Genomic DNA, 72089 nt, shown 5'->3' on the forward strand with positions numbered 1-72089 from the left:
CTGTTTGAAGTTATGAATAAATACAAAGGCCTCTTCTTTATGAGAAGAAGAAGACTCCTGTTACCGGAAGGAAAGGGTCAAGAAGTGCTCAAGAATACACACACTCTTACTCTAGAAGCTCTTAACATGCATCAGGTGGTTGAAGCCAATAGGAAGGCTGAGCAAGAACTGACAATAACTAAATTGGATGAAGTGTTTGATAATGAAGGAAACCCAGTTACTGAACCGATAGACACCATTGATGTCGATTCTCTATATGGAGAGGATGTTGCTCAGGGTACACCATTGGAAGCAACAGGATATGAGAAGTAGGCAGAATAGGTAGATAAGCAAAAGGAAACTGAGGACAAAAAGGAGGAAGCAAAGAAGCAAGCGAAGAAAGAAAAAGAGGAAAAGAAGAAGGATGAAGAGGAGAAGAAGAAGAAAGAAGAGGAGAAAAAGAAGAAGGAAGAGGAGAAGAAGAAGAAGGATGAAGAGGAGAAGAATAAAAAGGAAGAGGACAAGAAGAAGAAGGAAGAAGATGAGGAGAAATAGAAATAGGAACAAAAGAGAAAATAAGAAGAGAAGAAAAGAAAGGAAGAGGAGAAGAGAAAGGAAGCAGAAAAGAAGAAGGAAGAGGATAAGGAAGAGGAAAAGAGAAAAAAAGCAGAGAAGAAGAAGGTTGAGGAGGACAAGGAAGCTGAAGTGGCAAAGAGCACGTAGATGGAGACTCCGAAGGCAACCAGTAGTCAAGCCAAACTAGCTGACCTCACTAGTCCTATTGACCTCTAGTCTGCAAGTGAAATGGAGCTACTGCAGAGCATTAAGGTTGCTTAGGAACGCCTTGAGGTGTTAAGGAGGAAGAAGGAGGAAGATGTGATCCAAGCTGTGGTGGACACTCTAACCAGTTTGTTACCTAACACAAACCTCCCCTGTACTGACTCATCATTGGCCCAATTGAAGCTCCTATGCATAGTCATGGATGATCAGGTGCAGAGCCTAGAGGAGGTAGCAAAGGAAAATGCCAAGAAAGAGCATCAAAAGGCTCTCAACATTGCCCTGGTAAAGAAGCTTAATGAGCTCCAGTCTGAACTGGAAAAAGCACAAAAAGATATAAGGAATGCTCTGGATGAGGGGAATCTACTACTGAGTAAGATTTGCCAACCCCATCTCTTCTATGATGATGTGCTTGTGCAGAAGCAAAAGCTTCAAACTGACTTGTAGTTATATATGAGTACCTTCAAGCTGCCATATGACTCTTTTACAACTTATGGGCATACCCTTCACCAGTTTCATATCCAGTCTACCAAGATAGAGTTGGAAATAAGCAACCAGACTCGAGATTTGCAGGAACTCCAACTGGTTCTACTCCCACGCTTGCAAATACTTCAAAAATGTTATCTTAATTTGGATGCTTTAATAGTGACTCAGGAGATGAGAACACTAGATGCCATGGAAGAATAGTTCTCCTAGATGCAGAAAGAGAAGGAAGTGGCTACTTCCCTACTTGAGTCATGGTCCTTATCTATGAAACAATTTTTGTAGGACTTCAAATCAGTTTTTGACAAGTTTTATTCCTTATTGTCATAAACTCTTATTCTTTTAATACTAATGAAACATGGGCTAGTCTGTAATATTTTGTTGTCATTGTTGGCAAAGGGGGAGAAGTATAAATTTTGAATGTTTTGATGTATACTTTCATGTTATTTCTGTTAAGAAGTAGTATACATTGTATTTTCTGCAAAAGGGATAGTGTATATGCTTAGCGGGAGCAATTTTGATTCAGGCATATTTTTGTTGTAAAACACTTAGATGTCAAAATTTCCTAAGTGTTGCCATCAATGCCAAAGAGGGAGATTGTTGGAATTTTTTATGATTATGTTGTGATTTTCATTGATGGACACACACTTGCATTGAGATCATTTTTGTATGTATAAGTTAAAGCTCATCCGGTAGTTGTTCTAACTGGTATGATACATTATAGTCCTTAGACTATTGGTGTTTTACAGAAAGTGATTACCGATCTAAAGCAGTATGTTGACCCCAAGCGGTTCAAGGATCTCAAGTGGTATGAAGGATCAAAGCGGTAGAACACATATTTCCCAGTCTTCATTTTGTCAAATCGGCAACTGGTATTTTGCTTGAACCGGTATTTTGTATGAACTGGTAATACTCTGTGATGAGTTACCAACCGGCATTTTGTGATGAGTTACCATCCACCAATTGTTTGACAGTGCCAACACTTTAATGGTGCTTTTTGTGTCATGTTATAGAATATGTCTAGAATCATTGAGCCTAGGAAATTGTATTGTAATCCTATTGGACTGACATGAAACCAAATTCCTTTATAAGGACATCATGTCTAGGGTTTTAGGTTGTTGTTATTGTTGATGTTGTTGCCAGGGTTTAAGGTGGTTGATGAGTTAGAGAGTATGAATGTGTAGAAGACTGAAGTAATGCTGGAATGCATTAGGAACGAGCTATCAAGGATCTAACCAAGCAATCTGTGCTATTAGCTAGATCACTCACTTGTTGATTACTCACATCTTCGACAAGTCTGTAGCCCTTAACCGGGTAGGCCCAAAAGCCTTTTGTAAATCCTCTAACAAAGTGGTTCACATCCATGGATCTAAAATCCTCTAGCAAGGTAGTCTTTAATCGAACTTATCTCCTAACAAAGATTGAGATTCCTAACAGGATCTATTCTGGTAAAGAACATTGTATGACCTTAACCGGTTTGGTTTCTATTTTGCAGATAGTTACTTGTGAGTTCCATCTCACCGTGGTTTTTCCCATTTAGGTTTCCAAGCCAAAATATCTTGTGTTATGGTGTTTGTGCTTCTGTGGGTGAATGCATTATTTTCTATTTGGTTTGCATCTGTGTTAACTGGTTTGTCTACTAAACTATTTTACCAGTTTACTGTTAGTTTAGCAAAGTGTTTATGTACAAATATTTTTGGCATACTAATTCACCCCCCCCTCTTAGTATTCATCAGGATATTTATAAGAAAGCCTTCATAGAAATAGAAAATCAAATACTAGCTGAATTGTATAATATGTTAGATGCTAGAAGACTCAGCTATGCAAGAAGATAAATAAATTAAAATTCAAGAGCTATTATCTCTCTATGTTACTATTGCTCCAGATGAAATGGAAAAGACACTTGAGGTGGCAGACATAAAATTTTTCAATAGCAAACATAGGTTAACTATTCTGATGCTAGGAAGAGTAAATGAAATAATAAAGGAGACTCAAAAAGAATGGGTTAAATTTATTGGAGAAAACAGAGGATTCTTTACTTCACCTGAAACCAAGATAGACACTGTAGATACCCCGGTTGAAGGAAAAGGAAAGTGGATTATGGGTACCTCACCCTAAGTTTTGAAAAATATTAAGATAGTGAAAATTGAGCCCTTGGTAAATACAAATGTACAGACAAATATCGAGATACTAGTTAATATAGAGAGTGAACAAGCTAATATTGTATAGGATACTAATATTGAGGATAACAGTCCTATAGATACAAATGTATAGGTTGAGGTTACAGTTCCTATAGAGGAACCAACAGTTACATAGAATACACTAAGTGGCGAAGCCACCGACGCAAGTGAGGAGGTTATAAAGGATAAATCTTTAGAAGAGAAGAAAGGGGAATTTGGCAAGGAACCGGTAGTTGGTCCATCATTGTTGTCAATTGACACCTCATAGGTCAAAAATAGAAACATCATAGAGATGGGTCCTATGAACTCATGATGATGGTAGCACAAAAACTAATGAAGGAGGGATCCACAGATAAAGGGATTATTGATCAATCAATCACCATTTTACACAAACTAGTCTCGAAGTGTAAGATTGAAAATGAAGCGAGCCCATCTGGAAAGCTTAAGATAATCACTGACCATATTTCAAAGGGTTTTCAATCCTTACAACAAATCTCAAACCGACAAGCACTAGAAAGGTTTACTCAGACTAAGAGAGTTGCATTTGATTAGGTAATTGAAACTGAGAAGAAAAAGATTGATGAGAAGTTGATACTAATAGAAAATTATTTGAAGCAATGCATAAATATATATAGGGTATGTTGTAACACTGAAATACTTACAACTAATGTGGATAAAAGGATAAAAGAAATTCAGGAGAAAATTGCAAGTATAGCTAATTATTTTGACGGATTAATTTCATTGACTACATCAATTGATCGTCAAATTTTGATTTTGGAGACACCAAATTTATTTTTTTAAGAAGGAAAGAGACAAAATAATAAGAAGATCTAGAAGTTTGAGAGGCTTGGTGAGTCCCCAGTTGGATTCACTTAGTGTACATAATAAAGAATGCATGGATATGGTGGGAAAGACCACACTGGCAGAGGTAAATGAGAAAGAGTCTTTTGCACATATATTGAGTGAACTTGTATCTATTTCTGACACATTCAAAACAGGTTGGGATACTTATCTTGAGCTACTGGAGAAGGCTTATCCAAAATTTTTGAAATTCATCAAGCTCTTTTAAGACATTTGTGGGATATTCATTGTACAATTCTTATTCTTTGACATTCATTTAAGAATTTTTGATAGCATTGATGTTAAAGGGGGAATGATATAGATGTAAAAAAGAATAAAAGGAGTTATATACATTAGGGGAAGTCAAGAATAAAAGGAGTTGTATACATTAGGGGTAGTTAAGGAGTCATCGAGATATGAAGTATTTTGTACATTCAACTTAGGAGGAGCAGGGCATGATGAAACTGGAAACCTTTACCGTTTTTCACATGAGTGTTGCCATCAATTCCAAAGGGGGAGATTGTTGGAAATTGACACTCAATTGGTTGGTTTCACTATGTTTTCATTGATGGAAACATGGTATTCTATTCTGCTTCATACTTTGGTTCAGTTGTGTACCAACAGGCACTTCACAGATACTGCACGGGCATCGGTAACGATAGGACAAAAGGATTTCTTTGCTCACCTTCAAACCAAGCCGACATGGTTTAGTAAAGGCTATTGGTATTGGAGGCCGACATATCTTGGATCCGACATGGCCAATTGATTTTAATATTTATGCATTTATGTTATCTAGGTGACATGTAATTTGATATTGTATATATCTTTGTAAGCTGACATAAGGCATGCAAATTTGTATAGGGTATATAGGTCAGTTTGATAGATCATTTTTATATAGACATGAGATAGGAAATTATGGATATGTGAATGTAATATGATGCAAAATATATCAGAGAGTTCATGTATGTGACGAAATTCATGTAAGGGTTATTCTGGTAAAGGGTTTAGGGTTTGAGACCGGAACAAACAGAGCTTAAACTGGAACTGTATTCTGGCATAAAAGATGCTATCCTAGCAGTTCACACTTCTCTAGATTGTAGTCTAGAATTTTATGTAGTTAGTGAGGCTCTTTTTGTGTTTGAGTAGTGTGCTCTAGGCTATAAGCCTTCCTGCAAGTGCAGGCCCCTCATATTTTGTAACATCTCTTCATATAGCCAGTGTATTGATATTGTGGGTCACAAATCCCACCGTGTTTTTTATTCTTTAAGGTTTTCCACATATAAATCTGTGTTATGGTTCTTATTTATGTGATTGTCTTATTGGTTGCTTTACTTCTTTCAATTATGTATGTACCGCTATACCGGTTGGTGTATGCATGTTTTAATAAATGGTGTAGGGGCACAAAGGCAATTTTGTTGTGTTGATTCTAGCATATTGGAATCATGCTATTTTGATTTTGTAAAAAGTTCAATATGTCTTTGAATAAGTGTTCAAATGTTTGTAAGGACCCTAGGAGTTACTGATTGGCCAATTTTGGCATATGGGCTCTTAAGGGTGATAGATAGAGAGCTTGGTAGAATAGGGTGTTATTGAGTTAGAATAGGTTGGTTTGATGTTGATTAGAGGTTTATAAGGCCATTTGGATAATTTGTAAGTGACCTAGGTTGGATTTGAGCAAAGTTGCTCACTTATGTAAAAGTTATAAAAAGTTGCAAAAGTTGCTCATAGCAACTTTGCAACATTTTACACTTTCACACCCCAATGTCTAGTTGGTTGTTTTTTCAGTTAAAGGAATTTGTAACCAACCCAAGGCTAATATAAGGCTTGGGAAAACTGATGAGAATGGTTGGTTGAAGAATTGAAACAAGAAGAGCAAGTTTAGCCTTTCAAATTTTGTGTTTTCAATGAGTATAGTTGAGTTTAATTGGATTTGTATGGTTTGTATGGACTTCCAAGCCCAAACCAATGCATTTATTATTAGAGAAGAGACATATCTTTCATTTGATGGTGGTTTTAAGTTTTGAAGTGTTATAGATTGCAAGTTTTGTAATTTTTGTTGCAGGTGGGTCCTAAAGACCTAAAAACCAAGGTTTTGAGGAATCCATGGTGGAACTCTGTACTGAAGCCTTATGGAATGTTGGGTGGCCTTGTAAAGTATGTTTTCATTTTGGTTTTAAGACAAGGGAGGCTAAACTCAATATTTGCCACCATACGCTAGGCTTGGCACGTTGAGTTGGCAAGCATTGGGGATTATGGACAACAGGCCCTAGATGGGTAAATCCGTTGGATGGAACTAATACAAGGTTGGATTGGACATCCTCATGGATGTACAGACCTAAACAAATCATCAAAATCCTTGTGCAATTGGAATGGTGAAGACATACAAACAAATCCCTAATTTGTAGGCTTAATAGGAGGAATTAGGCCTAAAAAGGGTTAGGATGGTTAGAGACCAAACCCATATCCCATTTTAAGATATTGTGTGAAACTTCCAAAAGGGTATCCAAAAAGCCAAAGAGTGCATAGGGTGTTCAGGACTTCTGACTAATAATTGTAAAATACCTTGCAGGTGGGGTAATTGAACTAGGTATCCTAGTAGGCCTAAAAGAGCAGATCGGCCCTAAATCTTGGAAACGGTAACCACAAAATCCCTAAATGAAGGGATAGGGTTGAAAAACTAAGACAAATCAATCCTAAGTGTGTTGGTCATGTGTGAATGGAGATCCTATGGTAGAGGGGGTTGGCTCTTGGTTAAGGTGTGAGAAGGTGTTGGGTAGGAAGGTCTCTAATAAGGAGTGTTGGACACTTACCAAACAAGAGGAGGTCACCTTAGTCTAAGGACCTTAGAAGGTTAGTAAGGTTGGGCCCTACAAGCTTTGGAAGTTAGCAAAGAGTGGAACCATTGGATAGTTCAAGAGACAACCTAAGGAGACATCAAGATTAAGAAAACCTAGTAGGAGAGCCTAACCACTCTACATCAGATTGGTATCAGAGCCACTTGATTGAATTAAGTGGTGTATGTCAGACCAAGAGGTAGAGTCATAAGCCAAGAATATGCCACCTAAGGCAATGAGTTAAGAGGCCATTGGAGAAGAGCTATTGGATTGGGTAGAAGCTTTGAATAGTAATTTTGAATACAAGGAGATTGCAAAATAAAAAGAGGGTCAGTATGACTAAGACAAAGTTGAAAGGATTAGCTTTAGTGTGGTGGAACATGATGCAAGAAGAAAGGGAACAAACAGGGAGGAAGAAGATCAACTTCTGGGAGAGAATGAAGATCAAAATAAAAAATCAATTCCTACCTATAGATTATGAAGTGTAGATACACAAGAAGTTGATGAGTTTGAAGTAAAGAGAAATGGATGTGAGTGCCTACACAGAGGAGTTAAAAAAACTAACTCTAAGAGCAAGGAAGCAAGAGGAAGAAGTGGAGAAGGTAGGAAGATACTGAAATGGCTTAAGACAAAACATTCAAGATGAAATCAGCATGTTGGCACCTGAGACAATCCATAAGTGTTTTTAGTTGTCTTTGAGAGTAGAGGACTAGATCAAGAGGAAAAGTGAGTTCAATCAAAGAGGTAGAGGTGGTAAAGGATTCAGAGGAAGAGGCACCTTTGGAAGGGGTCATAACTCTAGAAAGAATGAGGAAGACAATCAATCTGAAAATAGTGGGGATAACTTCAGTGAGAGTGGTCAGTTTAGAGGGAACTCTAGAGGAAGAAACAACTTTAGAGGTAGGTTTGGCACTCAAGGAAGAGGGCCCACAGTCTTCACTGGTAAATGCTTTCATTGTCATCAAGTGGGCCACACAATAAACTGGTGTCCTGAAAAGACTTCAAGTTCTTATGTAGGTGAAAGGAGAACTAAATTGGTACAGGAGGAAGACAATCAGAGTGTTACCTCACCAATAAGAAAAGTTGGACCAGTCCTAAATGGAGAGAATATAATGCTAAGAATAACCTTGTTGAAGGTACCATAGACCAAAGAAACTACTCAAAGAAAGACACTTTTTAAAACCACTTTTAGATCCTATGGTAAGATTTGTAAGGTCATAGTGGATTTAGGGTCTACAGAGAACATTGTAGTAGTTGAGATGGTAGACAAACTCAAGTTGAAAAGGTCACCACACACAAATCCTTATAAGGTATCATGGTTGAGTAAAGGATATCATGTGCTAGTTGATGAGGAAGCTTGGATAGATTTTGAAATTGGAGAGTATAAAGATAGAGTACTATGTGATATACTACCTATGGGTGCATGTCATTTGTTTCTTGGACACCCTTGGCAATATGATGTCAAAGCCATACATGATGGGAAGAAGAATTCTTATGTTATCACGAAGGAAGGAAGGAAGTTCCAAATGGATCCTTTGGTTGTTCTGGGAGAAGAAAGACATGTAGGATCCAATGTTATGCTTCTTAGTGGGAAGGAGTTCCTAAAAGAGTTGAAGCATGAGGGGAACCAAGGATATGCCATCATAGTGAAACCAAAAGAAGAGGCAAAGTCTGAACCTAAATCGATAGTACCTCAAGAAGTGGAAAACTTGTTGAACCAATACAAAGACATAGTGGTGAATGAAATAAAAGATGCTTTACCTCCATACAGAGATGTGAACCATCAGATAGACCTCATAGAGAGAGTTACCTTGCCAAATAAAGCTTCTTACAAAATGAAACCAACTTAAAATGAAAAAATAGCAAGACAAGTGCAAGGCTTTATATATAAGGGATTGATAAAGAAGAGATTAAGCCCATGTGCAGTACCTATTATTTTGATACCTAAGAAAGATGGAAAATGGAGAATGTGCACTGAATCAGGAGACATCAACAAGATTACAATCAGATACTGGTTTCTAATGCCAAGAATTAAGGACCTAATGGACTACCTAGGAGGAGCTTGTTACTTTTCAAAGGTGGATTTGAAGTCAAGATTTCATTAGATAAGGATCAGACCTAGAGATGAGTGGAAAATAGCCTTTAAGACCAATGAGGGGCTCTATGAATGGTTGGTGATGCCCTTTGGGATCACAAATGCACCTAGCACGTTCATGAAACTCATGAATGAAGTACTTGCAGAGTTTATTGGTAAATTTGTGATTGTTTATCTTGATGACATTCTGATTTTTAGCAAGTTAAGGGAGGAGCATATCAGACATTTGGATTAGGTCTTTAGGAAGCTACATCAAGAAAAGTTGATGATCAACTTGGACATGTGTGAATTCTTCAAAACTAAACTAGTATATCTTGGTTTTGTAGTTTCTCAAGGTTGTTTGAAAATGGATCCAGAAAAGGTAGATGCAATAGTTAATTGGCCTACTCCTAAGTCAATGGGATATGTGAGAACTTTTCATGGATTATATTCTTTCTATAGGAAGTTTATTAGAGGGTTTAGCCATGCATGTGCACCTATCTTGAACACCATCAAGGGTGGAGAAATGTCAGTTTAAGTGGAATAGTGCAACAGACAAGGGATTTGAGTTGTTGAAACAAAAAGTAGTAGAACTACCTTATCTTAGGCTCCCTAATTTCAATCATCTCTTTACTGTGGAGTGTGATTCTACCAAGTTGGTAGTAGGAGAAGTTTTGAGTGAAGAAGGTCATCTAGTAGCATTTTTCTTTGAAGGAACTCAATGAGGTAAAACAAAAGTATTCTACCTATGACCTAGAGTTGTATCCAATGGTACAAGCCCTTAAGAAATGGCAGAATTATCTACTCCCTAAGGAATTCATAGTCTATACTGACAACCATGCACTTAGCTACTTAAATGGATAGGAGAAGTTGCACCAAAGACACCTCAAATGGGCTAAGCACTTGCAGGCCTATACTTTTTTCATGAAACACAAGAAAGGAGTCACCAATAAAGTAGCAGACGCTTAAGTATAAGAGTTCTTACCATCCAAGAAATGCAGCTCCAAATTGTGGGGTTAAGTGATCTCCAAGACCTATACCAAGGTGACAAGAATTTTGGTGAAGCATATGATGTTTGCACCAAGTTTGCTAATGTTGGTCATGTTGCATATTCTGATTTTATGTTGCAGGAAGACCTTTTGTTTAAAGGACACTTACTTTGCATACCACGGTGCTCTATGAGAGACAACATCACCAAGGAGAAGCATCAAGGTAGCTTAGGAGGACATTTTGGTCTTGACAAGACCTTAGAGCAGGTTGGACGGTTCTATCATTGGCCTAAACTTCAGTCAGATGTTAGACGGTTTGTGGAGCAATGCCCTATATGTCAAAGAGCTAAAGGAACCTCCAACAATGTAGGTTTATATCAGCCATTGCCCATACCAACCAGACCTTGGGAATGTTTGAGCATGGACTTTCTTCTTGGCTTACCTAGGACTCCAAGAGGGTATGATAGTGTTTTTGTCATAGTGGATAGATTTAGCAAGATGGCACACTTTGTGCCTTGCAAATGTACTAATGATGCCTCCTACATAGCGGGGTTATTCTTTCAAAAGGTTGTGAGGATTCATCAATTACCTCTTAGCACTGTGAGTGATAGAGACACTAAGTTTGTAAGTCACTTTTGGCAAACCTTATGGAAGAAACTAGGCACAAAAATTTCCTTTTCATCAGCATACCATCCACAATCAAATGATCAAAGTGAAGTAGTTAATAGATCCTTAGGAAACTTGTTGAGATGTCTCACCAAACAACATGGACAAGCTTGGGATCTAGTATTGGGTCAAGCAGAGTATGCCTACAATGACTTGGTTAATAGAAGCACATGTTGGAGTCCCTTTGAGATAGTATATGGATGTCATCCTAGCGAAATCTTAGTTCTATGGACCATAGAAGTGCACAAGGGGAAAAATTTGTAGAGAATGTAAAAGAGATACATGAGCAGGTCAAGAAGACATTGCAGCAACACAATGAGAAGTACAAGGCACTAGCAGATAAAAAGAGAAGAGAAGTACACTATAAAGTTGGTGATCTAATGTTGGCCTACTTGAGGAAGGAGAGACTACCCAAGGGACAACCTAATACACTATGCATGAAGAAGATTGGACCTCTTAGGGTAATGCATAAGTTTGGCAATAATGCTTATGAGTTAGAGTTACCTCTAAACTTGGGCATATCCCTAATCTTCAATGTATGTGATTTGTATCCATACAAAGGGTCTTAGACAACTAAAAATCAACAAGAGAAGACTGCTATTGATGATGTACACTAGTTACAAGATTTACCTCCATGCCAACCGGTCACATTGGAAAGCATTTTGGATTCGAAGTTTGTGAAAAAGACTAGGAAAGGAGTCTATAAAGACTATGTGATCAAATGGATAGGACTACCAGAGTCAGAGGCTACATGGATTTCAGAGAGAGATATATTACAACATGGTAACACTATCCAAGCCTTATCAACTCAAGAGACTTGAGTTCTTCTTACCCCTGGAGCATGGTGCATGGGCACTGTTACCAAAATTCTTGCACAATGCCAAATTTGGTGCCCTAATAAAGCCTTGCATTCATTCATTCTGAAAAGATCAGACCATGAACTAGGAAGAAATTTACTATTTTTTCTAACTTGTTTGCTTCATGTGCAGATATAGGAAAGTAAGATAGCACATGGGTTAAAATGTGGCTCCCACAAGGGTTGAGCTCAGCATGTTGTAGATCGTAGAGATATTATGCTCCATTGCAGATGAAATGGCATGGTTATTAAAACCTTAGGCCAAAAGAAACTCAGAGAAAAATGCAATCGTCCTGTGTAAAGTTTTACTTGGGTGCCAAATAGGGTTTTAAAAAGGCTATAGTGTTTCCAAGCGGTTTCAGTTGCTAGGAAGGAAGACCTTTTATCCCACATTGGCTTCGTGGAGGGAGTTTATCACATTTAAATATAAGGCAACATATAACTATAGTGTCAAAGCTTACGGGCTTTTGACAAGAAGAGGCAGGTCATGGCCTAGTGGACCCTGTGCATGCGCATCTCAAGGCATCCTAATTTTGTGATCAGATGGTGGGAAGAGATTAAATAGAGAGAAAGTTGAAGAAAGATCAACAGTGATCATAGAGATCTGACGGTCATCGATATGTCGCAATGAAAAGATGCACACCGGATTATCGCCGTGCATTGGCGACTGATGACATGGCAGAACAAAGAGTAATGACACACCATTAGATCAAGAGAGATCTAACGATGGAGTGACATTCTAGGGCTATCCATGACTATCACTGTACCACAGTTATGAAGGGCTCGAAACGAATACCCCCATGATAGGTGGGGACAAGGTGGTTCCCAGGGGGATCTCATGAGCCAATAAGAGGGTGACACAAGTTGATGACGCAACACAAGAACAAAGGCCAGCCAAAGTAAAGATCAAGAAGATTTAATCACATCCAACAATTGAGTAGACAAATCCAATGGTGGTTGCTAAGCCACAAGGAAAATTTTCTTGCCCAGCTATCTCATGCAACTTGGCGACCAAGTAGTGGGGCCTACTAAGGAAGCGATTCGAAGGAAGAAATAAAGAATGGTGATCAAGAAAGATCTGATGGCTATTGCTACATCGTGATGGGAAGATAATCGCCAAATACTCCACGTGACTTAGCGACAAGGCACATGCTGAAAAGGGAAAGTTAAAGCTTGAGCAGAGTAAAGATCGACCATCAAACCAAGAGAGATCGGATGGTGGAGTGACATTCTGGGGCAATCCATGACTGTCACTGTACCATAGTTGTGAAGTGCCCGGAGTGAATACCCTTGCGACAGGTGGCAGTCTAGGTGGCCATCCAGGAGGGCTCAGAGAAAATGAGGATGCACCACATGGTAGAGAGAAGACGAAGAACTATGAGAAGACCAAGAGTAAATATCGAGTGATTTATCACATCCAATGGTCAGGTGGACAAATCTGACAGTGGTCGCTAAGCCACAAGGAAAATTTGTTCACCTAGGTTATCACCACGACTTGGCAACAAGGTGGGTCCAGGTCCAGATGGAAGAAAAAGTGGACCCACAAGAAAATCAGAGGCTAACACATGGAAAAAGTCTATAGATGAGCAGATGTCTAAGTCAACCTTGAACTTGAACCGGTTCAAATTGGTTCAAGGTTTCAAAATGGTTTAATGGTTAAAAGTTCAGTGGTTCATCGGTTCAAAATGGTTCATTGGTTCAAAGTGGATCACCATTTCTAAATGGTTCAATAGTTCAAAGTTCGCTAGCATCGCTTATTCCCATGGGACCAAGAAGATAAAAGAAAACAAGAAGACTAAAAAGCAACTAGGTTCCTCACAAATCAACGGTCGTCACTATACTGCAAGATAAAAATGCTCGATGGATAATCATAGCAACTTGGTGACAAACAATGGGGACTGCTAAGAAGTAAACGAGAAAGTTAAATGCAAGCGGCCATGGTCAATGCAGGTGATCCAGTGGCTAGCAATAATATTAAATTGCATGGTGGAATCACAACTGGTTGTTTGAACGGTGAAAATCTCGCCAAGCAAAGAGATCTGCATGAAAGATTAATGCAAATGCAATTGATTATCTGAATATGCAATTGTTGCATACTGTTGGAAAGCTCGCCAAACAGGGAGATCAATTCCACAACCATTTTTCACAGAATTTCTCAACATGGAGAGCAGTTGCCAAGGGATGCATAAGATTTTCTTAGTAGGATTTCTTTTTAATATAGTCATAGTTCAGTTCATCATGCAACTTTCACATGGGGATAGCTATTTTTAGCATTTAGATATGCAGATTTTTAAATAGGAGGATCAGTGGTAGTCCTTTTGAGCAAAAAAGATTATTATTTTACAGATTATTCATGATTTTTTATGCCATTTTTGGGGCATGTCCAGGGCTTTTCTCATGCAGTGTTTTTAGGGTTTTTGAAGGGGATTCATCATGATTTTTATATATTCCTTCTCTCCTTTTTTCCCTTGGTTCTTTCTTTTTTGCATACAAATTTTTTCAAAAAAACATTATATCTCAGTTTTTAGCATCGTAATAGAGATTATTTTCGGTTTGCAATAGAGAGTTTTAGTTTCCTTGTCAATTATTTCTATTTTTTCCTATTGTCAGATGAATGATTTGACAAAGTTATTGTGATTTAATTCCAAATCCTTTTCTTTGTCTCATTTATGCTTTGCAGAAATAGGAAGATTTCATAATAATTGAGGTTGTGGGTTGTGTTCATTCGGTTTCTAGTTATTTGCATGTTGTGAAAATTCACTTTTCCTATATGCAGAAGTTGGATAACTTCGAACATTCACATGAAATGTTTATGAATTTCATGATCTTATTTGATTCGTGAGATAATTTTTGGGTCTTGTTGAAGTTGGTTATAGTTTTTGGCAGCAAGTAGAACTGCATCATTTTGGTGTATCACCTTCATCAGGATAGGTTTTTTATTAGGTGGAAGACTTTTTAACCTTTTCCCACAAGAAGTTATTGTAGGAGATCCATCTGAACAGGAATCTGGCCTGATCTTCAAAGATTCACCTTCACTTTGAACAACCCACAGGCTCGAAGGTGTTTCCATGTTTCAGAGGATTGCTTGTTTTCGAACTTAGCATCACGGGTGCAATCCTCAGTGACAACAATTTTTGGGACGCTCGATGGGACACGTTTGAGCTATTAAAGCTCAAAAAAAATAAAAAATCCATTTTTGCTGTTGTTTTGGTATTGATAGCAGTATTTCAGCCTATTGAGTTTATTTTTTCGAAGTACCTGACGACTCTATTTTCTATTTTTATGTGTACAACAGTTCTTAATAGCATATTAAAAAGTATCAAACCAGAGAGAGTGAGGATCTGGTTGAGCATATTGAGTTACCACCATCGCAGAGAAGATCAAGGACAACAAAAAAGATAGAAAAAATAACAAATTTAGTAGTTGAGTTTCCAGAAAGTTTGTCAATTGAAGTTTTTCTTGAAACTCTAGATTCTAATCTTGTATCTAATTCTTCTCCTCCACCTAATAATTCTCAACCCAATTTTTCTACCTGCATAAATCCTCTTTTTTGTAACTACTCCAATTCAGACATCTATTACCCAGAATCCACCAGTAAATACTCGAGTATTTACAATGGTCATACCAAGAGCACATGCTTTTGTACCCTTCAATGGATGTAGCCCTCTGAATTTGACCCAACATGATACTATACCAGGAGAAGCTTTGAAAAGTCTTCCTAGTTTCACTGGTGAAGACCATGTTACACCCATAGAGCACATAAGTGATATAGCATCTCTATGTGTAGTTCACCATATAACCCAAGAGAATGTAGCACTTAGGCTACTGGCAGCATCATTCAAAGGCAAAGCACTACAATGGTTCAGGGGTTTGTAAATTAATTCAGTTATTGATTGGGATGATTTGGGTGACAAGCTAACAAAGTAGTTTGCAGATAAATAAGATCACCTATCATTGGTTGAGCAGATGACCACTATCAAGAGAGCACCTCAAGAGTAGATGACTGATTTTAATTACCATTTTGAGTGAACCTGGAATAGAATTCCTGCAGCGGTAGAATTCCTAAGATGTTTATAAAGAATGTTGAAGCAACTCAACTAATCCAGTAGACTATGCAAAATTTTGGCAATGAATTGGTGAAAATCAAGAAAAATCAGAACCAAACCCAAAGGTATCAAGCCCCATATCAAGCTCCTTATCAACCCAATAGGCCTAACTACCAAGTTGATGCTTAGAATCAAAGGAGGAACTACAATAATAGGCAAACACCAATAGTATATTTAAAATACTACTAGTAACTCTAAATAAATTGTTCGTACTCAGAACAATATGGCACAAGAGTGGTGTTTTCCTTGCCAAGAACCTCATAATTAAGCATCATGCGAAAATGAAATGAATGCTCAATCACAAGCTTTGATGGTTTAGAATAACATCTCTTATCAGGATGCAAGTATAAATGAGAAGCTAGAAGGTCTTGAGGTGGCTATGATGAATTGGCAAGGTGAAGAATTTTGTGGAGTTAATCATCCGCAAACACAAAATAGAACTTTTTCACCTGTTGCAGAAAATACAAGGTCAAAGAAATGTGCTATTGACATTGGACAACAAGCTGCAAATAACCAATAACAAGATGTAAATAATGGACAACAAAAAAATAAATCCAGACAATAGCCAGATAAAGGGAAACAACAAGCTACTACAAGTTAGCAAGTTGTTAATATACCTCCACCTGTCTAGAATGTGCAGATTTTACCAAGAGGATAGCCTGCGACACCTAAAGAAAAATAGAAAGTTCAATCTCAGTCAAAATCAGCTCATCAAGAGCTTGTTGTTCCAAGAGTACAATAAAAGGTTAGTGGTGTTCCATTTAATATTGTTGAATCTATGGAAAAAAACCACAGTTTCCATGACAATGATAGATGCATTGCAAATTCCTAGAAAAAAGGAAATATTGAGAGACAAATTGGATAATCTTTCCTTGACTAATGAACCTAAAAAAGATCAGCCTAGAGTTGCATTAGCTAATGATATTCCAGTTAAAAATAATCAGCCAATCCAAACACCAAAGCCTCCATTTTTTGTAACATTGACAATTGGAAATCATCTAGTCCACAATCGCTTGATAGACTCGAGAGCTAGTAGTTCAATTGTGCCCAAAGACTTTGCAGATAAACTTGGTCTAATTTATGAGCATGTTTCTAGAGGAGTTGTACAATTAGATGGAACAACAGTTAAGTCAGTTGGATTAGTCAAAGATCTTGGTTTGACCTTGCATGCTTGTCCTAATTTTGTAATACCTCAGGACATGTACATAGCTAACCTACCTCCACACTTTTCTATTTGCCTATCTAGAGATTTTATAGCAAAATTAGGAGGATACCTTTCTGCTGATTGGTCACAATTGTTTTTTAGAACCCGATATGGTACTAAGGTTACCATTAAGTCAGAACCCCAAGCCACTTGCCACTTAGAACCATATACGCCAAGTCCTATAAATGCAGATCTTGCCATCAAAGACCATGAGGAGTTACCACCTATCTAGGATCCACATATACCTATTCAAGGCATACTTGATGTGAATTTGGATGAGTGGGCAGCACAAAATACTACAAAAGATCCTTTCATCAACATGGATGAAATAGGTCTTGGTGTTTATATGATTCATGAGGAGGATTATGTTATTCCTAAGCTTGAAAAAGATAATATTTCATTTGACCAGCAGCCAGGACAACAACAAAATCAGGTTTGGTAGCTTTATCTTGATGTTTCAAGAGGTAAGAATGTTTCCGGAGGTGGTGTTATGCTCGTTTCACCTGAAGGTATAAGATACTACACTGGTTTCATATTTTCTTTTAGTTGTACAAAAAATATAGTTGAGTATGAATCATTAGCACATGGGTTAGAATGGGCTAGGTAGAAAAAAGTTAAATGTTTAGAAGTTCTTGGTGATAGTGAACTAATTGTGAATTATAGCAAGGAATATCCATGTCACCAAGAATGATATTTTGAAAATGTACAAGAAAAGAATTTGGGATTTAATCAAAGATTTTGATGCATTTAATCTATTGTCAATACCTAGAAGTCAAAATAAAGAAGCGGATATACTTGCTACCTTGGGTGCTCAATTTGACATACTAGATGATGAGGTAAGAAATATTGATAGACAACAGCATGTTAAAGTTGCAGTAAGGCCCTCAGTTCTAGTTAACACTATTAATTGACAAGTTTTTGACTTAGATGAGTAGATTACCAGTTTCCTAATTGAAGAAGCCGAGTTTTCTGGTGGAAATCAGCGTAAGTTCAATGATCAATATGAAAATCAGTTTCTCCAATTGAAAACTAACAAGCTGCCCAAGGGTCTGGTAACCCTTGAATCTATTTTAAATACAGATGATCTATTCAGGAAGGATAAAGGAAACACGTTTGTGAAGGAAGAATATTATGAACATGTTGAAATATTCAAGGACAAACTACTAAAAATTGGTAAGGTATGTACCCCTGAAGAGAAACATGCTTTTGTAAAACTTTATCAAGAATTCAATGACAAATTTGCATGGAGGTATGAAGATTTGAAAGGATTTGATCCTCATTTAGCCTAGCATACAATAGAGCTGGTAGATAATGTAAAACCAGTAAGGCATAAACAAAGGCCTCTTAATCCAAAATTAGAACATCTAATGAGGACTGAGTTAAATAAGCTAATTGAAGAAAATATTATATTTCCAATCAAGCACACATCCTGGGTATCCAATCTAGTTCCTATTAGGAAGAAGAATGGCGAACTGAGATTATGTGTTGATTTTAGAGACCTAAATAGAGCATCCCTGAAAGATGATTACCCGCTGCCCTCAATGGAGCAAATTTTGTAGGTTTTATCAGGATCAAAGAGATTCTCATTACTTGACTGTTATTCAGGATATAAGCAAATTATGGTCAAAGAAGAAGATCAGTACAAAACAACATTTACCACCAAGTGGGGTACAATGATTTATAATAAAATTCCATTTGGATTGACCAATGCAGGGGCAACATTTCAACATGTAATGGATATGGCATTTCAAGGCCTGATTAACAAGTTTGTTTTGGTTTACCTAGATGATGTAACTATTTTTTCTAAAAAGGCTAATGAAAATCTTGACCATCTCAAACAGGTATTTGAGAGATGTAGGGAATATGGAGTTTCATTAAATCCCAAGAAGAGCATATTTGTTGTTCATGAAAGCAAGTTGCTGGGATATATTATTTGAAAGCATGGGATTTCAATAGATCCTAAGAGGATCACAACCATACTTGCATTGTCATTACCAACACATAAGAAGGGACTCCAGATTTTCAAAGGTAGAACTAACTTTATCGGAAGGTTTATTCCTAATATTGCAACCACTTACAACCATGCTTAAGAAAAACATTCCTTTTCAATGGACCATGGAAGGTAAGAATTATTTTGAAGAAATTAAAGAAGCAATTGCAGCAGCCCCTACTCTCATTAATCCTAATTTTAAGAAAGATTTTATTCTATATGCTTTTGGGAGGGAAGATACTATTTCTGCAATGTTGTGTCAGCAAAATGATGAAGGCTTAGAACAACCAGTTGCTTTCTTTAGCCACATTTTGCATGATTATGAGACTAGATACTCATTTGTAGAAACGTATGTGTTAGCAGTAATAAGAAGCCTTAAGAAATTTAGGCACATGCTCTCTAACAATAAGATTCATCTCATGGTTGCTCATCATACAGTGAAAGCATTTTTACTCAGCAAAGACATAAATGACAAAAGGGCAGGTTGGATTACTAAGGCAATAGAATATGGCAAATCTATCAAGGTAACCAAGATAGTTAGGGGGAAGGGTTTATGGGAACAAATTGTTGTAAGTACAGAAAATAGTAAAGAAGTGGAGAAACAAGTTGAAATAGCAGATTGCCCATTATTTACAAACTAGTGACTGTTTGGAAGGCTTAGATAGATCAAAATGAAGGTATTTCAAGCTACAAGACATTCCTTATGATTTAATAAGTGGCATTTTACTCAAAAAAGAATATAACAAAGTTTTATTAAGTTGGCTTGAGCTAGATCAGCTAGAAAAAGTTCTAAAAGAATTTTATGAAGGACCTGCAGGAGGTCACTTTGCAACAAGAACAACAACTCTGAAAATTATGAGAGTTGGTTATTATTGGCCTAAATTGTTTAAGGATGCTCACTCATGGGTGAAGAAATGTGAAAAAATTTCATTGTTTGCAGGCAAACAGAGGTTGACAGTCTTGCCTTTGCAACCAATTGAAGTAGAGCTGCCTTTTGCAAAGTGGGGACTTGATTTTATAAGACCTATTAATCCACCTTCAAGTGCAGGTCACAAATGGATTCTTACTACAACTAATTATTTCACAAAGTAGACATAAGCAGTTCCACTGAAAAAGCTAATGAGACTTTTGTTCTGAATTTCTATCAAGACTTAGTGTCCAGGTTTGGTACCTCAGAATCGATCATTTCTGATAATTCTTTAGCTTTCATTGGTCTTAGAGTTTCAGATTGGTCAGTTAAGCATAATATATATTTGAACACTTCATCCAATTATTACCCTCAGGGTAATGGACAAGCTAAATCAACTAACAAGAACTTGATCAACATCATTAAAAAAATCATTGTTGAGAATCAAAGAACTTGGCATGAAAGGATCAACTTAGCCCTTTGGGAGTACATAATTACACCAAAGATATCAATAGGTAACTCTCCTTATATTTTAACTTATGGCAAGGAAGGCAGGTTACCTATTTCAGTTGAATTACCAGCTTTGAATTATATGAAAGAGTTTGAGTTACTTGAAGAGAAACCAATGCAGATTAGGCTTGCTCGGCTTGTGGAGTTAGAAGAAACTTGCAAGGAAGCAAACAAAAAACTAGAATTTCACCATGCTCAGATAAAGAGAACCTTTGATAGAAAAGTTGTACCACGCATATTTAATCAAGATTATCTTGTTTTCAAGTGGGATGAGTTAAAGAACAAACCTGGTAGGCATACCAAGTTTGATGCCATGTGGGGTGGTCCTTATGTTATCATAGAATGAAAACATCATAATGCCTTCCATCTTGCTAAATTGGATGGAGAAGTGTTGCCAATCCCTGTCAATGGGATTCACCTCAAACTATGTTATTGATTACTAACAATTTGCATATGTATATAGTAGAATAGTTGCAGTTCTTTCTTTTCAGTAGTTATCAAGCTCAACTTTAAGTAGAGATGTAGTAATTTAAATTAAATAAGTTCTTTCAAGCACATCATAGCTGATCTTTCAGTTCATTTTTTGTTTCTATTTTCCTTAAGTGCATATTGCATAGTGTGCAGGCTCAGCTGTATGCAGAGCCTTTGTAGTTTCCTTTCCACTTTTGTTTAGAATGTTGAGGTACAGTTTTAGATTTTGAGAAAGGCAAAATTGACTCAATGCCCAATGGATATGCTAGGCTACTAGATTCTACTATTTAGCAGGCAAACACACCTGAGAGGTCACCAAAAATATTACCAAAATTCTTGCACAATGGCAAATTTGGTGCCCTAATGAAGCCTTGCATTCATTCATTCTAAAAAGATCAAATCATGAACTAGGAAGAAATGCATTGTTTTTTCTAACTTGTTTGCTTCATGTGCAGATACAGGAAAGTAAGATAGCATGTGGGTTAAAATGTGGCTCCCATGAGGGTTGAACTCAACATGCTATAGATCGTAGAGATATTATGCTCCATTGCAAATGGAATGGCGTGGCTATTAAAACCTTAAGGCAAAAAGAAACTCAAAGCAAAATGCAATCGGTCTGTGTAAAGTTTTACTTGGGTGCCAAAGAGGGTTTTAAAAAGGCTTTAGAGTTTCCAAGCGGTTTCAGTGCCAAGTAGGAAGACCTTTTATCCCACATTGGCCGTGTGGAGGGAGTTAATCACATTTAAATATAAGGCAACATATAACGATAGTGTCAAAGATTACGAGCTTTTGGCAAGAAGAGGCAGGTTGTGGCCTGGTGGACCCCATGCATGTGCATCTAAAGATATCATAATTTTGTGACCGGCTGGCGGGAAGACACTAAATAGGGAGAAAGTTGAAAAAAGATCAACGATGATCACAAAGATCTAACGGTTGTTGCTATGTTGCAATGAAAAGATGCACACTGGATTATCACTGTGACTTGTTGACTGATGACGTGGAAGAACAAAGAGTAACAACACACCATCAGATCAAGAGAGATCGAATGACAGAGTGACATTCTGGGGTTATCCATGACTGTCACTGTATCACGGTTATGAAGAGCCCGAAATGAATACCCCCATGATAGGTGGCAACAAGGTGGTTCCTAGGCGGATCTCATGAGCCAATCAGAGGGTGACACACTTAGATGACGCAACACAAGAACAAAGATTAGCCACAGTAAAGATCAAACAAATTTGATCACATCCAACTGTCGGGTGGATAGATCCAATTGTGGTCGCTAAGCCTCAAGGAAAAGTTGCTTGCCCAGCTATCTCATGCGACTTGGCGACCAAGTAGTGGGGTTTGCTAAGGAAGCAATTCAAAGGAAGAAAAAAAGAATGGTGATCAAGCAAGATCTGATGGCTGTCTCTACGTTGCGATGGGAAGATAATTGCCAAATACTCCTCGTGACTTAGCAACAAAGCACGTGCCAAAAAGGGAAAGTTAAAGCATGAGTAGAGTAAAGATCGACCATCAGATCAAGAGAGATCAGATGGTGGAGTGACATTCTGAGGAAATCCATGACTGTCACTGTACCATGATTGTGAAGTGCCCAAAATGAATACCCTTGCGATAGGTGGTAGTCCAGGTGGCCATCTAGGTGGGCTCAGAGAAAGTGATGATGCACCACATGGTAGAGATAAGATGAAGAACCATGAGCAGACCAAGAGTATGTTAGGTCCCAAAGGCAACTGAGAGGAGGAGGGCTGAATCAGTTGTCCAATAAATACAAACCAAAACTAACTTAACCAAACTTAATGCTTAATGTCGGTAGACAGTTTAATAGTTAATTGCAGTACTGATAAAGTTTAATTCATGAAATAGAAAGACAAATAACATACACAACACATAACATAGTTATTTGTACGTGGCAACCCTGTAAGGGGAAAAACCATGGTGGGAAACCTTACCCACAATCAGATGATACTACTGTAGATAGTATGTGTGTACAACTGGGGTCTACACATGCAGAAAGGCCAACTACCTAGAGCTCACTGCTCAATCACAAAATGGGAGTCACGTTGACTACAATTGGATGGTTAAATCCAATGATAATGTACTGCTCAGAATAGCATCTTCATATGCTGGATTCAATACTGGTTAAGCTTTGATTTTCCTTCTTCAATCCTTCCTTCAATCTTGAATGATGTCTGCATGTATAGCTCTACTTAAATTCACATATACCTTACTACAATCCTTTTCCAGACTCTACCACACAATCTCATAAATCAGATCTTACATATATACCAAAACCTAAGACCAAATGAGTAGGTCAGCTCACTAAGATATTACAATAAAATCAATTACAAATGAATCAATATGAAATGCATGATGTTGGCTCAATACATTTACAATAACAATAAATCATTTTCATGACATGTCGTGTTGATCTGGAATAGATATGCTTGTCGGTCCATAACCTAGAGCTATTTGCTGGTAACATCAAATATGCAAACCTGATTAGACCAATGAAAAAATCACCAAAACCAAGTGTCCAAATGATGTCTTCAACATAACCAAGTAGTCTCCAAGTCATTCCAAGTGGCGGTGAACAATATAACCTGTCGGTGAACCAAATACCGGTGATTGTACATAAATCATTGATCATGCCGGTTAACATAAACAAGAATCTCCAAGTGCTGATAAGTGTTGAAAAATGTTGACATCAATGATAAAACCATATCAACATATCCAAAATACCAATAGAGTAAAGATCGAGCGATTGATCACATTCAATGGTTAGGTGGACAGATCTGACGGTGGTCGCTAAGCCGCAAGGAAAAGTTGCTCACCCAAGTTATCACCTTGACTTGGTGACAAGGTGGGTCCAGGTCTAGATGGAAGACAAAGTGGACCCATGATAAAATTAGAGGCTGACATGTGGCAAAAGTCTACAGATGAGCAGATGTCTAAGTCAACCTTGAACTTGAACCGATTCAAATTGGTTCAAGGTTTCAAAATGGTTCAATGGTTAACAGTTCAGTGGTTCATCGGTTCAAAATGCTTCACCAGTTCAAAGTGGATCACCATTTCTAAATGGTTCAATAGTTCAAAGTTCATTAGCATCGCCCGTTCCCATGGGCCCAGGAAGATAAAAGCAAACAAGCAGACTAAAAGTCAACTAGGTTCCTGACAAATCAACGGTCGTTGCTATACCGCGAGATAAAAATGCTCGATGGATAATCATAGCGACTTGGCAAAAAATGGTAGGGCCTGCTAAGAAGTAAATGAGAAAGTTAAATGCAAGTGGCCATGGTCAATGCAGGTGATCTAGTGGCTAGCAATAATATTAAATTGCATGGTGGACTCAGAACTGGTTGTTTGAATGGTGAAAAGCCCTCCAAGCAAAGAGATGATTTATGCATGAAAGATTATTAATGAAAATTCAATTGATTATCTGAATATGCAAGTGTTACATACCATTGGAAAGCTCACAAAATAGGGAGATCATTTCCACAACCATTTTTCACAGAAGTTTTCAACACATGGAGCAGTTGCCAAGGGCTTCATAAGATTTTCTTAGTGCAATTTCTTTTTAATATAGTCACAGTTCAGTTCATCATGCAACTTTCACATGGGGATAGCTATTTTTAGCATTTAGATATGCATATTTTTAAACAGGAGGATCAGTGGCAGTCCTTTTGAGCAAAAAAGATTATTATTTTATAGATTATGCATGAGTTTTTATGCCATTTTTGGGGCAGTTTTGCCCAAGACTTTTCTCATGTAGTGTTTTTTAGGGTTTTTGAAGGGGATTCATCATGATTTCTATATATTCCTTCTCTCCTTCTTTTTTGCATACACATTTTTGCAAAAAAGCATTGGATCTCAGCACTTTTTTTTTCAGTTTTCAGCATTGTGATAGAGATTATTTTAAGTTGTCAATAAAGAGTTTCAGTTTCCTTGTCAATTATTTCTTATTTTTCCATTTTCAGATGAATGATTTCAAAAATTTATTGTGATTAAATTTTGAATCCTTTTCTTTGTCTCATTTATGCTTTGCAAAAAGAGGAAGATTTCATAGTAAATTCAGGTTGTGGGTTGTGTTCATTTGGTTTCTAGTTCTTTGCATGTTGTGAAAAATAATTTTTCCCATATGCAGAAGTTAGATAACTTTGAGCCTTCAAATGAAATGTTTATGAATTTGATGATCTTATTTGATTCATGAGATAATGTGTGGGTCTTGTTGGAGCTGGTTATAGTTTTAGGACAACAAGTAGAATTGCATCAATTTGGTGTATCATCTCGATTAGGATAGGTTTTTTATTACATGCAAAATATTTTACCCTTTTCCCATAAGAATTTAGTGTAGGAGATCCATCAGAACAAGAAGGCGGCCTAATCTCTGGAGATTTACCTTTACTTTGAGCAACCCAAAGCCTCGAAGGTGTTTCCATGTTTCACAGGATTGCTTGTTTTCGAACTTAGCATCAAGGGTGCAATCCTTAGTGACAACAGACACAAAGGAAATTTTATTGTGTTGATTCTTGGATATTGGGATCATGTTGTTTTGGTTTATAATAATGTCAATAGGTCTTTGAATAAGTGCTCAAATGTTTGTAAGGACCCTAGGAGTTACTGATTGGTCAATTTTGGCATATGGGCTCTTAAGGGTGCCAAATAGAGCACTTGGTAGAATAGGGTGTTATTGAGTAAGAATAGGTTTGTTTGATGTTGTTTATATGTTTATAAGGTCATTTGGATCATTTGGAAGTGACCTAGGTTGGATTTGAGCAAAGTTGCTCACTTATGTAAAAGTTGCAAAATGTTGCAAAAGTTGCTCATAACAACTTTGCAACATTTTGCACTTCCACACACCAATGGCTAGTTGGTTGTTTTTTCAATTGAAGGAATTTCTAACCAGCCCAAGACCAATTTAAGGCTAGGGAAAATTGATGAGAATGGTTGGTTGAAGAATTGAAACAAGAAGAGTAAGTTTAGCCTTTCAAATTTTGTGTTTTCAACGAGTATAGTTGAGTTTAATTGGATTTGTATGGTCTGTACAAACTTCCAAGCCCAGACCAAGGAATTAATTGTTAGAGAAGAGACATATCTTTCATTTTATGGTGGTTTTAAGTTTTCAAGTGTTATAGATTGCAAGTTTTGTCATTTTTGTTGCAGGCGGGTCCTAAAGACCTAAAATTGAGGGTTTTGAGGACTCCATGGCCCAATTCTAGCATTCCATGGTGGAACTCGATACTAAAGCCTTATGGAATTTTAGGTGGCCTTGTAAATTATGTTTTCATTTTGGTTTTAAGACAAGGGAGGCTAAATTCCAGATTTACCACCATACCCTAGGCTTGGTACGTTGAGTTGGCAAGCATTGGGGATTATGGACAAGAGGCCCTAGATGGGTAAATCTGTTGGATGGAACTGATACAAGATTGGATTGGACATCCTCATGGACGTAAAAACCTAAAACAATCATTAGAATCCTTGTGCAATTGGATTGGTGAAGACATACAAGCAAATCCCTATTTTGTAGGCTTAAAAAGAGGAATTAGACCTAAAAAGGGTTAGGATGGTTAGAGACCAAACCCATATCCCATTTTGAGATATTGTGTGAAGATTATAAAAGGGTATTTGAAAAGATAAATATTTCATAGGGGTGTTCAGGACTTCTGACAAATAATTGTAAAATACCTCGCAGGTAGGGCTAATTGAACTAGGTCTCCTAGTAGGCCTAAAAGAGAAGATCGGCCCTAAATCTTGGAAACAGTAACCACCAAAGTTGTAAATGAAGGGATAGGGTTGAGAAACTAAGAAAAATAATTCCTAAGTGTGTTGGTCATGTTTGAATGGAGATCCTATGGTAGAGGGGGTTGGCTCTTGGTGAAGGTGTGAGAAGGTGTTGGGTAGGAAGGTCTCTAATAAGGAGTGTTGGACACCCACCAAACAAGAGGAGGTCACCTTAGTCTAAGTACATTAGGAGGTCAGTAAGGGTGGGCCCTAAAACCTTTGGAAGGTTGGAAAGAGTGGAAACATTGGATGTTTCAAGAGACAACCCAAGGAGACATCAAGATTAAGCAAACCTAGTAGGAGAGCCTAACCACTCTACATCAATAAGACTAAAATTAATCATTCTAGTATAACACTGATTCAATCCCCCCTCTCACTATTATTGGATTACAACAGTGACCCATTAGGGAACAATATGAGCCCTAATGACACCTAAGGGGTCATATGCTGTCGTTAGGGGTCATATTGTGTCAACCCCATAGGACACCATATGACCCTTAACGACACCGTATGGTGTCATAAGGGGTCATATGGTGTCATAAGGGCTCATAGGACACCATATGACCCATTAGGACACAATATGACCCCTAAGGACATCTAAGGGGTCATATGGTGTCGTTAGGGGTCATAGGACACCATATGACCCCTTTGTTGGCCATTTGGTGGAATTGATTATGTGTTACATTGATGTTTCGTCATTGATGTCAACACTAGCTATTTGGATTCTTTACCAAGACCCTTCTGGTTTTGGTAGGTTGAGTAATTTTTGTTTAACTTGGATCCAACATGATCCCATAGACTCCAGAATAATTTGGTGATGGAATTGGCTTGTTCATGATACTCATACTCATATTTGGTCAGTTGGTTTTGGTCTGGTGATTGGATGCTATCCTGATTACTTAGAAGATTGGTTTCTAGTTCCAACGAAGACTTCATCAATAGAGCTTTTGGTGGAGATCTTTAATGCATTGAATAATTTTTGTTGGTGCAACTTTTGATGGAGTTTTAGGATGTTGTTGGTGATCATGTTCGAGACTTGGCGTTTGGAGATCATTGCTGAAGCATGTGGACCTATACTTTGTTCCGGTTGATCTAGGTTATGGATCGACATTAATGTAATCTATAGATAGGACCTATTGTTGTATTTCCAAGATGTCTTATGTGTGGATATTATTTATTTTTGTCTAAGGATGACATCATTTGTAATTATGTAATTGGTTTATTGTCTAGTAGCCGACCTGATTGTTTATGATCGAGGGTTTGTATAAATAAGATATAAGATCTTATTGTAGATTATCATGGTTACTGTAAGAGGTCATGGTGAAGGAATGTAATGTGTGAATAATGTAATATAACTCAGGTAGAGGAGTTGGTTAAACATTGGAGATCGAATTGGGTTTGTGTAAGAGGATTTAGTCCTCCGGTATTGTGCTTAACTGGAACTGTACTCTGGCATAGGAGATGCTATCTTTTATAGTTCAACATTTCTTTGGATTGTAGTCTAGATTTGTATGTCATTAGTGAGGCTCCTTTTGTGATGAGCAGTGTGCTCTAGGTTGTTGGCCTTCTTGCAAGTGTAGGCACCTTCATTGTAATTCACATACATACTACAAAAGTGTTACTTGACTGTGGGTAGGCTTCCCATCGTGGTTTTTCCCTTTACCAAGTTTTCCATGTAAAAATCTTGGTGTTGTGTGGATGGCTTTTATTATGTGACTATTGTTTATCCTTAATTGGATTAACCGTTATTCCAGTATTATTGTTTTGGGTTCTAGTATTAATGTTTAAATTTCTAATGCTTTCGGTAATCTATGACGACTGATTCACCCCCCCCTCTCAGTTGTCTTCCGGTTATTTGAACTATCTAACAATTGGTATCAGAGCTTTAGTCCTCTCTCTAGAAATCTTAATTGCTTGAGGAAGATACTATGGCGACTAACAGTTCAAGTTCATCTAGTTCTTCTAGAGCTATCTTTCAAAGGGATATACCGAGGCTTGAAGGAAAAAATTATACAGTATGGAAGATTCAGATGGAGACTCATCTGAGATGTCTTGGCAAGGAGATTTGGGAGATCACAAAGAATGGTGTCACACCCTATAATCTGGGATCTAGCAATCCTCCTTTGACAATCCTGGACAAGGATCTTGAGAATGATTATAGAGAAAGAGAAGCCCTCTTGTGTACACTTTTTGATCAACAAATAATGGGATTAACAGACAAATTATTTGGAAAGGCTATATGGGATAAGTTGGAGACTCTTAATGAAGGTGACCCTAGAGTGAAGATTTCTAAACTTGATGGTTACCATGTGAGATATGAAAACCTGAAGATGGAAGAAGATGAAAGGATTACTGTATTCATGGAAATGGTAAATGAGATTGTTATGGGAATTCAATGTTGTGGTGGAACTCTAAGCGAAGATGAAATTGTTTATAAAGTCCTGAGAGCCCTACAATCAGTGTACAAAATGAAGGATACTGGTATTAATGAGTTGAGAACAATGACTAATACATCTGTCAACAGAGATAGTTTGGTTGGGAAACTATCTACTTTTGAGCTTGAGGAATTTGGACCTTTTGGAGCTGTGAATATTGAACCTGCTTTTCATGCATCTACATCTACAACTGATAAGCAAGACTGGAAAGCTCTATATCCAAAAGAACTAGAAGATATGAAGAGAGAAGATGATGAGTTTGAGCAAATTGAAGCACTATTTGCTAGAAGAGTACCGAAAGGACTGGTCGGAAGTAAGTATAAAGGAAAAACACCTTTTAAATGTTTTGCATGTAATAAGATTGGTCATTTTACATCTAGATATCCTGAAAGGAATTCAATATTTGAAGAAAGAATTAAAAGATCATTTAAGCAAAACCCTAGATATCAGAACAAGTATGTTGGCATTTTTTATGTTTATGTTGTGATTGTCATTGATGAACACACACTTGCATTGAGATCCTCTTTATATGTATGAGTTAGAGCACAACCGGTATTTGTTCCAACCGGTATGTTGTATTATAGTCTTTAGATTATTGATGTTTTGCAAAATGTGTTTCCCGGTCTGAAGTGGCATGTTGACCTCAAGCGATACGAGGGATTAAAGCGGCATAACACATTTCTACCATTCTTCATTTTTGTCAAACCGGCAATTGGCATTTTGTATGAACTGGTAATACTTTGTGATGCGTTACCACCCACTGATTGTTTGATGGTGCCGACACTGTAGCGATGCTTTTTGTGGCGTATTACCTAGTATATCCAGGTTCATTGAACCTAGGAAATTGTAATGTAATCCTATTGGACCAACATGAAATCAGTTTCCTTTATAAGGACATCATGTCTAGGGTTTTAGGTTGTTGTTGTTATTGTTGTTGCGATGGCTAGGGTTTAAGGTGGTTGAGGAGTTGGAGAGATTATGAATGTGTAGAAGACTAAAGTAATGCTATAGTGCATTAAGAATGAGCTATCAAGGATCTAACCAAGCAGTCTGTGCTATTAGCTAGATCAAACACTTGTTGATTACTCACATCTTTGACAAGTCTGTAGCCCTTAACCGGGTACGCCCAAAAGCCTCTTGTAAATCCTCTAACAAGGTGGTTCACATCTATGGATCTAAAATCATCTAGCAAGGTAGTCTTTACTTGGACTTATCTCCTAACAGAGTTTGAGATTCCTAACAGGATCTGTTGGTAAAGAACATTGTAAGACCTTAACCGGTCTGGTTCCTATTCTGCAGATAGTTACTTATGAGTTCCATCTCACCGTGGTTTTTCCCATTTGGGTTTCCATGTCAAAATCTATTGTGTTATGGTGTTTGTTCTTCTGTGGGTGAATGCATTATTAGGTATTTGGTTTGCATGTTTGTTAACTGGTTTGTCTATTAAACTATTTTACCGGTTTACTATTAGTCTTAAAAAGTGTTTAAGTGCAAAGATTTTTGGCATACTAATTCATCCCCCCCCTCTTAGTATTCATCAATTGGTATCAGAGCCAACATTTCTATAAGTTTAACCACTTGGAAAGAAATATGGGGGAATACACATTGAGGGAACTTACCCATCGACTCACTCAGTCTGAGCAAGCCTATGATGATCTTATGGTCAAATACAAGGAATCTCAAGAAAAACGAAGAGAACATGCAGAAAAGCTAATGGAGCTATCTGAAAATAGTTCTTCAGATGAAGTAGACATGGAAGCCCTAATTGCTGAAGTAAACAAGTTGAATGAATCAAACTCCAACTTGAGAAAGGAGTTGGAAGGACTGACTATCTGGATGTGTCAAGAGCTTGAGAATCAGAGAAAAATTGAAGACCTAGTGAAAGAAAGAGATCATGAGATCTCCAAGCTGAAACAAGAGATGAGTGCCCTAAATGCTCAACTCCATGCAAGCAAGGTGGAAAAGGAAGACATGAAAGGAGAACTGAACACTGCCATCTCTGAGAATGAAAACCTATTGGAAACAAATGCTGCTATTTCCAAAGAACTCTCTGAGTCAAAGGAAATACTTGCTAAGTTCAACAAGAGTACTGTCAAGCTAGAGCAAAAGCTTGAATCTACCAAACTGATCAAGAATACCAATAGACTTGGTTTTTTTGGTAATGAGGAAGGTGAGACCTCTGGTACAAATGCTAGAACATCAAAGAAACAACCGGTATCAAAGGATAAAGGTAAGCAAAAGTTTAAATCTATTTGTTTCAACTGTCTTAAAGAAGGACATACTGCAAATGTGTGTAGGAGTAAGGCTTACAACAATTTTCCTTATTTCCTAAATGATAATCCTAGATCCTATAGATTTGATGGTAACTGTTATGCATGTAACAAGTATGAGCATAGAGCATCTGAATGCAGGTCTGTTATGAATAACACTGGAAGATATCCTCAGAGGACCCAAGGAACTGGTCCTGAACCTTTTGTGAACCGGAATCACAACCGGTTTAATGCCTTCAATCATCAGCCAAGAAGCGGTGGTTATCAAGCGGCAACCAGATGGATAGAAAATTGTATGATCTATCATGGTCATGGTCACACTGCTGCAACATGTAGAAGGAAGAATGGAAACCTGAACAATGGACCTTGGAGAGCACCTAGATTGGTCTGCTATCACTGCAATAAACAAGGTCACATTGCCAGATTCTGTAGATCAAGAAGGAACATATTTGATGATATACCGGTCACTCCAGAAGGAAACATTGATGTTGACACTATTCAAGTGGACATGAACAAAATCTGGAAGGAGAAACCAACGGTGTTACAAGAGGAACCAGTTTCTACACCTAGTGTGGAAATCATGGAACTGACAAACTAAGCTTCAAAAAGCTTAGGGGGAGCAAATGACGAAATGTTTCAAACCCCCAGTTTACACTAGTAAAAGTCCTTAACTGGTATGTGATACCTGTCATTTGGCAGAAGACTGGAAATGGTAAAAAGGCAAATTAGGGTTTATGCCCTAATGGAGGAGCATTAATGACGGTAGGTGAGGAATATGTTTAAAAGCATTTTTCAAATCATTTCTCATTATTAGTTTTTGAGCAAAGAAATGTTTTTTTTCAAAGAGCAGAGTGACGAAAAGGCGATTTGAGCAGAGATTTTGAGAAATTGAGAAACCGAGAAGGAGATTCAAATTCAAACTGGAAACGGTCAAGTGGAGAACACAAAGCGGTGATTCAACAACCGACAGAGTGTGAAGTGAAGGAGAATAAGCAAGCCCTAATTTCACGTGTTTCAAAAGGTATTTCTCGAGTTCTTAAGATTTCTGTCATGGCTTCCACATCTCATACTAGTTCTAGTGCATCTGTTGAGTCTACAAGTTTTATTCAAAGGAAGTCCAAGTATAATGCCCTATCACAATTTCCAGCTGGTGTGATAGTAGAAGAGGGAATTTTTGACTACATAGATTGCAAGATAGAAGACCTAGGGTCTCTAGCTATCCACACCCAGTTACGCTTATTTTGTGGAAAAGACAAGAAGATCAAACTGGAGTTTAATATTTTGGAGAAGAAAAATTTCCACAATGTTGTTTACTTCCTAGAAGATTTCACAGAGGATCATATAAGGATCATTCTAAGTAGAGTCCATGGTGATAAGATGTACCTAGAGAGAACACATGACATCATGACGTAGGCAATTCATGTAGTCACTAGATTGTACAACATAGGGGAAGTGCTAGCCTTGAGGACGATGAGCAAAACTGAAATGTCCAAGCTCACCGGTTCAGTGAGCGACTCATGAGGTATGACAGTAAATTCTATGAAGGATGATCTGGTTAAGTATGCATGTATGGTGATTGGATACCGGACATTCTCAACCAACAGAATTAACTCTGTATCTGCTGCAGTGGTAAATGCCTCTTACCAGATGATAAAGGAGGATGCATCATTTGATCTATGCATCGGTATGCAGAGACAACTCTTGTTGAATCTAAAATCGATCAAACAGGATAATGCACTTAGGTTCAAGTTTGGACAACTACTGGTTGGGTTGTTCTTCTATTTTCAAGGCTACTTTCCAAGAGTAGGAGATGTGCAATGGTCTGGTGACCAATCGGTGACCAAGCAAATCAAGGAAAGCATTGAAGCAATTGAAGGAAAGCATTGAAGCAATTGGAACTGGCTACCCTGATGTTCTAAACAAGTATTTTGATGAATTCAGAAGGAAAATGAGCCAAAGAGTGGGGATATCAGGTGACATCATCAAGAAATACGAGGATGATATCTGTTTCACCATCAAGATGGATCAATGCATAATGGAGGTTGTTAAGCCTAGATAGGAAGAAGTGGAGCCAATGGGCTATGAGGTGATGTACGATATGCTAGAAGGGTATGCCTCTACCCTTATTTCTTCACCTCTTGATCCTAAGGCGAAGAGAACCAGCACCTACCTAGAGAAGATAGCACTAGTTGAGGAACCACCAGCAATGAAAGAAAAAGAACAGGCAGTAAAGAAGGCAAAGGTATTGCCTACAACATCTGCACCGGTTACTACTGCAACTCCAAAAGTGACCAAGCAGTCACTAGCCAAGAAGAAACCGGAAGTAGCACTGGCTAAAGTGTTCGAGAGAAAGAGGAAGACAAGAAATACCTCTCCAAACTCAAAAGAAACTGTGTCTGAGGAAAAGCCAAAGAAAACACGTCAAGCAAAGAGGAAGACAAAGAATGAACCAACATCTTTTGCACTGGTAAAAATAGATATCTCTTCCTACAAACCTTTGACACATTGTCAAAGAACAATAAAGAATATTAGGAGGAAAGTGCTAAATGACTTAATTGAGTGTTTTGACGACTTTAATGATGATGAAAAGGAAGTGGTTGAAAAGGAAATAATTCAGTATTTATGTGCTAATGACCGGTCACCCTTAGAGATTAAGTCTTAGACACTGGATTATTTATATATGTCATTAGATAATAGATGGCGCATTGCCATAGAAAAGGAACAGGAAATCAGGGAGAAAGTTTTTGCACAGTACTTTCCCGACCTGTCAAATTTTGAATTGTTTGATGTTATTGACCAAAATAAAGGACTCTTCTTCGCTAGAAGAAGAAGGCTCTAGTTGTTAGAAGGTAGAGTTGATGATGTCAAAAAAGACACTCATCTGTATATGAGAACTATTGTCCAGTCTCACAAAGCACATCTAGCTAGCCGGCAAGCTGAAGAAGAACTAGTTATATCTAAACCGAATGAAGCATTTGATGATGAAGGAAATCCGGTTGTTGAACCGATCGACACCATTGATGTTGATGCTCTGGACATTGAGGACGTTACTCAGGAAACACCATTTGAGGCAACAGGGTAGGAGCAATAGGCTAAATAGGTTCATAAGCAAGTCAAGGACAGATAGGAAGCGGCAAAGGAAGAGGTAGAGCAGAGGAAAAAGGATGAAGAAGAGAAGAAGAAGAAAGATGAAGAGGAGAAGAAGAAGAAAGATGATGAGGAGAAGAAGAAAAAGGATGAAGAAGAGAAGTGGAAAAGAGATGAAGAAGAGAAGAAGAAAGAGATGAAGAAGAGAAGAAGAAAAAGGATGAAGAGGAGAAAAAGAAGAAAGATGAAGAAGAGAAGAAGAACAAGGATGAAGAAGAGAAAAAGAAGCAAGAAGAAGAAAAGAAGAAGAAGGAAGCAGAAAGGAAGAAGAAGGAAGAGGAAGATAAGGAACAGGAGAAAAAGAAGGAAGCAGAAAAGAAAAAGACTGAGGAGGACAAGGAAGAGGAGAAGAGGAGAGAAGTGGAGAAGAAGAAAGCGGAAGAGGACAAGATAGGAGAAGTGGAGAAGAGCACCTAGATGGAGACTCTGAAGGCAACCGGGAGTCAAGCTAAATCAGCTGATCTCACTAGTCCTATCAATCTCCAGTCTGCAAGTGAAATGGAGCTAATGCAAAGCATCAAGGTACCTCAAGAGAACCTTGAAATCATTCAACAAAAGGAGCAGGATGTAATTCAAGCGGCTGTGGATACGCTTACCAGTTTGATACCCGGTACAAACCTTCCCAACACTGATTCATCACTTGCTAAACTCAAGCTCCTATGCACAGTAGTGGATGATCAGGTGTAGAGCCTTGAAGAGGCTACAAAGGCCAATGTCAAGAAGGAGCATAAAAAAGCTCTTAATATAGCTCTGGTGAAGAAATTAAATGAGCTTCGGGCTTAACTGAAGAAAGAACAAAAGGATATAAGGGACGCTCTAGATGAGGGGAATCTACTACTCAGTAAGATCTGCCAACCCCATCTGTTTTATGATGATGTGCTAGCTCAAAAGTAAAAAATTGAAAAGGACTTGCAGTCCTACTTGAGCACATTCAAGCCGCCTTATGACTCCTTTACAACTTATGGGCAAACTATTCACCAGTTTCACATCCAGTCAGTAAAAATGGAGCAAGAGATCAGCACTCGGTCTAGAGATTTGCAGGAGCTACAACTAGTTCTACTCCCATGATTGCAAATTCTTTAGAAGTGCTATCTGAACCTAGATGCCTTAACAATTACATAGGAGATGAGCATAATTGATGCCATGGAAGAACAGGTCTCCCAGATGTAAATAGAGCAAGAAGTAGCCACCTCCCTACTTGAGTCCTGGTCTTTGTCAATGAAACAATTCTTGCAAGACTTTAAATCTGTTTTTGATAAGTATCATTCCTTGTTGTCATAAACTTTTATTATTTTTAATATCAAATGAAAACAGGGTTGTTCAGCTGTAATTTGTTATTGTTGGCAAAGGGGGAGAAGAATTCTATTTGGAGAAGTATCTGGTAATCAAAATTTTGATTATATGCTCTGAATATCTCAATGTTTATGCTCTATATGCAAAAGTGCTATACATTGTATTGTTAAAGGGATAGTGTATATGCTTAGGGGGAGCAATGCATGATTTTGCTATCAAACACTTAAATGTCAAAATTTTATTTTCCTAAGTGTTTCCATCAATGCCAAAGGGGGAGATTGTTGGCATTTTTTATGTTTATGTTGTGATTTTCATTGATGGACACACACTTGCATTGAGATCCTCTTTATATGTATGAGTTAGAGCACAACCAATATTTGTTCCAACCGGTATGTTGAATTATAGTCTTTAGACTATTGATGTTTTGCAGAATGTGTTTCCCAGTCTAAAGCAGCATGTTGACCCCAAGCGGTTCGTGGATCCCAAGCGGTATGAAGGACCAAAGCGGCATAACACATTTTTACCAGTCTTTATTTTTGTCAAACCCACAACCGGCATTTTGTATGGACCGGTAATACTCTGTGATGAGTTACCAATCGACATTTTGTGATGAGTTACCATCCACCAATTGTTTGACGGTGCCGACAAATTAACGGTGCTTTTTGTGTCATGGTACCAAGTATGTCCAGGTTCATTAAACCTAGGAAATTGTAATGTAATCATATTGGACCGACATGAAATCAGATTCCTTTATAAGGACATCATGTCTAGGGTTTTATGTTGTTGATGAGGTCGCAACAAAAGTTTATATTGTTTCTAGGGTGTAAGGTGGTTGAGGAGTTGGAAAGAATATGAATGTGTAGAAGACTGAAGTAATGCAGGAGTGCATTAAGAATGAGCTATCAAGGATCTAACCGAGTAGTCTATGATATTAGATAGATCAAACACTTGTTGATTACTCACATCTTTGACAAGTCTGTAGCCCTTAACTGGGTAGGCCCAAAAGCCTTTTTGTAAATCCTCTTACAAGGTGGTTCACATCTGTGGATCTGAAATTCTCTAGCAAGGTAGTCTTTAATCGGACTTATCTCCTAACAGAGATTGAGATTCCTAATAGGATCTGTTCTGGTAAAGAACATTGTAAGACCTTAACCAGTCTGACCTTAACCGGCCTAGTTCCTACTCTGTAGATAGTTACTTGTGAGTTCCATCTCACCCTAGTTTTTCCCATTTGGCTTTCCATGTCAAAATATATTGTGTTATGGTGTTTGTGCTTCTATGGGTGAATGCATTATTAGCTATTTGGTTTGCATGTTTGTTAATCGGTTTATCTGTTAAACTATTTTACCAGTTTACTGTTAGTTTTGCAAAGTGTTTAAGTGCAAAGATTTTTGGCATACTAATTCACCCCCCCTCTTAGTATTCATCAATGTTGCTGCTGCTACTAATTATACACAAGTTTTATGGATGAAGCAAATGTTGAAGGATATAAAGGTGGATTGTGATGCATTGGTAGTTATTCACTATGATAACTCTGCTGCTATTGATATATCAAAGAATTTGGTATTTCATTCTAAGACAAAGCACATATCTATCAAGTATAAATTTTTGAAGGAGAAGGTGGAAGCAAATGAAGTTAGATTAGTTTATGTGAACACTAAAGAGCAGATTGCAGATATTTTCACTAAACCTTTATCCAAGGAATCATTTGAGTACCTGAGAGATAGATTGGGAGTTTCTGCCCCTCCGGTAGAGACTTGATTGATGCGGTTTGACATCAGTCCGACATGCATTATCTGAGATAATATTCATTCTGACATTGATGTGGGACGATACTACTTAGTGTTGGCATTATAACAGACAAGGAGAGATTGTTGACATTTCAATAAGGATATTGAGAAGGTTGTTGATGATTATGGATATAACTGATTAAGGATGTTTACTGTCTTAATATTATTATTTTGTCATTGATGTCAAGAAATTGATTTTCTAATTTAGTATGATGTTGCCATATCTTGAGAAGTATGATTTGATGAGTATAAAGATGTCGGTAAAAGACATAGAAAGAATATGATGAATAAGGGGAGAAAAAAGTTATTCAATGGGAAACTATTACCGAGTTAGACAATAATGAGATCATGATGTTTAGATTGTTTTGACATCATACATATGTTATTGATTTTAAGGTTAATACTATACTATGTTATCGAGCAAAGAACCTAGTCGGTAAACCCTAAGGTTATCGCTATCGATTAATGAAGGAAGAATGTCTACCGAGTGAAGTTTAGTATTTACCAAATTGTAACCGAGTAATAACAGAATGCATTGAATGAATAAAAGTATTATTTAATGAAGGAAGCTGATGAGCTGGCTATGATTAAATGATTGGTATGTTGTGAATGAAGTGTGTTAAAGAATCTATGGCAAAGGAAAAGTGATAGGAAGATCTACAGCTCAGATTGAATTGCAATACCCTAGCACAAGTTCCAAGAAATGTATGCAAGTTCCAAGGCAGGGTAAAACATTTTCAGATCGAAGGATACATTGAACCTGGTCAAAGTTTGAGGATCTGATGGCTATGATTGATCATGGGAAATGTGACCAAGGAGATTAAGCGGTTGGTGAATTATTTATAAATAAGAAAGTGATTGATAAACAATGTATGCAGGGAAGTGTATGCACAGGGATGCTACATAGTGATTACCGAGCACATAAGCTTGAAGACCTGTTTTGAATAACAGAGTATAGAGCCCAGCAGAAGGAAAAGATTAGTTCTATGTCTATATTGTATTGAGAAAATAAGAATCTGCTTTAGCATTTTAGATGTGAAGTTGCAGATAGATTTTTATTACTGTTATTTTGTGAAGTGACAGAAAATCTCTTAACCGAGTGGACTTAACAGTCTTATTTGTAAAACCCTCTAGCAAGGTGACATTCTAATTGAGTGTTTGAAATCCTTTAACAAGGTTACTTCTAACAAGGCGAAGATCCTAATAGATCTGAGGGAATTCCCTTAACCGAGTCACATCTAGCAATTTGTTTGTAATCTTTAACAAGATTTGCTTTTAACCGAACATACTCTAGAAGAGTATATTTCTTAGTGGGTCCGAAATCCCACAGTGGTTTTTCCCTATTTGGGTTTCCATGTTAAATTTGGTGTTATGAGTGTTATGATGTTTATATGCTTTTGAGTTTGCATGTTTAGCAGTTTTGGTTATATTACTGAAGTATATGTTACCGAGGTTGAATCTGATGTTTTGATGGAAGATTAAGTTTGTAAGATTCACCCCCCTGTTCTCATCTTATTAGCTTGGCATCTATACTTGACATTAAATATCCGAACTATCAATTGGTATCAAAGCTTTGGAATCCAAAAAAAAAGTTTAAAGGTACTTGACGCAAAGATCCAAAGATGTATAAGAAGGATGCACCAAAGCTGAACAAGTCAAGTTTCTCTACATGGCAGAAAAGGATGAAGCTGCACCTATCAGGAGTTGGAGAATATGTTGTATATTATCTGGAGAATGATTTCATCACACCGAGCACCTATCCTTTAACAATGGAATAAATAAAGGCAAAGCAAGAACATATTCAAGCAATGATTGAAATAACATTTTCATTGACCAATTTAGAGTTTAATGATCTAGAAGGCTGCAATGATGCAAAGGCAATGTGGGACAAGCTCATATCTGTGTATGGTGGAGATGAACATGTTCAAAGAGCAAAAGTGGATAGTCTAAGAGGACAACTTGAATCTATGAGGATGAATGAAGGTGAGAACATAACCTAGTACAGTACAAGACTAAAGGAGATTGTCAATCAAATCAAAGGAGCAGGTGGAACTATTGAAGAAAAGGATATAACAAGTAAGTTGTTAAGAACCCTTCTACCAGCTTATGCAATATGAGTCTCTGAAATCAATGAATTGAGGTCTGTACCCAATATGCCAGTGTCTTTAGATGCTACTATTGGTAAGCTACATGCATTTGAGTTAAGTAACTTTGATAACAGTGGGTCATCTGTAAATAAAGTTGAATCTGCATTTAGTTCTTTCCATATTGGTGAATCTAAATATTACAATGCTAGAGTGAGTAAGTACACTAAAGGGGGTCATAATGGAGCAAGTGAAAGATTTTGCAAGAACATGGAGGAAGTACACAAACTATATGAGGAAATCAGAAAGCAAGAAGAGTTTGAAGCACTTTTAGCCAGAAGGTTATCGAGAGGCAAAGGTAAGTATAAACAAAAACTACCTTTGAAATGTTTCAATTGTGATAAGATAGGACATATGGCTTCTAACTATCCTAACAAAGATTCTACTGAAAAGAGAGATTACCGAGATGATAGACACAAAAATAATCATTACAAAGGATACCAAGACTTTAGAAGAAGAGATAGAAAGTCATGCTTAATAGCCGATGAGGGATCCAATGATGAGAAATCAAATGAAACTGATACAGAGGAAGTAGTTTATGTGGCTATCAAAGATGGATCAAATGAAGAAAGTTATGAAGAAAAAGCCCTAATATCTCACAGAAATACTAATAATTCTTGGATCATAGATAGTGGATGCTCACATCACATGACAGGTGATAAATACAAGTTTGTTATGTTAGAAGACTATGATGGAGGCTATGTAAGATTTGGTAATGATGCACCATGTTCGGTAAAAGGTAAAGGATCCATAACACTTCTTGACAATGCAAGATGCAATGATTTTTATTGGGTTGAAGGTTTGAAATACAATTTGTTGAGTGTAGCACAACTAAACAATACAGGATACCGAATAGAATTTCAGAAAGGAATTGTCAAAGTTCATGACAAGCATGGAAAGTTAGCTGCTACCGGAACACAAACAAAAGGTAACACATTTCACCTTGACTCAACTCAAAATAAATGTCTGTATGCAAAACTAGATGATACCTGGTTATGGTATAAAAGGTTTTGTCATGTAAATTTTGATAATCTGATCAAAATAAGCAAGAAGCACCGAGTATGAGGTTTACCGAGTTTGGAAAAACCTGAGAATGCTATATGTCGAGGATGTCAGATGGGTAAAATCACAAGATCAAGCTTTACAAGTAAGTCTTATACTTCCAAGGGAATTTTAGATCTTGTGCACACTGATCTTTGTGGTCCTATGAAAGTTCAAAGTTATTATGGTGATAAATATTTCATATTATTTGTGGATGATTACTCAAGGATGATGTCAGTTATGTTTTTAAAAGAAAAATCAGAAGCTTTTCAAATGTTTAAATGGTACAAGGCAAGAGTTGAAAATGAAATAGGAAGACTACTGAAATTTCTTAGATCAAATAGAGGAGGAGAATTCACATCTAATGAGTTCAACTTATTCTGCAATGATCATGGTATAAAAAGACAATTTTCTGCACTGAGAACTCCACAACAAAATGGCATTGCTGAGAAAAGAAATAGATCTATTGTGGATTGTGCTAGAACCCTGATGATTGAAAAGAAAGTGCCACAAACAGTTTGGAGAGAAGCAATAAGCACAATAGTTTACACCCTGAACCAAGTACAACTGAAGAAAGGAACATTGAAGACACCATATGAAATCTGGTATGACAAGAAACCTAATGTAAGTTATTTTAAAATCTTTGGAAGTAGATGCTATGTACACAAAGATGATAGAAATGGCAAGTTTGATCAGAAAAGTGAAGAAGGAACATTTCTTGGTTATTCTTCTAGAAGTAAAGCATTTAAATGTCTGATCAAATCATCTAACAAAATAGTAGAAAGTGTAAATGTGAAAATTGATGAATTTGCAGAAAGGAATGATGAAGGAAATTCCAAGGAACCAAAAGATTATGATGAATTTGTCTATGTTCAACTGACAAGTCTTATTGAGAATATTACAAAAGGAAATGAAGAGAATATCCAGTTACCGAGTGATGAAGAAGATCATATAGAGCCTACCGAGCCTGTATTAGCCAAGTATGTCAGAAGACATCATGCATCAAGTCAAATTATAGGAGATAAGGATGATCTAGTAATGAAAATGAACAAACTGAGAGAGAACACATGTCTGATATCTGAAGTTGAACCAAGAATAATGAAAGAGGCATTTAACAGTGAAGATTGGATAAATGCTATGACAGAAGAGATTGATCAAATCAAGAAGAATGACACATAAACTCTAATCCCAAGACTAAAGGACAAAAATGTAATCGGTACAAAGTGGATTTTTAGAAACAAGCTGAATGAAAAAGGTGAGGTCATTCGAAATAAAGCAAGACTAGTTTGCAAAGGCTATACTCAAGAAGAAGGAATTGATTATGGTGAAACTTTTGCACCTGTGGCTAGACTTGAAGGAGTAGGAACATTGTTGGCATATGCTGCTTACAAAAATTTCAAGGTATATCAAATGGATGTCAAATCTACATTTCTGAATGGTATATTAGAAGAAGAAGTTTTTATTGAACAACCTAAAGGATTTGTTGAAGACAAGAATAAAGATCAGGTATGTAAATTGAACAAAGCTTTATATGGTCTGAAACAAGCACCTAGAGCATGGTATGAAAGATTGCACTCTTATTTAATCAAGATTGGTTTTATAAGGACAAGTGAAAACAACAATATGTACATGAAGAATGATGAAAATGGAATACTGATCTCAGCCATATTTGTTGATGATATTATCTTTTGTGGAAATGACTCTCTATGCAAAAACTTTGGAAATGAAATGAGCAAAGAATTTGAGATGTCATTAATTAGTGAGATAAAGTATTTATAGGTTTACAAATATTGCAAATGAAAGATGAGATTTCCATTACTCAATCCAAGTACATAAAGGAAATCTTGAAGAAAATTGGAATGGAGCATTCAAAACCAGTAAGTACTCCTATGACTACCAACTGTAAACTATCAAAGAATGATGAATCTGCATCTGTTGATGAGACACTTTACCGATCCATGATTGGAAAATTGCAATATGTTGTTCACAGCAGTCCAGACATAGCACATGCAGTAGGTATAGTTGCAAGATTCTCTATAGATCCTAAGGAAACACACATGATAGGAATCAAGAGAATTTTTAGATACTTGAAAGGCACTGAGGATTATGGTTTAATATATCAGAAAGGCAATGACTTTGATTTTAAATTTTATACTAATGCTGATTGGGTAGGCAACATTGATGACAGGAAAAGCACAAGTGGAGGAGCTTTCTTTTTAGGAGAAATACTAGTGAGTTGGCCTAGCAAGAAACAAGGATGTGTTTCACAGTCAACAATAGAAGCTGAATACGTTGTTGCAACATTGAATTGTACCAACATAGCATGGATCAAACAATTGTTGGAAGGTATAAATGAAAAAGTTACCAAGTGAGTAACTATATTCTGTGACAATACTAGTGCCATTAACATTTCAAAGAATCCTGTTATGCACTCTAAGACAAAGCACATCTCTATCAAATATCATTATCTTAGAGAAGAAGCTCAAGAGAAGAAAGTGGTGTTGGAGTATGTTAGCACAAAGGAATAAATAATAGATATCTTCACCAAGCCACTGCCAAGGGACACTTTTGAGTATCTCAGAAGTAAGTTAGGGGTCCTACCCCTATCTTCTACTCACTAATCGAGTTTGATGAAAGCATCAATTTGATGACTCTATAGAATATCTTTTAGGAGTTGATGCTGATTTACACACTTTAGGATATTTTCTAAAGGTGTGCAGGAAACAATGCAGGAAATAATATAGGGAACAGGAATTGAAGACATAAATGCTCTGACCAAGACTAAATTGACACCCAATAACAGGAAATCACTTCATACAGGAAGAAATTATTTTTTAGTTCTTTACTTTTTGGCATTGTTGTCAAAGGGGGAGAAGATTGAAGAAGAAGAGAAGACTAATGTATGGGGGAGAATTCTGATGATAGGGGGAGAGCATTTTAGCATTTCAGAATCTCACAGCAATCCGGATCAATTAGGTCAAATCAATTGGTTTTTCCATCAATGCCAAAGGGGGAGATTGTTGGCATTATAACAGACAAGGAGAGATTGTTGGCATTTCAATAAGGATATTGAGAAGGTTGTTGATGATTATGGATATAACCGATTAAGGATGTTTACTGCCTTAATATTATTATTTTGTCATTGATGTCAAGAAATTGATTTTCTAATTCAGTATGATGTTGCCATATCTTGAGAAGTGTGATTTGATGAGTATAAAGATGTTGGTAAAAGACATAGAAAGAATATGATGAATAAGGGGAGAAATAAGTTATTCAATGGGCAACTATTACCGAGTTAGACAATGATGAGATCATGATGTTTAGATTGTTTTGACATCATACATATGTCATTGATAGTAAGGTTAATACTATACTATGTTACCAAGCAAAGAACCTAGTCGGTAAACCCTAAGGAACCTAGTCAGTAAACCTTAAGGTTATCGCTATTGGTTAATGAAGGTAGAATGTCTACCGAGTGAAGTTTAGTATTTACCGAATTGTAACTGAGTAATAACAGAATGCATTGAATGAATAAAAGTATTATTTAATGAAGGAAGCTGATGAGTTGGCTATGATTAAATGATTGGTATGCCATGAATGAAGTTTGGTAAAGAATCTATGGCAAAGGAAAATCGGCAGGAAGATCTACAGCTCAGATTGAATCGCAATGCCCTAGCACAAGTTCCAAGAAATGTATACAAGTTCCAAGGTGGCATAAAACATTTTCAGATCGAAGGATACATTGAACCTAGTCAAAGTTTGAAGATCTGATGGCTATGATTGATCATGGGAAATGTGATCAAGGAGATTAAGTGGTTGGTGAATTATTTATAAATAAGGAACTGATTGATAAACAATGTATGTGGGCAAGTGTATGCACAGGGATGCTACATAGTGATTACCGAGCACATAAGCTTGAAGACCTGTTTTGAATAACAGAGTATAGAGCCCAGCAGAAGGACAAGATTAGTTCTATGTCTATATTGTATTGAGCAAATAAGAATCTGCTTTAGCATTTTAGATGTGAAGTTGCAGATAGATTTTTATTACTGTTATTTTGTGAAGTGATAGAAAATCTCTTAACCGAGTGGACTTAACAGTCTTATTTGTAAAACCCTCTAGCAAGGTGACATTCTAATTGAGTGTTTGAAATCCTTTAACAAGGTCACTTCTAACAAGGTGAAGATCCTAACAGATCTGAGGGAAATCCCTTAACCGGGTCACATCTAGCAATGTGTTTGTAATCTTTAACAGGATTTGCTTTTTACCAAGCATACTCTAGAAGAGTATATTTCTTAGTGGGTCTAAAATCCCATAGTGGTTTTTCCCTATTTGGGTTTCCACGTTAAATCTGGTGTTATGAGTGTTATGATGTTTATATGCTTTTGAGTTTGCATGTTTAGCAGTTTTGGTTATATTACTGAAGTATATGTTACCGAGGTTGAATCTGATGTTTTTATGGAAGATTAAGTTTGTATGATTCACCCCTCCCCCCCCTCTCATCTTATTATCTTGGGATCTTTACTTAACATTAAGTATCAAAACTATCACTCATGGGGAGTAGTCTACTTTGAGATTTAGAGGCTTATGTTTTTGCTTTGATATTTCTACCATATTACTGGCATTGATGTCAAAGGGGGAGAGATATTGATGTGAAAAAGTTAAAGAAAGAAAAAGAAAATGTCAAAGGGGGAGAGATATGAAAAGTAAAAGGGAGACATATTCAGAGCTATATGCGGGTGATTTTTGGCTGTCTTCCATAGGGGGAGACCTATTTGGCATTTCTTGGTACTTAGATGTTTTTCACATCTAGTGTTGCTATCAATGCCAAAGGGGGAGATTGTTGGCCATTTGGTTGATTTGATTATGTGTCGCATTGATGTTTTTCATTAATGTCAACACTAGCTATTTAGATTCTTTACTAGCACCCTTTTGGTCCTAGTAGGTTAAGTGGTTTCTAGTTAACTTGGATCTAGTCATGTTGGTGCATCTTCTAATGGAGTTTCAAGATGTTGTTGGTGATCATGTTCGAGACTTGGCAGATGGAGATCATTGCTGAAGCGTGTGGACCTATACATGGTCTCGGTTGATCTAGGTTATGGATCGACTTTAATGTAACATGTGGATATGAGCTATTGATGTATTTTCAGGATGTCTTATATGTTGATATTACTTGTTTGGTCTAAGGTTGACATGGTTTGTAATTATGTAATCGGTTTATTATCTAGTGGCCAACTAGATTTTTAATGGTCGAGAGTTCGTATAAATAGATGTAAGATCTCAATGTAGATCATCATGGTCAGTGTAAGAGGTCATGGTCAAGGAATGTAATGTGTGAATAATGTAATATCATTTAGGCAGAGGAGTTGGCCGATCATTGGAAATTGAATTTGGTTTATGTAAGAGGATTTAGTCCTCTGGTATTGAGCTTAACTGAAAATATACTCAGGCATAGGAGATGCTATCTTTTGTAGTTCAAGACTTCTCTAGATTGTAGTCTGGATTTATATGTAGTCAGTGAGGCTCCTTTTTGTGATGAGTAGTGAGCTCTAGGTTGTTGGCCTTCCTACAAGTGCAGACCCCATCATTGTAATTCACATACTTAGTGCAAAAGTATTATCTGACTGTGGGTAGGATTCCCACTGTGCTTTTTCCCTTTACCGGGTTTTCCACGTATAAATCTTGGTGTTATGTGGATGGCTTTTATTCTATGATTATTGTTTATGCTTAATTGATTAACTTCTATTCTAGAATTATTATTTTGGGTTTCAGTATTAAAGTTTTAATTGCTGGATGTTCCTATAATCTATGACAACTGATTCAAATGCCTCTAGATTGTCCTTCGAAGTCCAGTGGATGAAACAAAAGGCAAAACTGATTTCCTTGGACCTCCTCAATCCAATGGTGACCTCAGATTTGACCCATCAAGCTTCAATAATAACTTGAAATAGAAAACTCTAAAATACACAACCCGAAATAGCATCAAATTTCTCTTATTTGAGAAACCAATTACACTCTAATGGCTCTGATACCATGTGCAAATTTGCCAAGATCTAGAGGCAATGGAATGAACAAATAATAGAGACAAAATAGATGATAGGAATCAACTGTATTCTATCAAGATGAAATGTTGATCAATTGGATCATCAAGCGTTACATACAATGAATATGAGCCTGCTTATATAGGCAAGGCTATATGGATATGTGAGCACAAAAACATGACATGTGGCTCAATAAGAAACAAGGGTAGGTAGGAGAAACAATATAATATTTGACACGAGGTGGATCACCCACCGAATGTGGAATGCAACAACAAGATAAAACCACAAAAGGTGGAAATTATCCTACACATAGTATCCCAATGTGGCACAAACACCTAAGTGTCTCATGATGAATACTAAGAGGGGGGGGTGAATTAGTATGCCAAAAATCTTTGTACTTAAACACTTTGCTAGACTAATAGTAAACCGGTAAAACAGTTTAGCAGACAAACCAACTAGCACACATGCAAACCAAATAGCAAATAATGCATTCACCCACAGAAGCACAACCACCATAACACAAGAGATTTTGACGTGGAAACCCAAATGGGAAAAACCACGGTGAGATGGAACTCACAAGTAACTATCTGTAGAATAGGATCCAGACCAGTTAAGGTCATACAATGTTCTTTACCAGAACAGATCCTGTTAGGAATCTCAATCTTTGTTAGGAGATAAGTTTGATTAAAGACTACCTTGCTAGAGGATTTTAGATCCACAGATGTGAACCACCTTGTTAGAGGATTTACAAAAGGCTTTTTGGCCCTACCCAATTAAGGGCTTTAGACTTGTCGAAGATGTGAGTAATCAACAATTGAGTGATCTAGCTAATAGCACAGATTGCTTGGTTAGATCCTTGATAGCTAATTCCTAATGCATTCCAGCATTACTTCAGTCTTCTACACATTCATACTCTCTCTAACTAATCAACCACCTTGAACCCTAGCAACAACCTAAAACCCCAGACATGATGTCCTTATAAAGGAATCTGATTTCAAGTCGGTCCAATAGGATTACAATACAATATCCTAGGTTCAATGCATCTAGACATATTCTGTAACACGACACAAAAAGTACCGTTGAAGTGTCAGCACTGTCAAACAATCGGTGGATGGTAACTCATCACAAAATGCCGATTGGTAACTCATCACAGAGTATTACTGGTTCATACAAAATACCGGTTTAAGCAAAATACCGGTTGCCAGTTTGACAAAATGAAGACTAGGAAATATGTGTTCTACTGCTTTGATCCTCCGTACCGCTTGAGATCCTCAAACCGCTTGGGATCAACATACCACTTCAGATTGGTAATCACTTTCTACAAAACATCAATAGTCTAAGGACTATAATGCATCATACCAGTTGGAACAAGTACCGGTTGAGCTTTAACTTATACATACAAAAGTGATCTCAATGCAAGTGTGTGTCCATCAATGACAATCACAACATAATCATTATGCCAACAAGAATTCATAATCAAGTGGAAAGGAACACCAATAGAAGACATGCCATTTATTTCATAACTTGAAATGAAATTCTTTCAATTTTCTTCAAAGTTGGAAAAGTATAAGACTCACTTTTCAAATAACTTTGGATGTTTGATGAAAGGGCATCCCAAAAAACATTAACAAATTTCACTATATTATCCTAATTTATTATGTGATAAATAACTTTGGATTAGTTTGGTTGTATCTCATACCGTAGCATCCTAAATTCTACTCCCTTACAATTTTGTCCTCATTTAGGTCCTCACCTTGGTGTTTGTGTCTCGAGGCTTGATTGGAGCCCTGATTCTACTCACAACATGCAAATATCTTATAATTTTTAGAAGGCACACTTTTTCTCCCTTGTTTATGGTCCCTAATTAGTCAAGACCAAGGCGCTAGCTCTCTGGTCCTCCCAATCAAGGCCCATTTTGGGGCCCCTTAATGGTAACATCATTTTGATGGAGACCTAGATCTCATGTCAACTCATGTTGGAAAATTAAATTTGATGCAGGAGCACCGGTGTAGTTCTTACTGGTTCAATAGTTAGTAGTGGAATTGCTTAGAGATCGTGGCATTTCTTCATGTTTGAGAGTTTCAGGTTGTGGATTGGTATTTATTCCCTTGAATTCATTGTCTTCATCATGTTCAAGTTTCATGCCATTTGGATTTGTTCTTGGTGAGTTATCGATTCCGGTATTGGCCTGGTTGATATGTTCTTACCGGTTAGTCTTGCAATGTGTTGAGCGAAGTTGGATTGGGTTGTGGTTGATTCCCGTGACTTGCAGATTGTTGATCTATGTTTCTTATGTCTTTTCTGATGTTCCTGGAGGACCGCGTGATTTTTTTTGCATTGGAAGTTGTTATTAGTGATTTGAGCCGACTTGATATTGTTTACACGTTTCATGAACCAGTTGGTCTTTGGGTCGAATTGATCAAGTTATTATTATTTATGGACAATATAAATATAATTTTGTGAATCATTTGAGGGGGGGAAAAATAGAAGATAGAGGATAGAAGATTGAAGTTCAAGATCGAGCGAAGATGTAGTTTCCAGAGAGATACTAGTCTAGAGAGACGGAAGTCAGGATTGCTAAAGTCCAGATCAGTGCAGAATAGTGCAGACTATTACCGGAGACCTATTTGTTGAGCAAAAGATCTGAGCATCTTATATTTGTATATTTATTCTGGCGAGATTCTAGTTTGGGGAGACTAAAGTCGGGATGGCTGAGGTTCGGATCAGTGCAGAACAATGGAAGCTATTACCGAACGATGATTTGTTGAGAGGATGATTTGCGGATCATAGATCTAAGTTGTAAGAGTTGTTTTGTAATCCTGGGTTGCGGTCTAGCATGTGGCATATGTAATTCTTCATATTGTAATAATAATTGTTCATATTGTTTACCGGTTATGTATTCTAAGATGTTACCGGTTGTTCTTTCTACTTTATATGGTTTTGTGTTACCGGTATATCTTGCGTGGTGTTTGTGTTAGGCTGCAAGGTTGGTCTTTCCTTCATTGGATCTCCCTACCTTGACTCCATCAAGTGGTATTAGAGCTGGTATGTGAACTTCTTGTTGGAGGAAGACCCGATTATGCACCAGTTGGTTGAAGAGGAACTTGAGGAAACTTATGGACTTGTTCAGATTGTCGAACTAGATCAAGTGATGGGACTCACTTTTCAATTAACCCTAAGAGTCTGATTCAGGAGAACCGATGTAGTTCTTATCGGTTGAGTAGTTAGCAGTCAAATTGATTGGAGATTGCGATATTTATTCATGTTTGAAAGTTTAGTGTTGTGGATTAGGATTTATTCCTTTGAGTTTGTTGTCTTTATCATGTTCGAGTTTCATGGCATTTCAATTTTTTCTAAGTGAGTTATCGATTCCAATATTGGCCTGGTTGATATATTCTTACCAGTTAGTCTTGCAGTGTGTTGAGCGAAGTTGGATCGGGTTGTGGTTGATTCTCATGACTTGTGGATCATTGATTTATGTTTCTTATGTCTTTTCCGATGTTCCTGAAGGACCACGTGACGTTTTGTTCATTGGAAGTTGTTCATAGTGATTTGAGCCGACTTGATATTATTTACATGTTTCATGAACTGGTTGGTCTTTGGGCCGACTTGATCAAGTTATTATTATTTGCGGATGGTATAAATAGAAGTTTGTGAATCATTTGAGGGGGGGACAAAACAAAAGATAAAGGATAGAAGATTGAAGTTCGATATTGAGCAAGGATGTAGTTTATGGAGAGATTCTAGTCTGGGGAGACGAAATTCGGGATGGTTGAAGTCCGGATCAGTGCAGACTGTTATCAGAGACCTATTCATCGAGGATAAGATCTTTGGATCTTAGATTTTTATATTGAATCTGACGAGATTTTGGTCTGGGGAGACTAAAGCCGGGATGACTGAGGTCCGGATCAGTGTAGACTAGTGGAAGCTATTATCAGATGATAATTTATTGAGAGGATGATCTGCAGATCATAGATCTAAGTTGTAAGAGTTGTCTTGTAATTTTGGGTTGTGATACAACATGTGGCATATGTAATTCTATAGAATGTCATAAGAATTATTCATAATGTTTACTGGTTATGTATTTTGAGATGTTACCGATTGTTCTTTATACTTTATATGGTGTTGTGTTACTGGTTACTAGTATATATTGCATGTTGTTTGTGTTAGGTTGCAAGGTTAGGTTTTCCTTGATGGACCTCCCTACCATGACTACATCAAAATTATTTTCCAACAAGCAACTATAAAAGGATGTCTACCCCTCTCATTTTGATAACCACCTAAGAGATTCATGCAATCAATTCAAGCAATCAAGCATTCAAATTCAAGTGAGAAAGAAATCAGTCTTCTTTCAAGCATTGGAGAAAAAGTAAGGTCAAGATTCAAGCATTGGAGTTGACATTCATCTTCTATTTTTATGAAGACTTCATGAAACCCTAATTACTTGTGGAGACAAACAAAAATCCATTAAAAGGTACAACATTACTATTTCAAAGACATTATTTAGCATTTCCCTAAAAAGGAGATCCCTTTCATTACTGCAATTCAATTACATTTCATTTCTATTTCATGGTTAGTTCCAAAACCAAGGTTTAACCTAAGACAAACCCTTATTCCCAACCTATTTCCCTTCTCTATTGTGTGTAGGAACATTTATAGAGCTATGATCTTCAAAATTGGCTTTATTTACAGAGACGAACAAATTCCCCTTTGGACAGAGAAAAGTGTGAAGGACCAGAGCGACAAGAATTTTGGTCTCGACATTTCAGGAGCTCCTTCTAGGAATAGATCCAAACACTCTTGCATTTCTCAGATCTAGGTTCGTAGCTCGATCCAATGACTATAGCTCACTGTTCATGTGTTTTTACTTCAATTCTAGCATATTTACCCTAATTTCAACATTTCACAATTTAATTTAAAAGAGGGAATCAATTCAAAATCTAGGGAATCTAATAGGATTTCTTAGCCCTATCCTTGCTGATTTGAGGCTAGATCTATTAGGTTCATCCCTCTTTAATACAATGCTCCATAAGCCTAAAATTAGTGGTTTCTACTACATTTAGTGGTAGAAACCCTAATTTTTCAACATTACACATACACGACATATTTAGATTGCAATAGTTATGAATTATTACTATAAGTTGTTATCATAAGAAGTTCATATTCTAGAGGAGACAACATAGAGTTCATTGAAAGAAGTTTACAAAGCTTTTTTATAACTTGCAACATCAAATCTGACTTATAACATGTGAAAATGGGACTACAAAGATACTTAGATAGCACAATGAATTTCATCAACTCTTGGGATATCATCATATGATTTAGGTTGAGCTACATGTTTGACAAGATATTAGGTGTTGGAACACCTTGTCGTAGACACACACCATTTCTAAGGCTTAGGTATAATATATCACCAACTAGTTAATGGTTAGCAAGTCAAAGAGTTAAGAGTTCAAGTTGGGTTTTGTAGTCATATCTACATACAAGCCTGTAATTGTTGGCGGCATATATAAATTTCTATTCTATATGTCTCCTTGTTTGAGTTATGTCCCCATTTGGTCTGTTGGTCGAGTCATTTGATTAGAATTCTCCATGTAGTTCAGTCTTTACTGCTTTCCTTAAGTTTCACTATGTTGAACTTGAACCTTTTTGGTTCAAGGTTCAAAGTTCAACGACCGTTGTATTAAAATATTTTCCTTCAACGTAGTTTTAAGTCTTTCCTAGTCTTTGTCGGCGTTTCATCTTCTTTGAACCTTGAACTTGAACCTTTTTGGTTCAAGGTTCAAAGTTCAAGATTTGTCATGTTTATGTTTTATTTTGATTTTGTTTCTCAAGACTCAAAGTTCAATGTTTATACTTCTTGGAGATCATGTGACTTGGCATGAGGTGGCGGTGCGGATTTTAAGATATGATAAACGACAGTAGAGAGGAGGAATATTCTTTCTTTAATGATTTGAAATCTATCATTTATAGCAAGTGTGGCATGGGGATCCGTATTCTCAAAGACGAAGTGACTTGGTATTTAATGCATGCTCGAACGCGATCATTTCAGAGTAAGGTCGTACGAGAGAAGAGTAATGAGGATAATTCATAGTAATCATGGGTAAGATTTTCTCGGCTTTTAAATTGGGTAGCTGTAATGTCGAGATTATCAATTTTTTTGGTTAAGTGTTAAGAAGAATTTGTGGAGTGGGAAGAAATTGACTATGATAGGGGTTTGCAGATGACAAAGGAAGGTATGTTCAAACAATTGTTGCAGTTTGTTTTAGAAAAGCTCTAGATATTTTGTTAGCTATTTGTTTCCGTTTCCCTTTTCTTCTTTGTCTGGGTTAACTGGAGAAAATCACGAGCTAGACATGAGGCCCACTCTGCCTAAATTAGTGAATTCTTCTTCCCTTGTAAATTCCTTACCAGAGTTGGGTGATACAACTTTAGTCCAACTAGATTTAGATGATTTCCTAGAAAGAGTACGAAACCCAGCCACTGATCTTATGATGAGAGATATTGTGCAGAGCGGTTTATTAGAAGCAACCGCATTTCCCACCACTGCTCCTTGCCTTGAATTAGTTTTAGAATGCATGAACCACTATGATAAAGTCAACAGATGCATAAGGAAAAATAATGGTGAATTTTTGTTGTCCATTGATAGACAAATAGTAATGGCTTCCATGGGTATCCCACATCGGGAACCCTATGAAGATTGGACAATTAAAAAATCTTACGAAATTTATTCAGAGAAAAAGCCATATTACAGAACTATCATTGTGCAAAATTGGCTTTTGAAGTTTCAGAAAGGGGGTTCAAGGCTGACAAGACCCTTAACCTATGAGCATTTGATCCTTGTGATTAGAGATTTGGTAATATTGTTGACCAGAGTCAAGGGGAATTCACACTCCTTCTATTGGGAAGACTGGATGTATTTCTTCATTTAGGTAACTCTAGATAAAAATCGGTTCATTGACTGGGGAACTATTATTGTAGAAAGATTGTATGAGGGTTTGAGTAATTATCTTGGGATGCCGAACTTTTATATGTCTTCATACCTATTATATATGCTAGCCTGTGTGAGGGAATGGTCTGGATTATTCCATTCTAAATGGGTTCAAGGTATTAACATTTATGAGTATCACCCCCATTTGACTTTAAAAGGACATGTTGATGATTATCTTCGCTGGAATGACATTTTTGCTGGGAGGTTGACCTTTAAATTATAGGATAACTTGCATAAGAGAATGTTTGCTGAAGCGCTTGAACTAGTTAAAATCTATGGCAGTTTCTTTACACAGTTTAATCACTTCACTTACATAAGGGTTGGAGGTTTTAAAGGTGAACCCTTTAGGCTACCTAGGTATGTTTCAAACTCTTGTATCCTGATTGAAGTTTCCAGGTAGCTAGCCTATGTCGCGAAGGATTATGGTGAAGGTACTAACACAAGTGGAATTTTTCCCATCGATTTAGGCCATTACAGTTGTAGGTCTGTCTCTGATGCACTAAATCTTGAGCTAGAGTTCAAGAGATTTCATTTGAAAACCTTTGTGAAAAGGGATAACTTTGATTGAAAAGGGATAACTTTGATAGTGAAGAAGATAGTGCCTAGTCAACATGTACCCCAGTTGGAGGATTATTGGGAAGATTTCCCAAATGAGTTTGAAGTGAGAAAGAAGAGTTGGTCCAGGTTAACTTTGAGAGAGATTCATGACATGAAATTTCCAATGGATACTTCAGGTGTCACTACTGATAATGAAGATGTACTGGATTCAGAGTTTATGAAACGAGTACATAATGAACCTCTCCGTGAAGTTGACTGGAATAAAAAGATGGAAGATAGCATTTAGACACGCACTTTCAGCATAATTCATAGAATAGAAAATTGGCTTAGGAGTTGCCGATTTTGTCCAGCTAGAGAAACCAGTTCAAGAAACAAAAATGGAAAGAGGAAGGCCACAAGAAAAAAAATTGTTTTAACTAACATCCGTGTTTCTGTTGTAGGAAAAAGGCAAGCTAAGATTAAAGAAGAGAAACTTGATACTGAAGTTGCACTTTCTATTGGTGGTTGGGTTACCAAGTCAAGGCACAAGAAGAACTTTCAACCACCTACCGCTCATCTCATTCTCGACTTGGATGCCGAGGAAGTACAATGTGATATGGCAACCCCTATTTCGGATGCTAATAAGGTCTTAATTGACTCAAATGCTATTGTTGAAGATTCACATCTGCTTGATATCCGGTCCAATGCAGACAATGTTACATAGTCACCTTCAGGAGCTATGCAATCTAAGGAACTGACACTAGTTCCTAAATGGTTAAATGACTCAATTACCAGGAAAAGAAATGTAGTTCCTATTTCAGTGTCGATGGAAGATGTTGTAAGTAAATGCTTGGGAAGATCCACTAAGCCAAAGCCGTTAAAAATGGAGACAATGATTGGTTTTGATGAAGACACAAAGCACTGGACTGTAGACATTGCCAAACCTACATCTGATAAGGATGTCGCCACTTCTTCAGAGGCATATTACACCATTGAGCGGGTTGATTTGGGGTTCGAAACCAGAGCAGTTGATGTAAAACATTTGGAGACTTCGACTAAACGAATCATCTCCCACACCTGAAAGGATGAGAAGGACAAGGTTGAGTTGAGGCAGAATTAAATGCAAATGGCCCAATACATTCATGCCCTACAGAATAGTCCATTGCCATTGTCTCAGAGTTCAGTCCCCTTTAGTTCAAAATCCCTAGGGAATCAGAAGTTCTTTGATGAGGTTCAACAAAACAAAATGATTGCAAAGATTTTCTCTGAGGCTCACCTCAATCGTGCATCAAGGAACCAGTTACATATCAGATTTAGTTTAGATTTTCAAGGATGCTAATAAGGTTCCCAAGGAACTAGATGCCGATTTAATCTCATGGTAGAAAGAAAAGACTAAATGGGCGGTGATTTCAAAGAAAATGTGAGATATCTAGCGCTATGGCGTGATGAACTTTCTTGCCAAAAGACAAGTACCAGGGCTGAATGAGGACATAATGTTTATATGCATGGAAAGCATAGAGTGGCGCAATCAAATCATTGAACAAGGTAATAGAGAAACCACCAATCTGCAAGGTGAACTAACAGCCTTAAGAACAACTATGCAAAAGGATTTGCGCTGCGTGGATGTTCAATTGCTTAAGGAAGATAACCAGACTTTGGAAAATACTGTAGAGATGATCAATCAATTCAACAACCACATTAAACAAATTATAGTGGAGAAATCCTTGGCTGTGGAAGATTTTACGAGGGTTTCCAAATTGGAATCGATGCTCACGGTTTGTCTGGATCACTTGGATTCATACAGGGACAAAGTACAGATGGTAAGGAGGACTAAAGAACTCTGGAAGCAGAGAGTAATACACATCAGCCTACCGCACGTTACAGTAATTCAGGAATTCTCGAAGGTGCATCGTGAGTGGAGTGCGGCAAAGGCGGTTATGGTGTCCATTCAAACCAATGACTCGGGCAATCCAACGAAAACAGAATCGACGACATGACTAGCACTGCTGACACTTGTTTGCCAACGAGTCTAGTTGTTTGTTTTTAGTTTCAATTATGCAGTTAGCGTAGTTTCTCATTAACTCTTTTGAGTTAATTTTATCTCTGGTTCAAACTATTGGTCTGGGGACCTATTTATATGTTTTGTAATGACTTTATCTCACTAAGTTTTTGAAAAACTATCTCTTGAATTTTGCTGAAAGACTCTATGAATGGAAGGTTGATAATCATCTATGAATGAAAATTGAATAACAGTTATCTTTGACTTCAAATCTGTGTGTTTGATGTCTGAAATTTGATTTCTATGCGAATCTATTTCAAGTAAAGATTTGTTATGGCTTTCTATGTGCGCAGAAAATTACTACCGGGATTCACCTTATAAGCTTTTCATTTTGTTTTAGTGTACATGCGAAGTCTGTCGGCTTCATATAAAGAGTTATATATAAATCAATGCTTGCGTTCATTTGGTATTGACTGATGAATGCAATAACCTTTTCTATGCTTTCTGGTGAGAAGTATAATATTGGTTGTGTGTAACTTGAAGTTGATTGAACATTTACTAGAGGGAGCTATACCTTAATTCAGAGGTTAATCAATATAATGATTTTCCAACTGTCTCGTAAAATTTGTCTTTCATTTCTTGGTTTTAAGGGTATTCAAATTAAATAAAGTGCAAAAGACAATTCTGTTTACCAATAGTAATAAGCTTATGGTAGACTATAAATCAATCTGTAATATACGTGTAGTATGCCAATAAACATTTTATAATCATTTTGTTATCTTGAACCAATGAATATTTTATTTTTATTCCATGACTTTCTTTTCTGGTGTGTTAACTCTTAACTGCACAATTGAACAGTCCTCTCTCTAGAACCTCCATTTGTGACTACATCAGGATTATACCACTTGCTTTGAGCTTTAAAAAAGCCCTAAAAGCACCATTTGAACCCCATATGATGCGGTCCTAATCACTTGTCCAATTGAAACCTAGTTTAACCCAAAAGAAAAAGAGAAGAAAGAAGATAAGAAAAGAAGTCGGCAACCTGATTTCCCTGATTATAATACGAAAAACATCTACTAAACTGCTTTTGAGAATAAGGTGCTACCAATTATCTTATCAACTCATCTATGAACAATAGAAGTCAATAGCCTTCTTATTTCAAAAAGGAATTCAATGTTATGGTTGAATTTTGGAGTTTCCGTTTTTTTGTTTATTTGTTGCATCAAAAGTTTATATCAGCAAATTAATCAGTTGTACGTATTAAAGTGTGTAATTCATGAGATGAAGCACTACCGTCCAATGTCTAATCTGTCGGAAAGAGCAAAGTGGGCTGAAGAGTAGTGGTAAAAAATAATGATATGATGTATCCACTATGGCCTACAACTAACCAGATCCGTATCACGCTGAAAGCTATATCAATCTTTCTTTGACCTCACATACGCTGCTGTGTCCCAAATTTCCTGCTACGACGGTCATATCATTGCTCTCTATGTTACTAACATAACGACACATTACTCTGTAGCTGTACCACAAGCATCTCCATGGATATTCTAGAGTGCTCCTCAACATCTTTTCCATGCTTAAGATTGGAATCACTTGAGGAATTCTACTCATCGTCTTTGTTTTCTGTCATGTTGCACAGAATGCACTTGCAGTGCATTTTATTATGGTTGCAACTGTTTTGGCTTAAAAAAGATAGCGAGGTATGTGAGATCCACCTAAGAAAGAGTTGTGGGTTTCTCTGATTTACTGTATTGTCATGACAGCTCTTGTACTATTCTTCTCAGGTCCTGAGAAAACTCCAAAATCTCATGTTTCTTGCTGTATGAGAAATTTATCCTCATGTTCTAATTTTAAAGTATTTTAGTTTTAGGAGCAGAATCTAACCTTTGATCGGCTGATGTGGTCCTCTTTCTCTAGTGTTTCGTCATATATGACTAGGTATTCTGTCATATTCTTTTCTTTTTTTTGGTTCTCCTTACTCTCAACATCACCTTTCAACTTTTCCTTTGTGCTGGCCAACTACGTCGTATTAGATTGCCCGCCCTGAGTGACAATAAGGCACGCGGAAAGAATAAAACAGTGAGAATAAAGTAGAAATGTCGTTTTAGGTTGCAATAATTGCAAATTTCAACCTTGTCTTCCAGTGCCAATACCAATGCCAATGTGAACCCCACACTTGTGTAAAAAGATCATTAGTCATATCATCTAGGTTGGTGAGCCCCCCATTTTTCTTAATCTCCTTTTCGAATTAGGGATATGGATCTCTTGTTGTAGATATGCATACAAATTGCAAATGTGGAGATGTATATTAGTTTACAATATTAATTTTTTAATATATATATATATGTGAAATATCAAACATAAAATATTGTTGACATGATTTTAAAAAATTATAAGAGTAATCTATATTTTTATATCTTACAATTTGTAATCTTTTTTAAAAAGTAAATCGATAATACTTCAAACATGTTTATCCACTGAAATTTCTCATAGCAAAATTTGATCATTTGTTCAAATAGTAAGACTAAATTTTAAACTCACTCTATAGATGTCTCTAACTCCTTCTTGCTCGATACATTTTTTAAATTATTCTTTTTTTCCCATCCCTGGGACACTATTCTCTACTACAAATCTACCTTAGCTTGATTTGGTGGTGGATCTTTGTCTCTTGGTGGGGTCTTCTCTTGGCTTGATGTTGGTCATGCAATGACTATGACTGGAGCTCTGTCTATGGGGATTCCTAAGTTTGTCACCCTGGTTGTCGGTCCCTCTGCCTCTCCTACAAAGTTGGGTTTTGCTTCTCCCCCTGGGTCCTCAAGCTCTAGTTAGAATGCTTCCTATGTAGATCTACTTAGGAAAATATTGTCTACTTCTTTTGCTGCTAAGATTATAGCTTCTAGGAAATTGAAGGGCTTTGTTATGTCAATATCCTATGATACTATTGCTCCTATGGTTCTTCTAAGGAAAGTAGTGCTAGACTGTGAGGAATATTTTGCCAAGAATGGCTTAATGTACTAGTTTTTTTCATTTTTGGCCTTCTCTTCCTAAATTTGCACTACTGGATCTTACAGATTTGGTCTCCTTTGGTTAAGGATAAAATAGAGTTTTACTTCTGAGGATGATCGATAGGCTATGCTTGATGATGGGCCTTGGAGGTGAGATTATAATCCCTTCACTGTGTAACCCTTGGCTTCTTCTTTAAACCCTTTGAAATATTCAACTAATATTCTGCCTATGTGGGTAAGGTTGCCTTATCTTTCATTTCATTTTTGGTGTAATAAAGCCTATGAGGCTATCGATAAATCTTTATGAAGATTCTTGAAGGTGGAACCTGAGATGAAAGCCTTTGGTCACACATCATTTGGTCACATTCTAATTGAAGTGGATATTTCAAAAGTTCTATCTGCATAAGTTATTCTACATGTTAATGATAGATCTTGGTGTTAGCCAGTGGACTATGAGGGGATTCCCTTTCACTGTAGGCATTGTTTTGCCACTAGAAATTTGTCTTTTGAGTGCTCCCTAAATACTCACACATAGTCTTCCTCAACTTGGCGGAAGAAATTTCTTTGTGACCATCCTATTACTTTTCTTGATTCAGTTTCTGAGGATGATACTATTTAAAAGGATTCAAATCAACCCACTCTTATTTCTTCTCTTCCTGGTTGTGCTTTGGATATTGGGCCATCTCTTGCTCTAGTTCCTACTACTAATTTTTTAGTAGAAGTTGTTTCAGATGTTAAAATTTGTGGTACTAGGTCTACTGTCTTTCTAGCTGATGATTTTGTTGCTACTTCTATTGGTAATGATTTTGCTACTATCTCTACTAGTAATGTTGTTATCCTTAATTCTATTATTTCTACTGGAAATGTTGTGTTCTTTGATGTTGTCAACCCACCTTTATCTTTGGATCAATATTTTTCTAACTGTAATAATGCATCTACCTGGACATTTCTCCAATGTAAGAAGAAGAGTCCCTCTAATAAGTCTTCTCAAGTTAGGATGACTTATAAGTAGTCTCAAATCTCTGTCTCAATATAAGATGTAACATGTATGGCTCCAACCCTGCTCTTAGGCCAGTTGCCTTATTTTGTTGCCTCTATTATAGGTTTTGTTCTAGTTCTAGTTTTTTATGGTTGGTGCTAGATCTATAATGGGTTGGAGCCCTTACCCACTTACTATTGGTAATATGTGCTTTCATTAATGTAAACCTAATGTCCAATAGTATGTGTTGTCATTAAGGAGATGATTGGAGTATTCTTTTTGTTCATTGATGTTGAAGATGTTTGAGAGCAGTTGTGCCATTTCAGTTTGGCCAAAGATATAGAAGATAGTCCAAAGGTTCATCTACTGTCAATATACTAGTCTAGAACAGATGGTATGTAATGGTTCACATAATTCATGACTTGTTCATATGTCGTAGTCATCTTGGTTGATGTCTACATGTTCAAGGAGTTAGTGGTTTAATGTTTGATTTTAGTCTTCACTTCTGTTGATTGAAATAAATTGTCTAAGCATTGAGATTGTACATTTTTCCTATGTTTGTGACCTAGTATTTTTATCCAAATTCTACCACCTTGCATTATTTGGGGATGCAATTCTAAAATCATTCTAAGGTGTATGTTTGGCACCATTCTACTAATTCTCAGAACCTAAATATTTGAACAAAAAAAGATATATGAGTTTCAACTCTGGATCACAGTGTATCAAAATAAGGTATTCCAGTTGGTATAGCTTTTTTAATATGATCTTATGCTTTCTTGTTGCATAACCACCTTCATGAATCAAAATGTATCTCTTCACATGAAATGTACATTTAGAAAAGGAAAGAACCCAAATAATCATATATTTGTAGATACTAAGATCCAAGGCATAGGGAGTACAAAGAACAAAATATTTCGCTTGAATATTTTTTATTTGCAATTTGATATATGATAGTGAGTGATTTAGCTCACGCTAAATTTTAAATGAAAGATCTTGGTGCAACAAAACACATTCTTGGGATATAAATTAGGAGAGATAGAGTGAATAGAGAGCTATGGATAGGCTAGAGTAAGAATGTGAATTTATTTTTACGAAGGTTTAACATGTAGGATTTTAGACCATTATGTGTTCCTTTTATAGTTGGAACAAAGTTATCTATTTCAGATTTTCCTACATCCCAATTAGAGATGGAAGACGTGAGTAGAGTACTATACTAGAGTGTAGACGAATGTTTGATGTATTCTATGGTCCATACTATACCAGTTCCCAAGCCATGGGAGTTATTATTAGATATATGTCTAATCTTAATAGAATTCATTGAGATGCAGTTAAAAGGGTCTTCAGATATTTGAAGGGTACCTTAGAATATTCTTTGTGTTATCATTTTAATTTGATAGGAGATGAAATTTTCCTTCATATTCATGGTTATGTGGATTTAGAATGGGTAGATGATATTGATAGTAGAAGATCCTTCGGTGTTTATGTGCTCACTTTATTTTGTGGTGCAATCAAGTACATGAGTAAGCGATAGGTTGTAATTGCTTTATCCACTACCGAAGTAGAGTAAATGGTAGCTAGTCATGCTTGTAAATAAGTCATTTATCTTAAGAGATTGTTTTAAGGTATTGGAATAAATTATGGTGTAGTGATAGTTTATTATGAAAGTTAGAGTGTGACCTCCCTAGGTAAGAACCAAACATTTAATGTCTGAACAAAATACATTGATGTTCAATATCATTTTTCTGAGATATGGTCAAGGATGATAGGGTGAACCTAGTTAAGGTAGAGACTTTGATCAATGTTGCAAATTATTTAACTAAGGCTATGAGAAAAGATAAGTTCGGGTGGTGTTTGGAGTCTATGGGCCTCACGTATGCTCTTGCAAGGTGTCCGACAAGTGGGATAATGTTAGGAAAATGGTGTCTCACCCTTGCATACACATAAGGTTAATATTTATAGTAAGTTTTCATTTGAGCATGGATTGGTCCAAATTTTTTCCTAAAGCTTCAAATTGGCTAGATAAGCATGTTGATAAATTTTATTACAAGATCATGTCTAGATTTGAAGATATTAAAGATTTTTCTTTTGAAAGTTTTGAACAAAAAGTTTAAGATTAAATTTTGAGGCCCCTAGAGGCTCCAAAATTTCCCAAAAGTCTCCATAACTACTGTAGTGGGTTATAGATTGATATAGAACATTGTGATCTTTACAATAGTTCAAACAGGTCATCAATCGAACACCCAATTCCAAAGTTATGGCCTCTAGAAGTTGGGTCTCCTAAAATAGGACATATAAAATGTGTGGGACATAAATGAGATATAAAAGGGAGTTACACATGTTGGTGTGTGTATTGACACATCATAGGTCACCTTGTATTGGAGTTAAAATGAGCGCCACTATTGAGTGGTTTTAGCCCACAGTTTTGTAATACTATTTGATGGATTCATGTATTGTATCTCCTATATATTAGGTCTGTGAGATGGAGGTTCTGTGTAAGATTCTAATAGCTATTGAGCTACATTTGGACCTTTGTAGGTGATACTCCTATGAGAATCTTTCTCTACAAGTATATTGTAATTTGTCAATTTCTGAATAAAATATTGAGCAACTTTTGGAGTGTAGGGTTTTTTCTCCCGAAAGGGTTTTCCCCATGTAACTCACTATATTGTGGTATGCATGCTATTCATGTTTATTTCTATTAAGTTTTTGTAATTTTTGTAAAGGTATGTAAAATTTTTACATTACCCTCCTCTCAAGGTTAGTGTAGGAACTTATTCTACTACTTAACTTCTTTACATTGACGGTTTATTATTGTCATAGTCACCTTGGTGGTTCCTTTGGGAATTTTATTCTAATAATAATTTCTTCGTAGACTTCTCTAAACTCTTATTTAAAGATTTAATAAATGGGTCAAGCATTTTATCTTTTATGAAATTTATTATTATCTCATGTCCTTGTGGGATTCTTTCCTCAATTTTAGGTGGTTGAAAATAAATGGTCTTTAGTTTTTTTATGTATTGAAAGATCCTTTAATCCTAAAGATGACATGGCTTCACTTATGTTTTTATTTTAATATTTATTGACATAGGAAAGTATATTGTATTAGAGAATTTGATGTTTAAGTTTGGACCAAACTTTGAGCATTAAAGTATGTAATATATTTTATGTTAACTTTAAAAACCAACCCTACATAATTTTTATAAGATTTCTAAGCATTTATTTTTTTCTAAAAAATTTCAGATTTTGCATCTTATAAAGCAAATTTAATGAAAATGTTGACTAAAGTTTGACTACTACATTATAGGGATTATTTTATGTCTAAAAGTGAATGAGAAAGAAGTAACCCTATCTAATTTTCAATAATCTTTTCAATAATGTAAATTGCTAAAAAAATATTAAAAATTGTGGCTTATAAAGAAATTGTATGCAAACACTAAAATAGAAATAACTTCCATGAAAAGTACCTTTGAAGTCTAATTTTTTTCCCGAGACCTTATCTAATACATACCTAAAAACTTACACAATATTGAATCTAAATTTGCCCTAGTTTGGAATTTATGTTGGAAAAAAAAATGTTATGATATTTCTTGGCAATATTTATGAAAAAAATAAATAGAGAAAACCACTTTGAGGGGATTACCTTCGATAATCAGATTATAAGTTATGAATTGATATGATGATTTGGGAGAGAGTTCTCATTCTTATCTATAGGATCAACTACGTAGTAGCATACACCTTCATCTTAATTAGGATGTGTTAGTGTATTAACTAACCTTTATGTTAGAGTTAAGTATGCCACAAGTGCTTAACTTATTAGACTTAAAAATTTTAAATATATACTTAGGAATATAAGGTATTAGGATCATAATGTGTATGTATATATGTATGCATATGTATGTATATCTATATATATACACATATAAATACATATGGTAATTGGAACATCCTAGATTTCAAAAAATATTAATAAAATTTATAGAAATATTGATAAAAGATATTCAAATTGAGGTGTATGTGATAATCATATTTATATGCATTTATTATTATTTTCACCATTTTAGCTTTGTCAATCATTGTGTGTGGTTTGTTACATTTTAATCCTCTTTTGTAACTAATTTAATCTCTAAGCAATGTCAATTCTTATTTTTCATGTCGCCTTAGCACTTTTTTATATTGATGATGTGAAATTTTTATTTTAATCATTAGCTCCACCTAATGTCCTACAGTCTTTATCTTAGTATTTCCTAAGTTGTTAAAACTTTCCCCATGTTTTTCTCCTAGTTTACCACTCCTAGCAAAGTTTTTCATATGAACCCCACCTATCTCTTTTATAAAGAAGAGCTAAATGATCAGATTTTCTACCAAGACAACTGGATAGTATATATGTATATGTATATGTATATGTATGTTTGTGTGTGCGCATATACATATACATATACATATACACACACATACATATATATCTATATATGTATATATGTACATGTACATAAACATATACATATACATATATACATATATACACATATACACATATACATACATATATATATTCTATTTATTTTCTCATTTTTTATTAATAAAAAGTGAAAATTTCAATGAATTTTTATGTATAAAAAGAATATAAATAAATTTAATATTTTTTTAGTGATTCAACATTATCATTCTAATTTTTTAAGTTGGAGAACAATCTTTCTTATTATTGCACTCGAATCTTCTTCCCTTTCAGTCTCAAAATCTTGTTGAAATCTAGAATTTAACAACTTGGTAATGTCCATGAGTCAGAACGGATTTGATTATGTTAGTTAGCATGAAATGTGCAATCAGAAAAGGAGAGCACCCAAATCATCATATCTTTGTAGATACTAAGATCCAAGGCACAGGATGCAGAAAGAACAATATATTTCGGTTGAATGTTGTTATTCTCATTCTGATCTAATAGATAGTGAGCGATCTGATTCTCAAAATCAGTTGATTTGTAGCCTCTCATTTGTTTTGGTTTGCTTATTACATCTAAATTGCTTAGTTGAAGCTGAAATTATTTGGAGTTTTTCGCAACAAAATCTACATGAAAGCGAATCTTTACTGTGCAAGAAAGGGATGGAACTGATTTGCTTTTTTCAAGAGGTAAAAGGACTAATGTTTTAGTGTCTAATCTGGTCGAATGAAGCTAATTGGCTTGCAGAGCAGTGGTCGGAGAGAATAATGTGACGTGCTTGCTGGTGTATCAATCTTTCTGTCCAAATGAAGACACGCGGAGTAATGAAACAAATCTGATGGTCGTTGCTGTCCTCCTTTAATCAACATAATAATCTATGTTAACCTTTCAAAGGGATATCCTTGCTGGCTACATCTGATTTCAACATGATTAGTATTTATGAAATTGGAGGGAGAGTAGGTAGGCACATAGACAGGGTTTGGGATAAGTTGGTAAATATATTTCAATCTCAATTGAAAAATTAGTTGATTGGGATTCTTATTACTAGTCTATGTTTGTGACATGAGAATTACTGTTTTCAGCGGAATGATATGGTATTAGTGTTGCATTGAAGACAAGTGAAAAGAAAAAGTAATAGATTTTCTATGGTTTTGGATTTATCTTTTCTTAGTGCTTTGAAATTGACGTTATATCTAGCTTATGTTTGGCAAGTGCTTAATTTCTTTAGTTCAAGATATGCTTTTAATATTTGAAAAACCTTTCAAAATAGGTCATCCTATAGGGAGAAGTCAAATAAAGAAATAACAAGTTTTTAAGGTTCTTTCTTAATATATATAAGGTTTTACAATTGACCATAGTGATATAAGAGAATCTAGTGATATAAGGGCAATCTTTCATCATCTAAAAATTTTATATTTTTCTTTTGTTTTCTAGTTTTCTTTAGTTTTAGAGCGCATGATGTCACATATGATTTGTAGGATAGTTAGAAGGCTTGAAACAACAAAAATATTCACCTAATATTTTTAGTAAGTTGGCCTATTTGGATCTGTATGGACATGAAAATCGACTCTAATGAGAGAAATTGATAAATAAAATGATTGGTAGAAGAATCATCTCAATATCGTGCACCATTTGGAAGATATTAAAGTTTTTGTCCCAAGAAAATTTCTCCAATGAAGTTTCAAACTTAAAATTGCGAAATTAAGAAGCCCTAGAAAAGTTTCGAATCTAAACAAATATATTTTAGATGTATTTTGTATTATATATCTCTTCGCAAACTTTGCAATAATATGTTATCATAGTAAATCAAACATTTGAGTCAAAAGTTATGGCTCCCAAAAGTTGCAGCACCAAAACTCAAGTTACAATTAAAAATCCAATTGGACGAGAAAATAAACCATTGGACTATTAGGCACCAAAAGAAGAAAAACTATACTTTCTAAAACATTCTAAGGTGGTTATTAGTGCTAAGTAATTAGGTGAACTGGTGTTTATAAGGGGACGACAATTTCATTAGTGTAGATTGTGGCTTTAGCTTGCAGTTTTTTGTAATATGAAAGCCCATGTGGTTGTAGCATGTCATTTTTTGAATGTTGTAATTTCATTTCCTTGAGATAATAGAATGAAGTTATTTCTTTCTTGCATTTTCTATTTGTTTATCTATTGTCATTGTGTGTTTGGGTTTGTAAGAGCTGTACCCTTCATCACATAGTCTATAGGTATTAGGTATAACAAATATTTTTAAAGTAAAACAAGAGTGTTTAAATAATCTATTTGGGAATTTAATTGGCATTCCTTTTTGTAGGCCTTACTTTGTCTTGGTGTGTGTTGCGAGTTTTATCAATCGATATTTTAAATGGCTTTTCACTCTTGCATGTCAACTACATTTTTTTTCTTTTTTATTTTTATCATCACCTTGCAATCCTTGCATCACAATTGCCATATTTAAAACATCATTTGTTCATGTGTTGTAACAAATCAGATAGCTCATCAAATGAAAACTACATATTTTTTAATATAAAATACAAACTTTCTTCAACTTTATTTACAAAGAAGATAGAAAATAGGATTTGAATAAAATTACATTCTTCTAACATCATTTTAACAATTATTCTTATATTTTTATATGATAATATCATTAAACAATATTTACTTTAAGAAATAGGTAGCAAAAATAATATGAGAACATTCTTCTATTACATCAAGAAATATAGTACTTATCTTCAAGAGTATTACGATACTCAAATTATGATTCAATATAAACACCATAACATTGGAATGAAGAAAGATGTATTAATAATAATTAAATGTCAACTAAAACCAATAGTAAAGTCTCTCATAAATCAAGTCATTGATGTCACAACTGTAAGAGGGAGAGCATCACTTGAGCACAATTCCTCCAACCACAAACTCGTGATACCTCACATATCTCCCAATAAAAAATGGACCTACTCTTCACAAGTATAGAAAATATAATGAATTCCATGATTAACATGTCATCCAAGAAGTGTTGTGTTCTAAATTACAAATAATTTGTCATATAACTCTATAATCTTCTAGATGAGTATGACATTTTTTATTAATTGTAATAGAAGAGACACACTATGGACTGAAAATGCAAGCAATTATTTTGCATTAATCTGATCCAATATTTATAAAATAAATGTACACATTCTATAAGTTAACATGTTTCATATGTTCACACATCTCTTTCTCAAACTGGTTATTAATAATACAATTTCACTAGAACTTTTTTATTATTATGGATTACAATATATAATATAAAGTATTATGACAATAGCCTACAAGGTATTGAAATTTGTAGAACATAAAGAAGGTTCACAAGGACACTTAGAGAACATGAACAAGGACACTTAAAGAACATGAACAACTAGTACAAGGACAAAAGTAGACACTAAGAAAAGATAGAAAGACTTCAAAGTTAGAGATGAAGTCATGGATGGGGAAATTTATCGTAGCCGCATACAATAAATTGAAGATGAATAATTTTGGACCTTGCAAGATCATCTAGAAGTTTGATTTCGAAAATGCCTATGAAGTAGAGTTATCGAAAGGTGTGGATATTTCACCAATCTTCAACATTGTGGCCTCTACCAGTTTCATGGGGCACGGGAGGATGATACAGATGCATGTTACATTGGTAGAAATTGCCACAGGCACCACTAGAGAAGATTGAGTGCAGATCCTCAGTAGCTAGACCAAACGCAACACTTGGAATATGGAGTACAAGGTATATCTCGCCAAATGGAGAAACAAGCCTATAGAAGATGCAACTTGGGTCTCATAAGATGAGCTAAAATAGTTTGGATCACACTTGGCAATGTGTGAGGCACACTTTTCAAATAACCCTAGAGACCCAATGCAGGGGCATCCTGGAAGAACCCAGACTAGACTAAACTACAGAAGCATGCAGTCCTCTCCTGAGCCTTATGAAGTTAATCGAGTGTGTCAAATGATTGATATGGAAATGAGTGACATCTAGTTAGGTTTGGACATATTCACACTAGCATTTAGGCCTCTCTCAAGCAACTAGAACTCATACAAATGTTATATCAACTTTGGGACTTGAAGGTCGATGCATATCACTTCTAGTGAAGGGGATCTGTATTAAACACATTAAGAGGTATAGGGGAGAAATAGCAGTGGCTAAGGGAGTAGTTAGGGAGTTGTAGATATAGGAACAGTAATCTGGAAGACTTCTATTTTATTGTTACCATTCTAATAAGCCCATTGCGGGTGGTTTTGCATGTGGGGCCAACAGACCAAATGTAAGGAACATGTGAAGGCCTACATGCATGTATTCATTCTATTTTTATTAATAAAATCTTCTATTTCTTTTTGTATTCTGGTTTTTAGTATATGTTTGGCTGGAAGGTTTGACACTATAGAGTGAACTTTCTAACCTTGACTGCATCAAGGTGCTTGATGTCTCAATACATAGTCATTTTGTAAAAGTGAATATTTTGAAAAAATACTTAATAGACTCTAAAAAGAATGTATTTAGATGTTGAGAGATTATTGATATTTTTTTCATAATTTATTTCATTTTGATATATGTAAGACCCTTTAGATTCCTTGAAATAAAATTCATGGAAGGTTGAAATCAAAGATTGTGTCATCCTCAATGAGTTTATTAATGATCTCATCAAGATTTTCAAAATGATTTGACAGGAATTTTTCTTTCATGAATGACCTTAAAGTTTGAGAGTAAACTTGATAAATGAAGAAAACTATCTTCTTTTCTAGAATAAAATATCCTTCATTAGACTCATGATCCAATCTATAAGAATGATAAGAAGATGGAGGCTAATTTTTTAATTAAGAGAAAATAGTATTAAATCTACTTAAGGTTTAATTAACTTATATCTTGATAATTGATTGAGTTGATTCTCCTTTGTAATGAGAGTTAGTAGCCTCATTCACCTTAAGAGGCTTTAAAATTTACAGCATAAATCAATTTTAACTAGAATATTTTTTATTGTTCATGCTTGTCCATCCATTGCCATCATTTTGAGGCGGAGGATCCACTAGGGTATATTTAGCAATAAACTTGTCTTGTAGAACAATAAGAGGATAGTGAAGAGTTTAACATCGCAAATAATCACAAAAGCCTTTGTGTGAAGCTTTAGTTACCCATTTTATTTTCTATGTGTATTTGAAGTTCTTGGATAAATTATAGTCACAAAACCTCATCTTAGGATGATTAAAAATGAGCACTCTCACTCAATATTAACCTCCTACTCTAAAGACATATAATTGTATTCAATGAAGGGTCATAAGTGTAACACCAATCTAGGGAGTTCAACCTAAAAAAACATGAAGAGATTTCTCCTTAGAGACTAAAAGGTCTTGAGTTCAAAGAGAGAAAATAAGAAGAGATGATTTAATATACCAAGGGTCATGCTTGAGGATAGCCTTGGTCAAGCTAACATCTATAAAATAGAAAAGAAAGAAACCCTTGGTATATTTTCAATTATCTCTATATGCAACCCATTGAAGACCTAAGCAAAATTGAAAAAACCATATGTGGCATCCATTTAGAATGGGAGATGTTCTACAAAATAGCCAACAAGAGTATTTTCTATAGCTACTTACACAAACTTTAAAAATTATGAACCAATAAACATCAATAATAATACCATAACCTCATGCACTACTTTCATAATAAAATTTAGTAGTTAGTTTAGAATTAGTTTCCTACACGTACAAACTTGAAGCCTTCACTCACATGTGGGGATTCTTGCATCGATAACCATATCAAAAGGAAAATGAATTTATCAAAAGTGATAGAACTAAAGGAATATGCAATAAATGAAAATATCTACTCCAAAAATATAATATGACACAAAAGTGATGAAGATAAGGGAGTGACACAATTAGAAACATGTAGGTCATTCCAAGCTAAAACCCTAGCAAACCCTCCTACAAACATATTAGATTAAATATATCAAGCAAGCTTAGTATCAAACTAAACCTTTTCTTCAAAAAGGTATTGTTTGGCAAGAATGTACAATTTTGGAAGGACCCTTGGTCCTTTGCTACCCCATTGGAGTATCACTCGATCTACTCAACTATTGAGAAGGATTTGGTTAATAGGATCAAAATCTTCGTTGAAAAGTATTGGAATCGTGCTTCTTCCCCGCCTAAGTGGAAAATCAATAACATGAATTTTGATTAACTATCATGGAAAATGGTTGAGGAAATTTTGAATATTTTACATAACATAAGGCTCTTTAGAATAGCATTTGACATGAAAAACTAGTTTGGGACTCTTCTAAAGATGTGAATTATTCAATCAACTCTAGGGTTTTTCTTCTAGCTCCCTCATAGCATTCTCATATTAAATGGATGAGCATTTGGAATACCTTGAAACAATCCTAAATATTTTCCCAATCACTATTACTTTTTTCTATATTTCCCAATCCTAAATCTTGTCCTTCAATAATTTAATGATTTGTAGGTGGCTTATTAAATCTGGTGAAAGCAAGACTTTTGCCAATACTACCTTTTGTCGACATTTTCCTAGAGTTGGTTTTAGAAACTATTTCCCAATCACTATTACTTTTTTTTGTATGAACAATTTTACTATGGGAGATGATCTCATCTCGACCAAGCTAGATAAGTGTGGGAATTTTAAGAAGAATGAAAGCCTCTAGCTAATAGTTTAAAGAGGCAATCTAACATCCCATGTTGAGGGCATGAAGGGTTTTAACCCTTCTCTTTCAAAGTAGTTTTGTCACTCCTAGAATGAGGTTGAAGTTAAAGTTGTGGAGTCTATTGCTTCTACCACTAGTCTTATTGTGGAAGGGGTAACATTCCCTAAGAAGCCAAAGGGTAATTACAAATCCAACTTCAAGTGGTTCCTTAAGCTAGGTGAGAAAGTCACTCGTGTATAAAGCGACATTAACAAGGAAGATTTTCTCAACAATTGGAAGGAGTTTGTGCTACTCTTAATGAAATACATTACTCTATTTTGAATATGCAAATAGTTTTATTCTTATCTCTTCCCAATGCTTAATCATCTCAGATATATTGTGAAAATGAACTCTTTCATTACTGGATTTTCTCCTCCATTTCCCAGTCTATCAATGTTGCTAAATCTAAGAATGTTCTCCCCCTACACTAGAGGATAATCTTGAGGCTCTATAATTCTCACCTATCTATGAGCCCTACTATTGGGCCCTCCACTAACCCTTCTGATCCTCTCCCTAACCCTACTCTAGTTGTGGAACTTTTTGGAATCCCAGGTAGCAAGGATGCCCCTAGTGTGAATACAACCCCTAAGTCTAAAGGGACACCTACTTG

This window comes from Cryptomeria japonica, chromosome 8 (assembly GCF_030272615.1).
Source record: "Cryptomeria japonica chromosome 8, Sugi_1.0, whole genome shotgun sequence".
NCBI classification, from domain to species: domain Eukaryota; kingdom Viridiplantae; phylum Streptophyta; class Pinopsida; order Cupressales; family Cupressaceae; genus Cryptomeria; species Cryptomeria japonica.